Source organism: Tenrec ecaudatus, chromosome 2 (genome assembly GCF_050624435.1).
Source record: "Tenrec ecaudatus isolate mTenEca1 chromosome 2, mTenEca1.hap1, whole genome shotgun sequence".
Lineage (NCBI taxonomy): Eukaryota > Metazoa > Chordata > Mammalia > Afrosoricida > Tenrecidae > Tenrec > Tenrec ecaudatus.
In genome coordinates, this window is record NC_134531.1 from 171,639,531 (window position 1) to 171,711,619 (window position 72,089).

At 43.2% G+C, this 72,089-nt stretch overlaps 1 protein-coding gene and 1 pseudogene across 5 annotated transcripts; one reads left to right on the forward strand and one right to left on the reverse strand.

Annotated features, from left to right (window-relative positions):
* Positions 1-2,984: 2,984 nt before the first annotated feature.
* On the reverse strand, positions 2,985-35,580 carry PWWP2A (PWWP domain containing 2A). 5 transcript variants are annotated; one of them, XM_075541916.1, is made up of 4 exons: positions 34,928-35,580; positions 16,205-17,169; positions 7,768-7,887; positions 2,985-4,977 (listed from the first exon to the last, which is right to left on the reverse strand). In XM_075541916.1, exons 1-4 carry the CDS (start codon positions 35,506-35,508, stop codon positions 4,964-4,966), a joined length of 1,680 nt encoding a protein of 559 aa, XP_075398031.1. In that variant the 5' UTR covers positions 35,509-35,580; the 3' UTR covers positions 2,985-4,963. The 5 variants fall into 5 exon arrangements, with proteins under 5 accessions (XP_075398031.1, XP_075398034.1, XP_075398030.1 ...); XM_075541919.1 differs by lacking the exon at positions 7,768-7,887; XM_075541915.1 differs by lacking the exons at positions 2,985-4,977; positions 7,768-7,887 and having other exon boundaries at positions 7,907-17,169.
* A 17,966-nt stretch (positions 35,581-53,546) lies between these two features.
* Positions 53,547-53,973, forward strand: LOC142440193 (large ribosomal subunit protein mL42 pseudogene; annotated as a pseudogene).
* The last annotated feature ends 18,116 nt before the right edge of the window (positions 53,974-72,089 follow it).

The following is a 72,089-nucleotide window of genomic DNA, read 5'->3' on the forward strand; positions in this document are numbered from 1 at the left end:
GAAGTGCAGACAGCGTGCTCCATAGAAATAAGGATCATGAGATCTTACCTACTTTGGAGATGCTGTCAACAGATGTCCCCGGAGAAGACGTCATGCTTGGTAGAGGGCTGGGCCACTGCCATTACAGGACTTTCAAGCTCCAACCATGTCTTCATGCTGAAGGAGATGGTAGTTCTACCCTGGGTGCCTTGTGCTTGGGCTTAGTTTTACTTCATTAATTCTGTAAAGACCTGTGTATGTTCATTTGTATAATTAAGATCATTCAATGCATGAAATCCAAGATAGACCCTTCAGAAATAGTAACAGGAGTAATAATTCCAAGAGGGTTAAGTTCTTCTTAGGTCAACTATATACCAGCATGCTCCTTTCCATCAATTTGATTGCTTGTTTCAGAACTTGTGATACCTATTCCCATTGACACCTCATGATCACAAAGGCTGGTGTGCTTCTTCCATTTGGACTTTGTTGCTTCCCTGCTAGATGGTCGAATGTTTAACTTCAAGCCTTTAAGACGCCAGATGTTATATCTTTTAATAGCTGGACACCATCAGCTTTCTTCACCACATTTGCTTATGTGCCCACTTTATCTTCAGCAATCATGTTGGGAAGGTGAGCATCATACATTGCCACATTATTAGAACAAACCATTCTTGTACTGAGGTAAGATTAGAGGCCCAACGTCCATCTGTTTCCATACACACACACACACAGAAATATACATCTTTGTATATTTACATAATTATATTTATACCTATATATATAATTTTGCTTTGTAGTCCTTTCCTCTATTTTCTTTTCGTCCTACCCCACTATCAAGTTTCCCCCTTGTTCACCTCAGTAATTCCTCATAGACACATTTGTATGACAGAAACACTACCCCCTCTTCAACATCACTTTTAGATTTCTTGCTATTCCCTTGTCCCTTTGATTGGCTCATCACTCCCGTCCCCTGCCTTCTCCTCAGCCACACCCCCTCCCCACCCTGGAACCTTCCATCTTCCGTTGCCATTTCGGATTGTTTGTCCTGCCTATCTTGTATAGACAGACACCAAGAGAGAAAAAAGAGCCCATGCACATGGTTCCATGGCTTGTCGTGAGTCAGAGTAGATGAGTACCCCACTGTTAGTGAGCAGGCGCTGACAAACACCATAGGTTCATTCCCCCGAGGGCATTCATTCCCTGAGGGTGCAGAGACGGAGTGGGGACTGACAGCGACAAGGACTATATAACCCACTCAGGGGAACTAACACCAGAATGGTGGAACAGACACATGGATGGTGTGAGATACTGCACACACACAAAGCAGCAATAACAACAACGCTTATTCTGTGGGGGAGGTGGGGATAAAGGGAGCTGATATCAAGGAATGCAAGAAGAAAATATTTTGAAAAAGATGGCAGCAATTTTACAATCATACTTGATCTAAGTGGACTATGGATTGTTATAATATCTATAAGAGCTCCCAATAAAATGGGGGGGAAAAGAAAGAAAACGATAATATACAACAGAGAAGTGCGTGAAGGAAGACACCGGACAGTGAAAACTAAGACAAAATAATAATTTATAAATTATCAAGGGTTTCTGAGGGAGGAGGAGCAGGGAGGGAGGGGAAAAATGAGGAGCTGATACCAAGGGCTCAAGTAGAAAGCAAATGTTTTGAGAATGATGAGGAAAACAAATGTACAAATGTGCTTGAAACAATGGATGGATGTATGGATTGTGATGAGTTGTATGAACCCCCAATAAAATGATTAAATTTTTTTTAAAAGTCAGTCTCGGGGGAAGCAACAAAGCCCATATGGAAGAAGCACACAACCCTGTGTGATCATGAGGTGTCCAGAGGAATAGGTACCAGAAGTTCAAAAACAAGCAAATTGATGGGAAGGAGCATGGACAAAGAGGAGACCCAAAACCCACCTGCAAGAACAATAGGAGAGGCCCTCAGAGGGTGGGAGTAGGGGTGGTGGTGGGTGGGGGATGAGGAATTCAGGGTACAGTATAGCACTGCTGAAACACATAACTATCCTTTACTATTTCTTCCCCTTACTATTGAGGCTTGTTTCACCTCACTAATACTGTCAGACCTACTATGTTCATGCGCATAATTAAGGATGATCCATGCAGGGATGCCCGGGATGGAGGACCCTTCAGAAACAAACAGCAATGGTTCTGAGGATAAGGGAAGGCTGGGTGAGGGGAAGGGGACAAAGGGAGGGAAGTTGACAACAATGACTGTATTCCACGGAGAGAGGAGTAACAGTATTGTAGGTGAACAGATACACTGGATGGGGTAACATATGGCTAATCTATATTATATAACAAGGGTTCCTGGGGGGGGGAGGAGAATGGTGGAGAGAAGGGATAAAGGGGAGCTGATAGCAAAGAGTTCAAGAAGAAATTGTACAATTATCTATTTGTATTATAGAATGTTATGACATCTGATACGTCAGTCTTGGACTGGAGGTGTTTTGTTCTGTTGTTCATGGGGTCAGTACGGGTTGGAACCGACTCAGTGCCCAACAATCCTGGAGGGGGGCATAGTGGTTACATGTTGGGTTGCAAACCACCAGACTGCACTCCCGGGAAGCGTTGTCTGAGACCCACAGGGGAAGCTCAACTCTGCCCTACAGGGCTGCAGTGTCGGAACTGACGTGATGGGAGGGAGTTTGTTTTGGTTATCCTTTACCTGGGAGAGGTTTTCTACTCCCACAGAAAGTCCTGGAAACCAGTTCTACTCTGTCCGATTGGATCATTGTGTGTCAGATTAGACTCTGGCAGCTAGCTTTTGTTGTTGTTGTGAATTCTTCACCCCTCTTCTCTTGAAGCGTGGGCATCTAGAAGCACCATCTCCTTGGGACTCAAATTTACACTGCGCCCCTGGAAAGCACTAATGGCAAACCAGCTCCAAGAAACGGCTGAACTTTAATATTGGGGCAGGGTGGGAGAGGGGACCGACACCTTTAAAAACTCCTGAAACCTAAGGATTTTTTTAAAAATCAAAACTTTATTGGATAAATTTTACACAACATTCTTTAACATTGAGCTCTGAGCATACTTAAGATGAGAAACAACTTTTGTTATTTGAATCTACAAAATGGGACGGGTGTGTGGAGGCATGAAACACAGAGGAAAGGTGGCAGGAAGTAGCAACACAATCTATCCGCCCATTTCATGTCTTAGAACATGGAAAGTCTGGTTTGTAACAAAAACATGAGAGAAAAACTTTCAGTACTATGACCTGATCTCTCCATTTTGCTTTTTTAATGATTACTTCTATTAAAAATTCTGAAGCTTAATTTTAAAATCTTGGTTATATAATCCAAGTGAAATCCAACAGGGCTTGGGGATGAGCTGGTTCTGAAGTGAGCCTGTGAGGGGTGGCTTTGCAGATGCTGTAGGAGGACCCTGCCAAGCCCGAGCCCGAGCCTCGATAGAGCAGGGCAGGTGATCTTACACATTCTGATGAGAACTCCAAGAAAGGGGATTTCCCCATAGGCAATTTTAGAATGCAGCCAGGAAGCGTAATGACATGCATTATAATTGGGATTTGCAGTAAACTCATCAGAAGCAAGGCAGGTCACACCTTTTCTTCTTGATTTATAAAATGAATCCTGGCTCCGGTACCTTAAATATTCTAAAATTTTCACCCAGAACCTGGTGCTAATCCTTGGTTTGAGATTACTGGGTCATCCCAAATCTACACAGGATTAAGGAAAGTTTGCTCAGTTATCTGTTGCTTCAAATGAACTTGTGGAGGTTTTTTTTTTTTAATATATATATATATATATATATTGCTTTTTATTTTTTGTAATAAGTAATCAATAGGGACTATCTTTCTGGTTTTAAAAAATAAATCAATATTGCCACTAAAAAACCTCTGCTTTATTATTAAAAGTACGGCATCATCAAATATAAAATGCCTTAGAAATGTAGTACTAACAGGTCCATATTGTTTTCTCCGTTTGTTAAAAAGAAAAACGTTTCATAATATGTATTTACCAAAGTGTGGAGAGAAGCTGCTATGTAGAGGAATTCATACTCCATGCACGGAAAGGTGGATGTATCTGCAGGGGTCTGTTTCTGCCGTCTGACCAGGTTCCTGGGATGGTACCTTGCACTCTGGCTTCCTGGAGGAGGGCCCTTGTGTGGCGAGGGCCAGAGCCGAGTTCCGGTGAACTCTTGGAGGGCGTGTTTCCAGTCCGAGGACATCAGCTGATCCATTTGGGAGACAGAGTTTGAAGGATAAGAATGTAGTGATGGAAGTGTACGCAAAATGTGAAGTACTGGTGCCAAATAAATATATTTTCAACATGTTCTAACAAGCTAACGTATATTCAAGATAATACAGCACTGCTTTATTAAAGAAAGAAAACACCCCAATTTTCTCTGTGGCAGTGGGTGGGGGCACTCCACCACCCTTCTGTGTGCCTTGCCCGTAGTTTCTGTGGGCACCTGACGGGGGCGCTGACCTCAGCAGGCAGGAATATTGCTGTTTCACAGAAGCGCCGTTTTAGAAATAGCTTTGCTGGTGTCTGAACTAACAGAAACCTTAGAGAAAGTATGAAGCGTAAGTATGAGAAACAGGCCAACATTTCCGCCACCTTCCCATGCCTTCTAGGCCCCTCTAAAGCGTACTGATGAAAACTTCACCTTCACACGAAGTTTCTGTCAGTGATTCTTCATATGTGAAATTCAAGTGAGTGCTGCTTTTCACCTTGTCTCATGCACAATTTATTGCCAGTTTGGTTGTTTTCTAGAACATTCCCCAAATGCTTTGTTTCAGCTTAATGTAGCACAGCTTGTGAGCGCCCCTCGCTCTGCAGAACCGCGCACAGTAGTCTGAACGATGGCCCTGCACACTGTCTTCTTCGCACGGCCTTAAGCATGAGTCCCCAGTGTCCTGCCGTCCGGACGCTCTGCTGTTCCCTCGGGCTCTGTGGCTCAGGGCTGGGGCCGCAGCCTGCTAATGTCTTTGTGCTGCAAGACAGCAAAGAAAAGGAAGGCGATGGAGTTAAGCATAGCAATCAGATGGGGAAAATGAAGTCCTCTCATCATTTCAATTCAGCCCGAGGTGACTGTGGGATCACACCTCATGTTTTCATCGAAGCTTGAACAGCATTTGCTCACTGCCTCTGCACACCAGCAAAGCACCCATGTCACTGCAGAATGAGGTCTGGTCAACTTCCAGCGCCAAGGCTGATGGCCACCTCCACGCCCTCAGCCTGCGCTGGAGTGTGTGGTGACAAACGCTAGGGTTTGAATATCTGGCTAGTAAAACAGGAATTTTTAAGTTTGGATTTTCTGTTGCCATTTCTCAAGGAAGAATATAAAACTTCCAAGAGTCTGCTTAACAACGACAGACTGCTATGAGGCCCCCGCAGCCTTCTTTTGGCACAGGCTGGCCAAAATCCACTCAGCCATTCTACCCAGAAGCAGGCTCCGTGAACAGCCCCTGCAGACCCCATGGCCTGCGATATGTGCAAAGAGCCAGGCAGAGGGCTGTGCAGGTGCTTCATGAGCCCCAGCATAGTTGGGCCCCATTTTTCTCCTAGAATGCCCACTGTGAGCTTCATTAACAGCAAGCCTGAAGACCAGCAGAGGCAGCAACCTGCACCAGACCACCAGCAAGAAGCCAAAGGGCGAGACTTACAAGCAATGCAAAGTAACCCGACCAGAAATGCCAGCGCTGACCCCACTGGTACCACAAAGTGGTGAGAACGCCCGTGGAAGAGCTGCGGTCCCCGGGGTGCCTCTCCGACCTGGGAGCCCACGAACCAACGAGGGTTTAAATTCCCAAAGATGTGACTCATGCAATAATGAAAGGTGGGTGGGTTTTTTTCCCCATTCAAATGGGATTTATAAACCAACGAGATGGATTTTCCGTGGAAAAACCCCAGACAAAAAAAGTACAGAATGCCACCCTCGTTCTGGCCGATCTTTCCCGACGTTTCTGAGTGGGGTCTTTGTCAGAGTGCTGATTTCATGTCCACTGGCCCCCGGTTCCGTGCACACACAGTAACACAAGCCCAAGAGCATCTCGCACGGGCTTTCTCAGGCAATGGGAAGTGACTCCTAGTCCTAGGTACCGTACATAGCAGAAAGGGAAGTGAACACAGTCCTTGCTTCTAAAGAAAGTTAAAATTCGTCAGCATTAACCATACGTTTAAATTTCTAAAACTGAGATCTTGTGCAGATGATTTTAATATTACTAGACTATGACTCCCACAGAAGTTGGCCTCTGCCAGAACAATAGCAGTGGCTGTCTCCATTCCATAAGCTGAAAGGAGCAGGGGACGAGGTAAACAGATAATCCTATGTACATTTCCATTTCTTCCTACTTATGTCTCAAGATTTGGCTTCAATTTGGTGAAGCCCATTCATGTTCAGTTAAAGAGATGGAAGCAGGAAAGACCAGGATTCAAACAGAGCATGTTTTTCCTAAAAAAAAAAAAAAAAAAAAATCAAATTCATTGCTGTTGAGTAGATGACAGCTGAGAGTGACCCTGTAGGACAGAGTAGAACTGCCCCTGTGGGTTTGCAGGACTGTAAATCTTCATGGGAATAGACAGCCTCATCCTTCTCCCTCGGCATGGCCAGTGGTTTGAACTGCTGACCTTATGGTTAACAGTCCAATGTGCCAGTCAGTCACAGAATTCTTAAGACAAGAATTCCCTCACAAGATCACTTTCAGGATAGCTGCCATGGTATGCAACATAGAACATCCCAGCCTCAACCCCTGGTCCAAAAATGTGCCACTCTACCCAACTTGCAAATTATAGCTCATCTATAAGCATGCGGCCTAATTACAGCTCTTCACTAGCTGTGCAAACACCAGAAAGTTAGGTAGCCTTGACCCAAAGAAGCAATGAAAGAACGCATATAGGTAGAGGCTTCAAAAAGCCTGTGGAAAAATCCGTTATCATTTCATTCCATTTTCCCCACAAACTTTCTGAAGCCACTTCACATAAGTTATAAAGTGGCATCGCATAAAACCCCTAACCCTTTCTTACACCAGAGCCCAAGAAAAGCCTTTCAGAAATATAAAGACCAACAAATACGCTTAAAGTAAGAGTGTGTTTCAGCATTATCCTTCGCCACTGGAGCTTGACCTGCTTTATGTAAATGAGTGGTCACTAAAAATATACAGTGAAACCTGAGAGCCGGAACCCAAAGGGGATGTCCTTGGTCTTGGGGAATCTCACAAGGTTTCTGCCTCTGATCACTCACTGTAGTGGGAAATACTTGCGTTTTCCTCTTCTGACAGGTTTGTTTACCCAGTTTCCGGCTTTTGTGGGTTTTACTGTATATATTCATATATATATGTGTGTGTGTATGCAAACCCACACATATATACATACCTACACAAACAGTACAGAGCAATGACTACATCTAAGCAGTAATGGGGGAAAGTGACAAAGAAAGGCTGAGAGTGAAGAGAGAGGTCCAGTATTTACCTTTAAATCGAGGCTTCGTTGCTATCTGACATAATTAGGCTCTGTAACCCCCAACTTGAACCAATCTAGAAGCCAGTTTCAATTCATGACACTCATGTGCGGTCAAACGCCATGGTCTTACAGAGCAGGTGATATCCATGCAGTTATTTTCACTCATGAAAACCATCACCTACATGACCCAGCTCCCAAGGTCAATGGAAAAGAGGGGGAAGGGCTAATGGATTGCTTAAGTCTAGCCTAATCTACTTCAGGGATGATCACGTGATGACATGACGCCCTCTTCACTTTGTGGCAGGGCTCAGAACAGACAGACCTGCCCGCTTCACTGTTAACTTCAATGCTCCCAATCTGAATCCACAGTGGTCTGTCAGACACTGTAAGGGAGCAGCAGGACTCGTCACTGTCTGATGTAATAGCTGCCATTTGTTGAGACCTATGGTAGAAAAAACCAAGTTAACAAAAATAGAGCAGTCATTTGAGTTCGCTTTCATCCATTTTACCAGAAAAAAAATTTTTTAATGATCCCAAAATTGAGTTGAATTCTCACAAGGGATTTATGCTGGAAAACGTGCTGGTCCCACAGGATGCGATGCTTTGGTGCGAAAGGAAAACCGAGAGGGGTATGCACACACCAGCCATGGCCAGGAGAGGGCACTCTTCAGCTCAAGTCCCTTCCTGCAGCATGAGGCCAAGCAGCACACCAATAAGCTGTCTCCCAAGCATTTACAAAGGAGAGGGAAATGCTAATCCAGTTAAGTTCCTCAACAACAAAAGTAAGCTTTTACTAGCCCAACACAACCAACCACAGGTGAGGAGGGTGTGTAAGGGCAGCCATTATCTCCTCAAATACTTAATTAACAAGGGCTGAAACGATCCTCCCTCACAGCTGCATCATTACAGAGCTGAGGGGGCCTGCGCTGCTGGCAGAGGGAGGTAGGTAGTCCCTACTTGAAGTAATCTTTATGCGTGGTCAAGTTTTCTTCTCACTTAGGCTTTCAGAACAGACTTAACTAGCAAGCATAATTCAAATGAGGGATTGTAATTATGTCTTATTTTTAAACACTTGTTTGCTAACATATCTGGTTTAAGTATAAATAAGAAACAGTGAATCCATCGCATGATTGGCGGGGGGGGGGGGGGTCATAGGTTTAAATGTTCAGTTCTTACAGTAAAACTGTAATACAATGCTGACAAATGAAATCAGAAGTACTATATTAATCACCTTTTAAATGGCTTTTCTACAGAAAAAAATTATATTTGATCAACGTGTAAACATAATTACTTCTAAATTTTAACACAGAGGAAAACGATGTGTTTTTTTTTTATGAGGTTCAGTAATAAGGTTATTTACCCTTTTGGTCAGGCAGGAGCGGGGTGCTTCAAAACATCCAATTTTTGAAAGTCCTCTCATATGCTATTTTTAACTATAACCCAACAATCAAACTAGGAAAAGAATCTGATTTGAGCCTCTCTCTACCAAAATAAAACTTGATCGGCTGCAATAATCTTGCGTTCTGTGCAAGTCATGCAGAAAATGCATTAAAAAGCCGTCCTGAGCACCATGTCCACCCTGAAATGCAAGGCAAACCATGGGCAAGCGCTCCTCAGAGCCTGGGGACTACGAAGGCATGTTGCCTCAACCTGCCTTATAGTCTCTGCATCCTCTTTGGAAATGTGCTGATGCTACGTGACATAGGGCAGCCCTGACTAGGATGGAATAATGGAAGGAAGCCCCGGGAAAGGCACCGATTACACTGGAAAATACTCATTTTGTCCTTTAAGGGAACCACCACAAACACAAGGGGGCTTGGATCAACTGAGTCAAAAGATGGACTTCTAACGAGAACTTTGCCAAACCCACTCAACAAAGGGGGCAAGTAAGAGCCGCGCACACACTCCCTCTCCCTTGCAAACCCACTCCTCAAAGGGGACAAGAACAGCACACACACTCCCTCTCCCTTCAGTTGTTAGGGGCCGACTCCCACGACCCTCCCACGGGAACCGAACAAGCACTGCCCAGCTCTGTCCCACTTGTCACTCACACCCGTGTGCGGGCTGTTGCAGCCACACTGCTCAACACATGGCACCAAGGGGCTTCCTCTTTTTCACTGACCTTCTTTGTTACTAAGCATCGCCCGCTTAAAACGTATAAAAAGTACGTATTTAACTTGAACACAAAATTTAAAACTTTCCTTAATACGATGCAGTATCATGCAACAAGAGTAAAAAAGCCTACCTAATTTGACAATGAGACATTCTAGTTTTCAAGACTCGGTGCTATTTTTCTCATCAGTAGCTCTTCTAGAATGCTAAACAAATTGCTTGAGGTTTTTCCCAGTTCCCCAGGACTTCTGCCAAAGTCCCCGCTAATACTAAACTGCGGCTGGAAACCCAAGGTTTGCAGCCATGAGCACCTGGACAGCGAGGCGTGGTGTAATGACTACACCCCTCCCCCTCCAAGATGGCTCATGTGACCAAGGAGCGGAGTGTAGGCAATTGGCGATTGAGCCGCGCCCAATGCTTCCAAACCACCTACAGCCTCCCAGCCACCCCTTATGGGGCTGAAAATCTTGACAGGACAGGCCGCGCCATTCTCCCAGGTCCCAGTGGGTGTAATTGAACCACAACCGACCAATGTACCATGAATAGAGCAAAGAAAAATTACATTAAAATCCGCTTTTCACCGTTTTGTGGCCCCAAATTATTTTTAAAGAGGGGGGCAAGGTCCCCAGAGCACCTAGCATCTGTGGAAATCAGCTTAATTTACACCACATAAAAGCAGACAGCTGTAGCCTTGTAGTTGTATAAGCTTTGTGATTCTTTCAGAGCACAGCTTCCGGAAGCAGGGTGAAAGGAGCAGGGCCCTGGGGCGAGTACAAAAGGCCCACACCAAGGAGACCCCTCATTCATTCCCCAGCAGGCTCTCTACTCAGCACAAGCCCTGGCCGGTTCAATCAATTCCAGCTCAGTGACCCCACAGGGCATAGCGGAATCACCCCACCCAGTTTCCAAGGCTGTAGACCTCTGAGGTTCAAACTACTAACCTTTGGCTTCGCAGCCCAGGTGTCACCACTGTAACCCTGGGAGGCCTAGTAAGGTAGAGAGAGGGCAGTCTTGTGTGGCTGTTGCCAGCTGCCATCAGTCAATTCAACACAGAGCAACCCATATGCCAAAGGCCCAGTGACCCACCTGGTTTCCAAGGCTGTGTTCACAGATCACCAGGCCTTTCCAAGACTCCTCAGTGGAGTTGAACTGCCAACCTTTGAGCTAAGCAGTTGAGCACTAACAGTGTGCGTCCTCGGCAGGGTTTCCCAAGAATCTACTTTACATAGAGGAATAGGGCAGGAGTTGAAATGTGACATGTATACCATTTGTCCTCCCCTCACCAGTACTCTACCTGAGCACTGCTGAGCTAGACTAAGCACGTGTACTTGCCAAGACTTTGTTACCCAGATGATTGGGGCATCTGGGTAGGAATAATACCGCTGTCCATTTCTACAGAGGCCACTGCAGAGAAAGAGTCAAAGATACCGAAGTGGACTTTCTGTGCCTCACGATGTGGCAGTGGTGGGAATAAGCCAGGATACACAGGTCTTAGCCAGGCACTTTCCTGATTGCTGTCTTTCTTTAAACTCTGGCCATGACCCTAAAAGGAGGCACTATTTTCCTCCCCTTTACATAGATGATGACATGCCAAAGACAGCTCATAAACCTGCCTCAGGAACATGTGCTCTCATAGAGGCGCTCCTGCCCTGACTTGCACCACAGGTGCATAATGTTAACAAAGGTTCCAACCTCCCAGTTAAATGCATAGAAATATATCCATTCTACCTTTTACTCAACTGGATAGCCCTCTCACAATTCTATAAAATCACCCTCCCTAGGGAAGCAAACCATTCTCTCCATAGAGGAATACACGCAAAACACTAACACACACGGTTGTTTATATATGTATCCATCCCTTTAGGGTTTTTTACTAGTGTACTAGTAATTCACCAGTTCTAAACTTTGGCCATAAATCTGTTTCATCAACATACATCTTAGGGTATACAGTTTAAAATTACTCTGAAAACCACAAATAAGACCAGGCAACATTGTGATTCTGTGCCCTAGATAATCATGATGAAATAACAGTTGACCTGACTTTAAACTAAGTTTTGCGCCCAAGAGAACTAAATGAGGACTAAGGAAGGCTAAAATTATTTTTAATAGTTGAATAAAAGCAGCCTCACTAAAATGCATTATACATGGTAAGTACAAACATGTCAGTTTATGTGAAAAGGAAAACAAAATATGATTATACCAACAATCTAACACTTTTACTATTGGGTCTTTGATTTTCCTTCTGGAAATACAAATCTTAATGAATCTTAAATTGCGGTATCTAATTAAGACCCTGTAGGGCATAGAACAGCCCCAGTAGGTTTGTTTCCAAGACTGTAAAATTTAACCGGAGTAGAAAGCCTCATCTTTCTCTGGATTAGAGGCCGGTGGTGTCTGAGATCTTGCAGTTAGCATGCCAATGTGCCACCCATTATGCAATCAGTTCTCTTTACAGCTCAAAAAACTGCACTGCCAACAAGTCGACCTTGTAGAACAGGGTCGAATTGTACCTGTAGGTTTCCCAGGCTGTCTTTATAGGAATCGACCCCATCTTTCCCCCAGGAACAGTGGTGGTTTCAAACTGCTAACCTTCCAGTTAACAGCCCCAAGCATAATCTATCCCTACACTGGCACCTTGTAGGCATCTATCCCTACAAGACCACCTCTTATTCCAGTCATAATCCCCTGTACCAAGCATTCAATTAGAGATTGCCTTACCTATTAGTACAACCCCAAAGCAAATGACCAGTTAAGAGAGAAACGTATTCCATCTGGAAACTTCCCCATTAGAGGCATCACTGGGCAAAGCCGTGTAATCAAATCTTACCAACTTTTCCAGACACCTGCCCTGGCTCTCTTCTGCTCTGCAGCAGTAAGAAAACCTCAGTGAACTACTTTGAATCCAAACAGAAATTGTCATCTCTAATCCCCAATTCAGTTACTCTCCATAAAGGAATTTTTCCTCTAGAATGGCCAACTTACAGAAAGGTGCCTAACTCAAATAGTAGGGCAACTCAGTTTACAATTTTGACCTTGGAGACTTCAGAGTAACCTAAGTATTAAAATGCCTAACACTAATATTTTCAAAATGAAAATCCCTTCAAGGTTTAATAAAATTAGACACGTTAAATGGCCCAAATACCAAATTGTCTCTTTGTCTAAAGCTTGCCTAGCTGGCTACCCCTATTTGATGCAATTTATAGATCTTCCCATCAAAACCTGTAGGGACATAAGGTAATGCATAGGAGCTCTGGACTAAGATTCTAGTTTTCCTTTCTGGTGCCACATGTAAACACGTGGCACGGAACACTTTCCTAGTCTACCTTTACAGAACACGAAAAGGGAAACTAGCTTTCTGGCATACCACGTTGTTTCTCAGAGCTCCAGAAAGCAGACACCCCTGTAACCCGCACAGCTCTACTTCTGCCCTTTGTTGGCGGGCACTGCATCTGGGCTTCCTCGCTGCAAAAGGGTCAAAGATCTACATGGTTTCTCTCAAGATAAGGGAAAGAGAAATGACCAGTTACCCAATTCAATGGATTTCCATTCGCAGTAAATACTGGACCCATTTACACAGCTGCTTAGGAAATTTCTATTTATAAAACTAAAGTATTTAATATGCAACTACTGGACCTTTACCTACGCCATTTTAAAAACCTCTTCAGATGCTTCCTAGTGAGGTCGTCAAAGGATATGTGAGAATGGCAGCTTGCAGTGCAGGGAAGATTGAGAATGAGCAAAGATGGTGACTATGGTCCCTTTTCCTCAAGGCATGGAAAAGAAAATTCAGTGTTATTTTTCTACTTAACCATCATGCTTTCCTTTTTCCTCATGGCTTCTGAAACAAATCTAGTTTACGCCCAAGCACATTTGCCAAAACTCCTGTGTTAGAGCGACCTACTTTCAGGATCACTGTGAAAAGTAAACTGGACCACTATCCAGTGCCTTGAATGTTTGGGGTGACTTTTGCTCTGCTGCTTTAAACCTTTCTGAATTTCAGATTTCATACGCTTAAGAGTATTTAAATGAACAAATCTGAAACAAACGGTGAAACATGTTGATACTTTTTGTTAACTCTTCAATCATGCTGAACTTTTTTTCAACCTGCTATAATCAAACATTCGAAAAAGTTGTTTCTGTTTGCAGGAAAGAATACGTTCAAGTGAAGCATCTTGATTTTTAGAATTGTGTGTTTATTATAATCAAAAAGCATTACCCAAGTTGCCCAGGAATTAGACTTGTTTTGTAAATATGGGCATGTGCATCACAGATGTCCTTATTATACGCACTACCGATGCCTGAGCTCCATTTATTTTTTCATTACAAATCCCATAGTAATTATGATTATTCAAGTTAGATTCATTAAAAATCCAACTGTTGCTTCCTTTCAAAGTTTCAATTACCTAAAACTTTTCATAATGATAGTAAGTTTGAAAGCTAAGCAAGCTGTGTCAGACACAAAAATAGAAAGCAACTTCAAAAATCTTGGGATAAATTTGCCTCCACAGATTATCAGATATATTTTTCACTAACCATACAAAGCTAAAATAGAGCAAAAAGTCAAATCTTATGATAAAAAAGATCGGATCAACAAGTGAGCTAAGTTACTAGCCTCCAAAAGCAATGATACCTGAGGCAAAAGCCCAAACTGTAGGAAAGAGACTGGCTGGAATAGTCTAAGTGTAAATAATAAAGCATGTAATAAAACATTAAAGTTAAAGATAAAAGGAAAACAAAAATTTAGGTGAAAATGAAAAATTAAAACCCACATATTTTTGAGAAATTAGGAGGGGGTGGGGAATAATCAGATCTCAGAGCATACCAGACCTCTATAGTACAAAACTCCACTTTCAGTGATTAATTGCTTATTATTTCAATTTTACCTATAATCATAATATATTTCAACAGGGCAAATTGAAAAATAGAAGGTTGCTCTTTTACCTCTTCTAAACATTATTACAAAGAATTGTTTTCTAACACCTTGAGAATTTTGAAGCTTTTTGAGAAACACACACAAATAATTGGGATGTAGTCAATTTTATTTACAGCTTTTTTTTTTACATTTCAGAGCATTACACATTACATTTTCTCATTTTCTGACCTGCAAACAGATACCTTAAATGTAAACTGTTTTAAAAAAATTATCAAATTAGGTACATCCAAAATGCAACAATTACACATGACAATTAATTCACAAAGTGTAATTTAGGAGGACGTATCCTAAGAATTTAGGAATAGCCAGTCAGGAGTAATCTGACCAAATATAAGAACCAGCTATTTACATAACGCAAACAAACCTATCTAAACTCCCAAACCAGATGTTTGAAAGTTTCTGTTAAATACCCATAAGAAAGGAAGCAATCTACCCAGCCTTATTCATCCTCAATACTGGGTTAGCACTCCAGTCCACAACAGGGGGAGGGAGAGCAAGCCTACTTATCAAACTCTCAATGCCATTGTATGCATAGAAAAGTGGTGCTCCTTAAAAACAAGTTGTTAGGATTCACACTGTTCCCCAGCTCACCACTGCAATCCCAGGCCTGCAACTCTTGTCACACAGTGACAGGCTAGATATATTATATATATATGTATACGCTTATACATATATACACACAGTATTAGGTATGAACAGCTACCGACAGTCCCTCTGACAACTCACTTCCAGTTGAAGCTATGGCTCCTATGCTTTGGGGGTGGTTTAAGCCCGTGAAACTGAAAAATACTGGTACAATCTCAGTTCATTAAGACAAATTTTGATTGCATGTTCAGTTTAAGCTTCCTGGTCAAAAATGGCTCTGAGGTGAAGTATAAAAAGGTCGCCAGTGGAGTACAATCTCTCCCCCATCTGGCCAGAGTGTTTCATGGAAGTGTTTAACTAGACTAGAAATCTAAGGTGCCTTCCAATCATTCTTGCCTACCTGTCCACGTTCAAGTTTCAAACTGGGTCAACAAAGCCCGCACCTCTGGGGTCAGCTGCTTGGCAGCCTTAGCTGCCTCCGTGATAGCCTTTCGATACAGGCCCTTTCTCTTCTTATTAAAGCGTGACTGGAAGTTCTCTAAAAAGGGGGAGAGTTGTGAAAGAGCAAGGAAAGATGTTGTTGGAGACCCAAACCATGAAATGCGAGCCTCCTGTCGGACCAAAAGGCCGTTATCTTTCCGGCTCACAGTTATAGTGAGAATGCGGGCTGGCCACCATGGGAAGCCGTAAATCTTGGCCCAAACAATGTCCCCTACACATATGGTCCTGCCATCTGGTGTGACGCATTTAGAGACGTTTTTGGAAAAGATTTTCATTTTCAGGGAATTACTGAGCTTTTTCTCTTCCTTGGAAGAGGAGGAGGTGGAGGAGGTGGAAGGTGCGTGCATACTGCCTGGAGGAAAATCAAAGCTTTCTGAAGAGCTACACTCAGAGCTGGACGACTTCAAATCATCTGTGCTGTCAATGCTACACACAGACGCACTGGGAGAGTCAGGCTCCTTGTGATTTAGGGTCATGTAAACAGAGATACTGCTTTTGCTGCCCTTTTGGCCCAGTGTCTGTGCTTCATCCTGCTCACCAGGCACATGCACTTCACTTGTGTCCTGAACCTCACCGCTGGCCTCTTCGGGGCCTTTTGAGGGACTCTGATTTTCTGAAGGGGCCTCACCTGCTGAGCGGGTGGAGGTGCAGCGAGACTGGGGCTTGGGTGCCATCTTGCCACTGCGTACTTTCTCAAGCCCTGTCTCCCGAGAAGAGTCATTCTCTTCATTCCTGTACCTCTGAGGTTTTAAGCGAGCCCGTGGTGGAAGGGAGCCTGAGCTGGGGTTCTGGTAGCGGCGTGTGTGATGGACTTTCGAATGTGCACTTTTGGAAGTAGAGGTTTCGCTTTGCTTCCTTTGTGCCTTTTCTTTGGCAATTCTCAACACTTCCCGGGCTTTGGCGTGGTCCATGTTCTTGCTCTGCAGCACCTTCTTCGTACTTAAGTGAGCCTTCGATGGATTGGCCGGAGCGGGGACCTTCCCGACGCGGCCTCTGCTGTGCGCCAGGTTGGAAACCTTCACCACAGCACTTCTTTTCTGACTTTCAGCGTGGCCCTTCCCGTCCACCTTATGGTCTGCTTTCAGTTTTTTGTTCACAGTAGTTACGCTTTCGTTTCTCCTCTTTTTATCTTCGTATTTTGAGGAGTCACTTGCACTACTGCCTTTCCTAATTTCCTTTTTCTCAGCAACAACGCTGTTTTTACATTTGTCACACAGGACTTGCCTGGGTCGGAGCTTGATAGCATTCATTATGGAAGTGGGTTCTTCCCGGTACATTTTTCGTTTGGGTCGCTTAATTTTCCGAGGTGGCGGCTGAGGTATTGATTGGTTATATGTGTCCCTGATAAACAACGGGGGAGGATAAGGGGCGCCTTCATGGAAAAGAGGTGGTGGTTTGGAAGTCCACAGGCTTTCAGCCAGGCTCGGCTCTGGAGGCGGGACCGGGGAAGGGTCGTGGGGAACAGCACCCTTTGCTTCTTGCTTGACTTCTGCCCCTTCCTGGAATGTACTACTTTGGAGCTGCATAGCTTCAGGTTTATCCTTATACTCCCTTTTAGGAAATACTGTCACAGGGATCCCATGGGGCCCAAACCTTGGAAAGAAAAGAAAAAGAAGCCATTAAGTGAATGATTCTAATTCAAAGTTTTACAGACAATGATACCTTACATGAGCAGTCCTGAAAGTCTTCCCGTATCAGAAGAAAAGCCCTACTGACCACGTCCCCTAAGCTTCCCACGTTCTCATTCTTCGGACCTAAAACTTAGCAAAACCAAGTAGTTGCCCTGAGCAAAATTATCATACTTAAAACAGATCTTTTTGGTCTTAAATAAGTAGTATGTTCTTCTAACAAACAATTTAATATTAAACCTCAGGTGATCATTACACAACATGGCTAGTAAATGAGATAATAAATTCGCAACATGGCTTTCTTGGGTTATAATCACGCCCCCAAAAGTTGTCAATTAAAAATTGCTCCTTTGCCACAATGTTAAAGCTCACTCCCCAACAGATGCACATTTGGACGCCCCCTCATATGGAGGTACATATGCAGTATGCATACCTATGAACACTCAAACAAGAGTAATCAAATACTCAAAGCTCATCATCATACAAGATCTCTTCCACACCCCACCCCACACCCCGGGCTTTAATTCTAGTAAAAATCATTCCATTAACTTAAAAACGCCCTTATTGGTCCAGACTCAGTTTATAAATCACTAGTATGGAACATAACCTGAGAACTCTGTTTCTAATATGTAGAGGTCGATAACCTTGCTTGTCATGTAGATTTAGAAAGAACTGCAGCTTAATCTGCCCAGGATATATATACCAAGAAACCTACACTTAAATTAAGTTTGCTATGTTCAAGTGCCTTCAGATAAAAAATGAAACCACTACCAAACAATTTCAGAATATATACATTACTCGAAGCACTATTCAATTCAAGCACAACCCTAATTCCAATCCTTTAAATAAGTCAAGGATTGGCTTTCAGGTTCTTCAGGTAGAACCCTGAAAATTAGATTCCAGTGTTTTGTGTATACTTGCTTTATAGAAGAAAACACCTCTCACACTTGAAACTCTCTCTTAGGCTTCTTCAAAGGCTCAGAATACCTTTTTGGGGAAATCTTGAGAAAACAGGTCCTAACAAGGTATAGTTACTTATAGCTACAACTAAAATCAAGAGATCAACTGAGAGAGAAGAATATCTTGCTCTAACACCACTTAGTTTCTAAGTCTTTGGTCACCACATCCAAGAGCTTGTAACCACTACAAGCGAAGAGGAAAGCCTTTCTTATTGACTGAAGGTGGGTAAGCCTGCCCCTGGGAGGGGTGGGAAAGATCCAGGGGGCTGCAAAAACCAATACTCAGCATTATGGGCTAAAGCACAAAATTTTTAGTTGCCAGGGGCAGGAGCATGTGGAGTAAAAAATTTGGGGTGGGGGGGGGGCAGAACGGGGTAGTAGGCCAAGTAAGTTCCGGAAATAGAGATTAAAAACAAGATAAAATAACAATTTGAGATACAAAAAAAGAGCTTTATACCAACGAGTAATTGTATATTAAGAAAACATCCCAGCCTAGTCCAAATCTAAGATCATTATTTGTTTTTCTTCTTTTTTTTTTTAAACAATTTATTGGGGCTCATACAATTTTTTTTCTTTTTTTTACAATTCTTATCACAGTTCATACATATACATACATCAATTGTATAAAGCATATCTTTACAGTCTTTGCCCTAATCATTTTTCCTCTTTTTTTTTTTTACATTTTATTAGGGACTCATACAACTCTTATCACAATCCATACATATACATACATCAATTGTATAAAGCACATCCATACATTCCCTGCCCCAATCATTCTCAAAGCATTTGCTCTCCACTTAAGCCCCTTGCATCAGGTCCTCTTTTTTTTTTCCCCTCCCTCCCCTTTCCCCCCTCATTATTTGTATTGACAATAAAATTTTGTTAACTCCTACAAAACCAGCAGTTTGCCCATTACACTTTCATTTGATAGTTGTGTATATGGATAAAGAATAATTTTTTCCTTTTATTGAGAACAATTAAGCCATAATTAGCATAATATTTTAGGTGAAATGTCATAGCTGTCTCTTACCATGTCTTTGTATTCTTGGCCCATCACCTCTATTCACTTCAATTTTTGAATATGTAAAATGTAGTAATACTTCCTGCTTTCAAAAATTCACGAGAATCAAATGGGCAATGTTACCATTTTCCTTGGCTAGAAGTACACTTAATTTATTCCATGTAAGTAATTTTACTTTCAAACCAATAATTTAACTAGTTTAGAACCCTTCCTATACCCTTAGTGCACCATTGACTGACATGATTCCAGTCTATTTTAGAGCTACTTAACAAGTACACTGCTTTCACATGCGACTTGATTTTCCTTACCTTTCCATCTAAGCATGTAAAATATTAAGCATTAAATGCTCTTTATAGCATAAGGAAACAGTTATTGAGGAATAGAAATTAAAACAAAAAGGAGGCAGGGCAGAGGGTGAGGCTAGGGGGTGAAGGGGATGTGAGGGTAGTAGTCATCCATGCTTGAAAATAACAGCAAGGGTTTTTTTTTCAAGGTAAAATTCATTTTAATAATGTTGTAAACTTTTTAACATTTTAAAAATCATTTTATTAGGGGCTCATACAACTTCTTTTTTTTAACATTTTATTAGGGGCTCATACAACTCTTATCACAATCCATACATATACATACATCAATTGTATAAAGCACATCCATACATTCCCTGCCCTAATCATTTTCAAAGCATTTGCTCTCCACTTAAGCCCTTTGCATCAGGTCCTCAAGGGTTTTTAAAATAACAAAAGTGCCTGTTGCTTAGGGATGACAGACAACTCATGAAGGCTGACAGTTAGGAGTGAACATAATATACACCAAACATATATGTGACGAACGAAATAATGGTCACACTGTTTGGTTACCTATGTGCTTAGCATGCTAAAAGGAGAAAAAAAGAAACCTTCCCTCAAAAGACAACAAAGAGGGGGAAAAAACAAAGGCAAATTACTCTAAGAGGGAAGGGGTGAAAAAAAATAACATACCATTTCAAAAAACAGGCTGTCACCCTTATATTGAAAACACTGGCCAGGGCAGTATGAGGCAGTTTCAAAATGTTCATGGAAAAATCCCAATATTACATAATTCTGTTTTCATCACGAACATTTTGAAGCCTCCTATTTTCAAACTGAGAGCGGAGACATTAAATGGTACTTAAATTTAAGGGGTTACAACCAATTTAAAGCCAGAGTACTCAAAAAGAGTAAGATAAACATTTTTAATTGCATTGACACTGTTTCCTGTGAAAAAGCAGACATGGATCCAGATGTAAAATATATCTAAAACGATGCTCAAAAGTTTGAAAGCTACTAATAAGAACTATAAAATTGAGGTCTCTTAAAAATTCTAACTTTCCAAGTTGTCCAAAACTTGTGTTTCATAAAACACTGGGGTATGGAGACCCAAAGCCCATCAGTAGACAATTGGACATCCCCTCACAGAAGGGTCACAAAGAAGGGAGGAGTCAGTCAGGGTGCAGTATAGCACCGAAGAAACATACAACTTTCCTCTAGTTCTTTAATGCTTCCTCCTCCCACTATCATGATCCCAATCCTACTTTCCAAATCTGGCTAAACCAAAGCATGTACATGGGTATAGATAAAAGCTGGACATACATGGAATCCAGGACAGACAAACCCCTCAGGACCAGAGTAGGGATACCATGAGGGTAAGATGGGGGGAGAAAAAGGGAACTAATCAATGATCTACCCCACCCAATAGAAAAGTAGGTGAAGGGACACATGGGTTGGTGTAAGGCATGGAAAAAATAGAAACATAAATTAGCAAGGGTTCATGAGGGAGGGAGGGGGTAAATGAACTGATACCAAGGGTTCAAGTAGAAAGAAAATGTCATCTTGAAAATGATGGCGACATATTGTATGTACAAATGCTCTTGACAGAATGGATGTATGGATGGATTGTGCTAAGAGCTGTAAGAGCCCTCAATAAAATACTTTATATTAAAAAAACCACTGGGGTATCTGAAAACGCACACTCCTAAGGCCTGTCCCAGGGCTTCACTGTCTGAGAGAGAGCCCGTGGTCTGCATGGTTAGCAGGCACCTTTGGTTAACCTTTTTCCAAGTTGAAAGTGCCTGTGCCCCAAGTAAGTGCTGACACCAAAGACCCAGCAGAGGAAGGCTTTAATCTCCGCGACAGGAGGACGTTCATTAACACATGTGGTTCATTCTACACTGAAGATGTCCAGGCTTCTCTAACCCTTGCTAAAAATTCTTGAAGGAAAGCAGTCTGGTGTTATGGCTTAAACACTATTTCTGGGTGCTGGATGAAGGATGAAAGGGACCTCCTGGTGTCATTTCTGAAATGGCCAGGAAATCTGTAATTATTTCAAAATGAAAAGATTTGAAAAACAGTTATTTTAACAGCTTAGTAGTAATGAGTACCAAAAATTCAAGGAAGGTGCATAGTAGAGTTTAAAAATTTGTGTCAAGGCAACAAATAATGACTATTAAAGAGGAATCATCCTCAGCTTAATGCAAAGAAGTCAATGTAAATAGGGGGCTAAAAGTAACAATATCACCATTATTATAGCTAGTACGGAAACAGTATTTTCTAGTATGGATTCCATTTAAAGACGATGAATTTTAATGACAGTGCTAACACTGACTAAATAACCTTCATTCATGTCCTAAGCAGTGCAAACTGGTCCCTGATCATGATTTCTATCATTGTTCCACTCTCCTAAACTTAAATTATGTACCATTTCTTGGGGTAAAGCTCGGATACTATGCAAACTCTCTTTCCAAAGGGACATCTCAATCAAAACTTTCAACAACCCCCACCTTTTTTTTTAAAGTCAGATATAGTATTTTTAATTCTGACCTATTATTTAAAAATGGATATTTTTAATGCTGATATCATTTCATCAGCTTAACTTCACAGAAACTCACTAAATTCATCCTTGACCTAAGATTATGTTCTTTTCCTTCCTGTTGACAAGTTTAACTCTGCTTGGTTACCAAACTTTAACTTCAGGAAGTAATTCTTTGAAAAAATAAATATGAAACACAGAAATAAGAAAAAGCAAAGGTATTACAAACGTATGCAGGCACCCTGAGGAACCCACTGCTCAGAAAAAGCGTGAAGGAGAGTTTGTGGAGACAATCCCAGTGCAGGCAGCACCAAGCAATGGAAATATCAACAGAGGACAAAAGAAACCTTTCCCGCCCAAATGCCTTCCACTTAAGAAAAAAAGGAAAAAATTATATTCAATTAACCAAGTGAAAAATATCCAGATTTCTTATTTCAAGCACGTCTTTAGAAAGTGCCTCTCCTTACAATGCTTCAAAGATGTTTATAAAGTTTAGCAACTGGTTAAATCTAACTAAAGGAGGGAACCTACTTTGATCCACATTTCACAGCTCTGCAAGACTGTTACTGTGTCCAAGTTTATGCTCAGGGCAAAGGAGATCAATTCAACAGTAGCTACATGGAACAGAAAATTTTACAAAATTAAAAAATGAACACCTTGTTAAAGCTGAAGAGGCAAGTCTGATAAGAATCTGGATGGCTGCAAGCTGGAGGTGGGGCTGGTCTTAGCTGCTAGGAAGGACACCCCAGGGAGGAGCCAGAGACCAGGCAGCACCCTCAAAGTGGACATCTTCACTAGGGCCAAGTGAGTACGGTGGGCCTGTAGATGCCATTCCTGAGGGCAACAGTGCTTGGGGGGCCTGACCTGCTCACCAGCTATGCCAGACAAACCCACAAGGAGGGGGAGCGCTTATGTAGATAAGGTTTCAAAACGTTGATGAGAAATGGAATTAAATGATAATGTATTTTTTCCACAAACTCTCTGAAGCCCCTCATAGTCTATACTGCAAATAAATACAGTATTCTACATGTACTGGGAAATAAGAAAGCCGAAAGGCTACTGTTGGCAAAAACAGGTGAAGAGGCGATTTCCCTGACCTAACTTAGTAGGTCTCGGAACCCACTGGGGGCTCAAGAGGCCCCTGTCCTTCTCTGCTCTCCCCTCCCACGGGGAGTCCTTTCCCTGCCTCAATGAAATCTTTCGCAACTTCACAAAAAAACAAAACAGGTGAAGACATGGCCTAGGTAGATGCAAATGATTCCTGAATTTACAGATGAAATTGTAGTTACGTCAGGTAATAATCTGTGTTCTCAGAAAATGTACACCTGGATATTAAGGGGTAAAATGATGCATAGAGCCTAAAACCAATGCAGGAGGGAAGAGGTCTCTATGAATGGGGTTTCAAATGATCCGGAAGCACTCCATTACCTTTTGATTCCAGTTTCCCACATACTTTTAGAAGCCCTCCTTGTATTTGGATCAAGATGGACAGAGTCGATGTGACACAATGTTAAAAATTAGGTTGCAGTCGTTTGTGTTATTCTTAAGTTTTCTTTTAATGTTTGAAATTTCCAAATAAAAAGTGAAAGTTTTTTAAATGCCTTAAATTTCATTTACCCTCAAGCAAAGAACTATTTTTTTAAAAGAAAATCTATCCTCCTTTAGTGTAAAGTAGTTATAAAACCCAGTCTTCTGGTTAGTAGGGCCGTAGAGAAGTCGTTGTGGCCTGGTGCTCAGGAAAGGACCTGGGCAGGGAATGAGACTAGACTAGGAAGATCTAGCTGTGGTGACTCACTTTTGAGTGCTGGTAACCAGTTTAAATTGGTTTAAAAGAGAAGTCAAATAGACCCAGGTTCAATAAAAACCTGTTCTTCCCCCCTCCCCCCATAGGAGGGCAGACCAGTAACCAGTGGTTTAAACAAGTAATACAGTCAAAGTAACCCATCTAGCAGGATGTTTATTTGGAGAGCTGGGGTGTGGATGGTCAGAGAGCACAGAGGATGGAGACCACTAACTACACTCATCAACACAGTCCCTGGAGGCTTCTGATTAAACAAGGCTGCTACCAAAACTACTTCATTAAAGGCTGCTCCCATCATTTAATAAGTACAAAGAAACATCTTCCTTTTTGAAAGGTGTCATGCTCAAAGGTAACTCCTTTTCAATTATTTTTAAAACTCACAGGTACTGAAGAGGCAGTTGGAACTCCTGAGACAGCCTTTAAACATATATATATATATATATATATATATCCTGGGAGTCTTAAAGCCAAATAGCTTAAATGATAATGTTTTAAAGAATGCTTTGCCTTGTGCACCATGCTTATAAGACCTTCATAGAATCTGCATGACAACAGCAACTAAAGATTACATAAGAACCTTCCTCACATACCCTGACCTGCCCCTAAACACAAAACACCCAGCGATGAGGTGGATTCCGACTCAAGGTGGCCCAAGGTGGCCCTACTCCTGTGCTTTTCCAAGACTGCATCTTCATGCGAGACAGCCTCGTCTTCCTTCCCAAGAGGAGCTGCTGAGTTTAAATTGCTGACCTCACGGTTAGCAGCCCAAAAAGAAACCCACTACACCCTGCTCCTTTGTGGGCAGAATGAAAACCACCAGATTAAAATCTAGCCGGGCTTAAACTACTGCTTCCCATCCATTTCTCCACTGCCGTCTTGGAGGGCAGTGGAGCTCTATTAATGGTGGCGCAATGGCAACAAGAATGTCACACGATTGTACCTAGAGAAACTGTTGCACTGGAGCGGCAGTGTCAAATACAAAATCTCTGCAGAAGCACAGACTATCCCTGGACTACAACCTCCCCTCCTCTTTAGGACACAGCCTTGGCTTTCCTCAAGTCATCAGCTCTAAGGTATTCCTGTGAGAACTTTAGAGAAACACATCTCCACCCTCCATTGTGTGAGCAACCTACAGTTATCTCATTCCCACATAAAATGTAAATATCACCCTTAACAAAAGGGGAAAGCTAAACTTCCTCAGTCCAATCAGAAGCTTCTACATTTCTTTAGGTCATGTTAAAAATGCAATTACATTGTGGGCCAGAGTACAATAAATGGAAATTCAACCCACTGACATAAAAACCTCTAGAGACCCCAAGCCCTCTTTGAGGGCTCCTTTTCAAATGGAAATTTTAGCAAATCTGTGTTGTGTCTGTTACCTAGTTACTATTTTAGTTCTGCCACTAACTAGCTGCTGCTCCATGAAAGTACTAAGAGGTAATGTTTACATAGCACCTACTATGTGCTAGACTAGAAGTCCTGGTGGCGAGAAAAGACGTGGAGGAGCTGCTAATCAGGTTGGCAGCTCAAGTTACCAAAAACCAAAAAGCCCAAACACAAAGCCAAACTATAGGAGGACAGGGTAGAAATGTTCCTGCGAGGAGCTGAAAGCCCCAGTCTTCTCCCAAGGTCGTTTTGACCTGCTGGTCTTGCAGTAAACAGCCCAACCACCATGCTGGGGGGGGGGAAATCACACCAAACTGCCATCCAGTGGATTCTGATTGACTGCCACCAGAGATGAGATTAAAAACCTTCCTAAAGATTCAGACAAAGGAGCTGAAGCAGGGTTAAATGGAGAGCAAATGTTTCAAGAATGATGAGGGCAATGAATGTATGTATGGTTTGCGATAAGAGTAGTAGGCCCTAATAAGATGATTTTAAAAAAATCATAGACTGACACAATGGACAGATTGTGATTGAGTTGGACAAGCCCCAATAATATTATTTAAAAACCAAAAAAAGATTTATTGACTCACAAACACTACAGAGCAGTGGTTCTCAACCTTCCAAATGCTGAGATCCTTTAATATAGTTCATGTTGTGGTGACCCCCATCCATAAATTATTTTTGTTGCTACTTCATAACTGTAATCTTGCTACTGTTATGAATCAAGCGACCCCTGTGAAAGGGTCGCTCAACCCATGAAGGGGTCTCAACGCACAGGTTGAGAACCGCTGCTATACAGGGCCAAGAGCAGTTAGTCTGCTGTCCCCGTTTTGTGAGGAAATGTAAGCAGAGAAGTGACTTTCCAAAGATTACAAGGGATAAATGCTAAACTGCTGCCTGCCTTACTCCAGTGAATTGCTTGCTTGGGCCCCTGTCCTCCCACCATCTGATACTTTCTAACCCAGTCCAACTCCCCAACCCTACAGCAGCTCTGCCTCACAGGGATTCCACGGCCATAACCTTTGCAGGAGACTGCCCAGCGTTCTCCTATGAGTGACTAGTGGATTTGAACTGCTGTCCTTAACGGTTTAGCAGCAAACTGCTTTGACAACTAAGCGACCAGAGCGCTCCTTACTGGGACTGACTTCTCAGGAGTTCTGCAGTGAAGGCACTTAAAACATAAGAGTGATGGAACAGTTTCATAATTTCAGGTTTATTTCTACTACCATGACAGTAACAAAGACTGATGAAGATACTATACTTGTATAAACATATTAAGGAATAGCTCTAGTCATAAGCATCAATTCAATCTTTATCTTTAAAAGTCTACCAATATTTTCAACAATTTAGATTTTAAGCTTCTAGATATGTACCTTCAAACAATCCTCTTAAGGAACGTGAAGGTAACTAGATTTAGAAATGGAAACAGCAGCATAGACAACATTTGCTTCAGTCTTTCAAAAGCAAAAATGGTAACATCTGATTATTCAAATTAACTCCCCAAGAGTGATCTCTTTAATATTACCAACACCTCAAGAAGTCAGGCTATAATAAAATATTTTTTGGATTACAAAAACTTTTACTTCACTTTTGTACAATCTCACTTTAAAAACAAACAAGCCCTCTAGTAATCTAATGAGTAACAAATAGTTTATCAGCTTTCAAACACACAAACAGAATTCTCTTGGCTCAGCTTAGATCCCAACAAGAAGTTTAAAGGCTATTTTGGTTTCTATGTGCTTTTTTAACATTTCATCTGTATTATGTCCAATTAGGTCCAGTGGCTAAAGCACTCAGGTGCCAACCTCATTGGTTCCAATCCACCAGCTCCTCTGCGGCAGAAAGAGGCAGCACTTGTACTATGTCTTAGTTTCTATGAACACAAGTCGAGTCACTCACTAGCAGTTGATAGGAGTTGGTGGTCTTGGTCTGTCCAGTGAGGTCCACTACACGGAGCCCTACAACTGAGGCACACGCCCCCACTCCCCAAGCAAGGCTGTTGATTCAAGCCTATTATTCCACCGTGTCCTACTATGAGCTTCAAATCTGTTAACTCCTGCATTCTGATGGTGTGGTGGATTACACATTGGGCAGCTAACTTCTAGGTCAGCATTTTAAAGCCACTCTCAGGGAAAATTTAGTCTCAGAAATCCACAGGGGCAGTCCTACCCTGTCCTATACAGTCACTATGATTCAGAAGTGACTTAATGAAAGTTGAGTTTGGTTTTTACCAAGTAAGTGTTAAGTTCACGGTTGCCATGCCCAACCCAGTAAGGCTAAGACCCAAGAGTCAGGTAAATACAAGAAATTCTAGTACCGAACGGCCCAGACTTCCCTCATTGAACCAAGAGCTACTAATATTTTCTAAGCATTGGGTGAGTAAAGAACAAAGAGCCAATCATTTTTAAACCTTAGGAAGTTAGCTCACCAGCAAAATAATAAACTAAATTATAGTAAAGTATATTAGTACTGTTTGCTAATGAAAATACACATAATATACATTTACCCAGTAATTATATAAAGTTTATTTGTACTACAATTTAAGCAAGGTTTCCAATCTTCAAAGAATTATATCGAGTTTAAAAAGGCACTTTCAATATCCTAAATACTGCCACTTATAATTTGTTTAGAATCTCTTTGAGCTTGTCAAAGTCAGAGATTCATAGAATTCGTTTCACTGGAGTTTCTAAAGTTAAAGGATACAATGTATACATGTGGTGCTTAGTGTGGTGAAGAAAGCACAGAAGGGGCAAATACACTGTAGTTGATTTTAATTACGGAAAGGAAGGCCTGATAATTTCAAACACAATTACAGCAAGAATACAGTAAGGTGACTAAAATTGTTACAAGTGGGAAAAGTCAGAATTATAGATTACTAAACTTCTAAAGGGCACCAAATGTAAGAGACTGTATGGAAGCCAAATTACCAGTTATGCACGAAAACTCTATCTGTCCTCAAAGCTGCCCCACACGCACAGCTTCCATGGCAATTCTGTCCTGTTCTAACTTAACCAGGAACTGTTAAAACCAGGTTGACAAATCTATCATTCTACTATTTTGACAGAACTAGCTCCCCCGTAAAAGTCAATGTGATTCTCCAACATATCGTCCAAGGATCATCAACGGTGTCAGAATCATCTTTTAAAATTGCAGATTAGTAGGTTGACCTCAGAATTCAACATCAGTAGCATTATTTCAGTGTCTGTGTACATCTGCTCTGAGATCCACTGTCTTAAGTGTTTAGCAAAAAATAAAAAACCTTTCTTAAACCCATCCAGATTACAATTTAACCACCATTTAACTTGTTCTTACCAAATCTGCCACTAGAGCAAGGTTCTGTTCTGTGGGGAGAGTGTGCCTGAATTGATGGAAGGGTTTGGGAGAACAGGGCCGAGAAACATCAAGAAATGATGCCACTTGAAGAGGCACAGCTAACCATCATGCCAGCCGTCGGCTTTTCATCGTAAGGCAGGAACTCAGTCAGAATAGTCCAGAGAAGTACTCCGCCCCCCACATACACTTTAATGCCCCCCCCCCCAAAGTGCTCTACTAAGTTTAATCAAGAACTTTACTTTCCAAGTGAAGTGTGGTCTCATTTACATCTAAAAGCTTGAAAATTAAACTTATTAGAAACCCCAAAGTCCAAAAAAACATGCATGGCATGTTTTGTACATGACACTTCTGGTTCTCTGGATCATAAAATCTAATTACAAATTTGTGAGACTGTATGTTCCAGAATGTTTTTACATTCAGATTCAAAGGTTTGTAATGTCCAACAACTAATCACATCCATTAAAAAAAAAAAAAGATGAGACCAGTGCAACATGCAGTGAAGCCTGCCTTCACTGGCGGGTCAGAAAGGGAGCAGCACTTGCCCTGGGCTATTTGACAGTGAGAAACCCTGTCTACATCTTGGGCTATAACAGGAATTAAGTACCCACCCCCCAACAAAAACTTTAATATTATTTTAAGTAAATAGGACCCAACACAAACGAGCATACCACTTGAAAGGCCTAAGTTCTCAACCTGGATGCTTTATATAAGCTACTGATTCTACTACTCACTGCTTCACCAGAATGGCTGTATATTTTTCCCACCAAAAGTAGGGCTAGTGCACCATACGTTTCATGGTCTCTGTAAAAAAAAGAAATCAGTCTTGGTTTATATCTTTTTTAAAAGAGTAAAATTTCTACAAATTTTTTCCAAACTTAAGAAAATATAACATTTTCCCAAAAAATCACCCCAATTCTCATTCATGCAACAGTGACACATCAAAATTTATCTACGTTCAATCTTAAAATACAACTAGCTACAACTGTTAAGCATACTACAAAATTAAAATGTACACGCATTTTTAAAGACATTTATTTCAAGATTATGTACTTCACATTAAATCAAGAGAGTTAGAATTTAAAGATATGTCACAATGCTAAACTGTTATGGCTGTGGGGGAGTGTGCTTTTTTTTTAACCATTTTTGTAAGCTGTACACAATATAACGCAACAGGTGATATCAGATGTGTGATACTGCAGAGACTAGTAACAAACCTTCAAATAAATCCTCTGTAAAGGCAGAACCATTCAGTCCCAGCAATGCAGAAGGCTGAGTAACTAGATTTACGGTCTGGTCTGAAAGCTTCTCCTTTTTTTAAGATATCTTGACTTCTTAAACTCTTCTGTTAGGTGTAAGAGTTGAAGGCATGTGTAAAGGACAGGTGTGAATGCTTGCCACAAGCAAAATAGAGCCATAATGACTTCCATTGGCCCTAAACAAGGGTGGAGAGAGGCTTTCAAAAGAAGCCTTGGAGTCCCAGTAAATCAGTCCCAACAGGAAAGGAAGGATTATAAATACAATGGAAATGCATCATCCTGGTACAATGAAGGGGAGAGAGGGGAAGAAATGGGAGGGGATCCAAAAGGTGGAAATCTTGACAAAAATTCAAAGTTCCTTTTCAGATAAACCAAAAGAGAATTAAAATGATGGCAGGTAAGCTAAACATAAAAATAGGCTAAGAAAACTAACCAAATACAATGTATTGGATTTATATTTGAAAATACTTGTAACAGGGTCAATGTGTTTAAGACTTGAAACAATGTATAAAATGTCCATGATGTTATAAAGACACTGCTGTTATTTTAGGTGGGACTATGAGAGAATAGTTATGCTCTCCTTGTTTTTAGAGCAGTGGTTCCCCCAAGTGGGCCATACCACTGGGGGGGGGGGGCCGCTGGTGGGATCTACCAGGCCCGCTAAAGCAGACACCCTACATTTTATACTAGACTGTAGACTACAGGACAAGTTTTTAATTGTCGGAGTAATTTTTTTTCTCAAAAGGGAAGAAGATCAGCCAAATAAGTCTGGAAATCTGTTTTAGAAGTTTATTACCAAATATTTACGGATAAGGTAGAGATGTCTGGGATCAGCCTCAAAATAAATCAGCAGGGCGGATAAAGCAGGCTTGGGAAACAGGTTTGACTTAAAGATGAGAAAGGCCTGGGTGATGTGTACAAGGAGCCTCATTTCCTCTAATTAAAAAGTCAAACAAAATGATTATCACGGTCATGAATTCATTGTTCTGCCAATCATAATCAGGCAGCTCAGCAACTTGAAGAGATGCTTGTCTTATAAAGCTAAGTGAAGAGTGTATTTATCAGAATTACAAAAGCTGAAGGTTACTGAAGGAAGTGGGAAAATGCAAACAGATTATTTTCATCTGTTGGTAACAAGGGCTTTCTAGTCTGGAAACTCACAGGAGCATTGCTGCCCTGACCTACAGGGTCCCTGGAAGTTGGAATCGACTGTATGACAGTGAGTAGAGAGTGACAGACTGCACAATAAAAATCATACAAAGAAAACAATGGCCTAGGGTAGCGGGCTAACCTAACTAGCTAAGAGGGCCCAGTACAAAACAAAATCCAAGAATGCCCCATCTAGAGGGTTTCAAATAGCGAAGCTTTATAAACTTTTTAACCTTATACCCATAAAGCACCCTTGTTTGTTAAGGTGACCATGAAGTAAAGTACCTTGAAGAGAAATCATAGCAGAATGGTACAAAAACCAGGCCATCTTATCATCCAATTAATTCACTTTACAATCTTTGTACAAAGGCACTTCAAAAAGTTCATGAAAAAATAAATCCCATTATCTTTTCATTCCATTTTCCCATGAACATTTGCAGCCCCCTTATGGATTGGGGTAGAGTCCATAGCCAAAATATACTCACCTCCTAAGAGAACTAGACACTGGAGCCAAAAGAATCACAGCAATGTGCCCTAGTCGCTGAGTTAATTATAGACATTGGAACGAAAACCAAATATCCAGGTACCCTGATGTTCCAGCCAGGTCTAATAATCACTTAGTATCACTTTTTCTTGCCTTCCTTCAAGGCCCTTTCTCTATGTTGTTTGAGTTCCACGGACCCTGCTCCCCTTTTCCACAAACAGGAAATGAGTGTCAATCAAATGATTCTAAAAAGAAGGTAGAATGAAATCACAAGGACATGGAAGTGAAGACTTTGAAATGCTATTGAAAGCCAATGTTCATATACAGTAAGCCCTGTCCTCCAAGCTCAAATCCTCCCCCCATAGTGGACTTGCACCAGCTGGCCTTCAGGAGGTAAGAATTCAAAGCACACACATACACTGATGAACTAAGTAGTGTGTCAAATGCTAGCCATCACTTGTGTCACTGGACAGGCAGGAACCAAGTTTATAGAGCCTGTGTTTGCCCCAACACACAGCTAGAGATGGGACTCTCTAGAGCAGAAGGCTGTTAATCGGCTCGGCTCCAACACCCCTATCTTTTATGCTATTCGACAAAGACCAATTACTGTCAACTCCAATCCATGACTCCATGTGTTTCAAGAAGGAGCTGTGTCACCGCCGGTTTACACCAGTCAATGATCTGCAAACAGATCGCGCCAAGCCCTACATTCAAGGGGTCTCAAGGTGAATTTGAAGGTCCACCTTTTGGTTAGCAGCCAAACGTGCTATGTTAACCATTTGTACCACGTAGATAGCAAACTATATTATTCCCAAACAGCCTCTGAAATCCTGGCAAATATGAAATCCAGAAATACCCAATTTTTTTCTAACTGCTAAAAAACAAAACATTACATTAAAAAACACCAGCCCAACTTTCTAACATGGATGTAGAAAAAGCATATAGCTTTGAACCAGATCAACCTATGTCTGAACCATTGCTTTACCATTAAAAAGCCATCTGATCCCTCCTGCCAAGCTAAAACGAACTTCCATTTCTTCCTCTACAAGTGAAAATTGCCACCAGTTCTTTTTTCTTTTCAGAATTCTAAACACTGTGGTACAACACCAGTTACTTGACACCCAGCAAAAGGCTCTTTATATTTTTACCTAAAGATTTGATTACAGTCAATTCAAATAAAACGATTTTAGATGCAGTTGTTACGTATAGACTCATGATGCTGGTGCTCCCTGTAGGAAAGTAAACCAGGGCTCATGAATTAATCCCAAAACTCCGTATGTAACCCAAGTAGCCGAGGCAGATTACAATACATTTTGGGGCAGGTGTTTTGTTTTTTTCCAAATCATACGTACCTTATGGAAAAGTATGAGCCAACTACAATTCCTTCTATTACAAAATGTTAAAGGCATGTGTTTTATTTTGGAAGCCCTGTTAGCAGTGATGGCACACTGGGCTCATAACCCCAGGGGCCAGCAGTTCGAAACCACCAGACATTCCTAAGAACAAGGAGGTTTCCTACTCCCATGAGTTGAAAGCCGTAAGGAGGCAGTTCTACCCTATCAGGGTCACCTTGACTGAGAAATGACTTGATGGCATGGAGTCTGGGGTCTGGTGGTGTCTGTAGTGGTTCCAGGGTAAGCTGCTAATCTCAAGGTCAGCAATGTGAAGCCACCAGCTGCTACACAGAAGAAAGGAGGCCTTTCTACTCCCAGAGTTAGTTTTGGAAATCCAAAGGGGCAGTTCTACCCTGTCCTACTAGGCCTACTGCTGTCAGAACTGAGTCAATGGCAGTGAGTTTGGATTTGGGGAAGAGTGTTATTTTCCTCACTTTGGAATCTCACCATTCCACAAATGGTGCCTCCCAAAAAAGCTCCTGGAGGGCAGGGCTGTGCCTCCCAAAGGGCACTCTCAGAATACCTGCGAGGGTGCTGTTTCCCAGGTGTGTGTGCTCAATAAAAACAAATGGAAGTCTGTATGGCTCCCCCTTATGGCTGTTAAACAAAACCCAGAAAGCGGATAGAACCCTCTCACTTCCAAACATTCAAATGCTCGATAGCTCTTCACAGAGATTTTCTGTTTATAAGAAACACTGCTAGAAATTAGACCAAAATTCAAAAACTGCAATTCCCTAGCACACAAAAAAAGAAGACAACCCACCAACACAAAGAGCACCCGAAAACAAAAAAAGTGCTATCCATTGCGTTGGCAACAACTACTTACCTTTTTACACCTTCCTTTTGCAGATTTGAAATCCAGATTCTCCCACAATCACTGGCCTTCTCTTCTGTTTGATTCAATAGCAAACACACTACTGAGTGTCTCTCACTATCAAAGGCATCAGTAGAAAGCACACTGATCTTATTCTGCTTTCTCACTGAAAACAAAAAGTCCTGGGCAAAAATTCTTTAAAAAAATAAAATAAAATAAAAAAGCTGTAAAGCCTCCCATCTTACCCACATACACCATAACTTAGTTAGCAATTTCAAATGGCTTTTTTCCCCCAAATGGGAACAAAGAATACTTTCGTCTTGATGGGAGGACGAGGAGTTAAAGAGTTCAAAAAATAAAGCATACTAGTAAGCCATTTCCAAGCAGGTAAGATACCATCAGAGTGTGCGGCTGTTGCAGAAAACAGAATGGAGAGCCGTGAATGGGAGCCTCTGCACTTCATATCTGCAAAAGAAGAGAACACAAAGGTTAACTCTACAACCCAGGTGATCTTTACGAACAGAAAGCAGCGGACACATTCTATATCAAAATGCTGAAAACGTGCCGGTTATGGCAAAGGTTTGGGGGATGAATGAACTCAACCTCTGAGTCTACTATCATCTACAGCATCAGAGGCCATTGGACCGTTATGAAAGGTTAAAATAGTCCCGTATCTCCCAAAGACTCTGACTAAAATCAGTCAAATAGGCTTCTCTATCCAATCAAGTTACCCAAGTGGAATTGCTTACAACATTTTAAAGTAACAGTCACGATGCTTACTTTAATGAGTGGTCTTCACTGACTCTACAACGGAGTGACAGGTCACATTTTGGCGATCCCACTACACACACCCTTTCTCCAAATCCCCAAGCCTAAAGCTAAATTTGAGGACAGACAAGTACTCGCCCCCACCCAGGCACACACACACCCCCCAAAAAAATCCATATGGCACTTTGCATAAACCCACCCTCCCCGACGGGGTGAATGAAGCACCCCTGAGAAGGCGGGCGGGATGCGGAGGGTGGGGTCTGAAATCGGCGAGACCGGCAAGCACCGGCACCCCCCAGCCGGGGCACACCTGCCCCCCGCGGGAGCCCACCTGGGGCAGGGACCGCCCTCGGCCGGCCCGCGCGCCGCCCCACTCGGAGAGCTCGCGCCGCGCCGGAGCGGAGGGCGGCGGGGCCGGTGCGGCGGGAGGCGGGCGCCGGAGCCCGGGGGCCGCCCCGCTCGCTCCCTCCCTCCCTCCCTCTCGGGACCGCGCTGGCCCGGGCGCCCGGAGGCGTGATGGGGGCGGGCGCGGTACCTTTTGGACAGATCCATGAGGACACCAGAGAAGAGCTTCTCCCCGGAGCGGAACGACACGACGAGCGCGTCCTCAATGATGTGGTCCAGCGTGACCCGCACCTCGGAGCCGGGGATCAGTTGCGACACCGCAGAGCCCCCGCCCGCCGGCGGCACGAGCGCCGGGACCGCGGGCTGGGGCGGCGGCGGGGCCTCGCGCTCCTCGGGAGCCGGGGGCTGCTCGGGTGGCGGGGCAGCGGAGGGCGGGAGGTCGGGCTCTTGCTGGGGCGCGGCCGCCGCCGGCTCCGCAGCCCGGACAGGCAGCTGCTTCTCCGCCTCCAGTTCCGGCCCCGCCGCCGCCGCCGGGCTGCGGGCGAGCTCCCCCGGCGGCGGCGGCGACGGCAGCGGCTCGTCGGCCTGAGGGGAGGACGGCTGCCCGTCGGCCTCGCCGTCCGGCACAGAGGCTTCAGTGGCCGTGACCGGCAGGGTGTCAGTACCAGCCTCGCTGCCGGGGATGGGCTCCATCTCCGGCTCGGCCTCGCCGGCGCCCCCCTCCCCAGGGGACGCTGCAGTCGCTGCCGCCTCTGCAGCCACAGCCGCCATTTTCTTCCTGGCTTCTCCCTCCTCCAACTCAGGCTGCAGCGGCGGCCGCGCTGCTTGGTTCCCTAGGCCTTCCCCTCCCTCCCGCGAACAAATTCGTCCCGCCCTTTCCCTGATGCTCGTTATTGGCACCGCGCCATTGGCTCCAGCCTACACCCCTCCCGCACTCCTGCCATCCCATTGGCCAGTCCGGGACGTCCATCATCTAGCCAATCAGTCCCGCCCTCTCATAGAGGAAAACTTCTCATTGGCCAGATGAGCTGTCAAGCCTCGAATGTTAGAGGAGGAGTGGGGAGGCGGGCTCGGCTTGGGCGGGGAAATCCACAAAAGGGGAGCGTCTTCCTATTGGCCAAAGGAAGAGCTGAGGCTTGCTGGTTGGTACACGCTGATGTCCATTATCCACCAGGTTTCCCGAGATCGGAGAAAGGAGGGAATCACGTGGCGTGCCAGTTCTTTCAAAGGCGCCCGAGGGGAGGAGCAATCAGAAAATGCGGGAGGGTGATTGCTTCCCAAGATCCCCTGCGCGCCAAGGTCCTTAGAATAAATGTTATTTCTAGGCGCGGACTTGCCGGCAGCCTGGTGTGAGCACAAGCTGCTTTTAGGACGGACAGCTAAAGTTTGAAAAATAACTCTACAAACACGTTTGAGCTCCGACGACGCCAGGGACTGTGCTAACTCCTGAGGCTAGGTAGATGGAAACGATATTCTTCGTAACCACATGGCAGTCCTGCCAGGCGCCGCGCTGGCGTTATTTTCCTTGATTTGTCTCCACTTCTAGAACAAAGCACCTACTTATTTCAAGAAACAAACATGTTAACGAAAAGAGGAAGGATAGCGTGCACACTGATTTAAGCCGGTGAATGTCCCAGGGATGAGGAATACTAGACTTCTGTGCGAACACCGCGTTTTCTCTCCGAATCACTGGGATGTGGTCACACCTAGTTCCTTCCTTGTGCCCTTTTCTTTCTTAGTCTCGCCAATGCTACAGTTTAAAAGAGCGCACTTCCGCATCCTGACGCCCATTCCTCTCTTTTCTGTTGTGACGGGAAGAAACTAAGAAACCCAATCTTCTCTCAAATTGCACCTGAGTAACCTTTACTTGAGAACAGCTCATAGTCACTGAGTACCTGCCTGCAAGCGAGCAGAAGTGGGGTGGGGTGGGGTGGAAGGGGTGGATTCTAAAGAGTACCTTTTTTTTTTTTTTTGAGCACATACCATGTAAGATGTAGTGAGTTACGGGTAGGTTTTCTACTCCTCAAAAACAAAAAACCCACAGGGAGCAGTTCTCTGTCCAACTCCTGTGTTGGAGTTTTTGAATTTGACTATGTACCAGGGCACTAATTTAAACAATATTGTATAGTATCTCAGGTTTTCTTTATAATTCTCATTATAAAGAAATCGGTATATTGCTACATTCATTTTTAAATTCATTTTCTAGATAGAGAAACTGAGGCACCAAGGGGATGCCCAGGTCGCTCAGTAAACTGCAGAGCAAGAATTCCAATTCTAAGTTGAAAGGACTAGAAGTGGCAAGAAAGCAAATACGGCCATATGTTCTGCCTGTTTCAGGCCCTGCCATTCTTGGAAAAAGGCCAATAGGGGAGGCCCTGTGGCGGCAGGTTGAGAATCCTACTTCACAATAGCAGAAGGAAATTGGTTTACGGAGTGCTCACTCTGTGCCAGAGACCTTCCCATAAAGTCTCATGTAACAATCCTGAGAGTTAAATCTTCTCCCTCTTCTACAGATGAAGAAACTGAGCCTTAGCCAAATGAAATATCTTAAAGGTCACGGCTAGCTAACAAGAGATCCTATCTAATCCAGGTCTTTCCAAGTGCATGATTGATCAGTCACTCATTCATTCACCAAATATTTATCTACTGCAAACCAGATGCTTGCTGTAAGTCCACATAGATCCTGCCTTGCAGGGTGTTTGCTATGTTCACTGTATCTGTAATACACCGTGATCGATTCACTAAACATATCATTCTTAAAACTCCTGGACCCACAATGAATTTCCATATTGTATAGTCTCCCACAGGAGCCCAGGTGGTTCAGGAGCTAGCTGCTAAATGGAAGATCAGTGGTTCGAACCCCCAAGCCCTTTTGCAGGAGAAAGATGTGGTCATTTGCTTCCATAAAGATTTGCAGCACTGGGAACACCCTAAATGCCCACAGGGCAAAAATTCAGCTTTGATCCTGGCTTCCCCTTACCATGATTCATTGCCAGGTGCTGCCATAAATAATTTTGAAATTTTCAGATTTAGAGCAGATTGTGACACACCAATTGCCCTTCTAAACTATCATCTTCGTCCTGCACCTTCCCTAGAGCCTCTGTCCGCTCTACGTTCACATCCAGGGTTCACATCCCCTTCTGCTGATTTTAAAGGGCCTCTCTGTTCCCATCCCAACTTACAAGGCCCATTTCCTTTTTTTAAACTTTTTACCTTGGAATGAGTGAAGCTTTACAGAGCAGCTGTTTTACATTCAATGATTCATACAAGTTCTATTTCATTGCACTCATTGCATTCCACTCAATATCATACCCCCATCCCACTTCTTCCCTGTGTTTCCTGTCTCCATGCATCCTCATTTCCTTATCCTCTGAGTTTTGTCCTTGGATAAGTGCTACCCATTGATTCCGAATGCTCTATTATTCTAAGGCAGTGATTCTCAACCTTTGTAATGCTGCGTGCGACCCTTGAATACAGTTCCTCATGTTGTGGTGACTCCCCAACTACAAAATTTTATTTTTGTTGCTACTGCATAACTGTAATATTGCTACTGGTAAGAATCAGGCAACCCCTGTGAAAGGGTTCTTCGACTTCCAAAGGGGTTGCGATCCACAAATTGAGAACTGTTCTAAGGTGTGCACATATCAATAGCGTTACTTGTCTCCTTACACACCTTACTATTGTTTGGCTGAAAATTGAGGCACAGGGGTAAGTTCAGCTCACACCCAAAGGATGCCCAATAGAATCTCTGGGGTTCCACTGGTCTTTATCCAACCAGCACACCTGTTCTCTTGCATGATTCTGAGTTTTGCTCTACACCTTTCTCCTGCTCCATTCAGGACCTTCTCATTCGATCCCTTTCAGAGCAGTTGGTAATGGTAGCTGAGCATCACCTCATTCTTCTGATCTCAAGATCTTGGAGGCTGACATTCTCATCATTCATCAATCCACTAAATTATTTGTTCCCATGTGTCTTCAGATTTTACCACTCTTCTTTCCTCCGAATAGGGAGAGCCTGACAGTGGCACCGGAGAGCATCACTCAAGAGTTCTTAACACTCCACTTGCTACTCAGAAAATGAGCTCTGTTGGCAATAATGGGTTATTTGTTTGGGTTGCTAATGACAAAATCAGTAGTTCAAATTCACTCTCCAAGAAAAAAAAGGAAGCTTTCTGCTCCTATATTTACAAAACCTCACTGTCATCAAGTCAATTCTCACTCAGTGGTCCTAAGAAAAGAGTAGAACTTCCCCCTTTGAGGTTTCCAAGGTTGTAAATCTATGTGGGAGCAGAAAGCCTCATCATTCTTTCATGGTGTGGCTGGTGGATTCAAACGGCTGACCTTGTGGTTAGCAGCCAAATTGTAACCCACTGTATAGCACCAGTGCTCCTTTGTCACTCGATTAGGCAGGCCCAAGGCGTACAATAATGAGTACTCCCTCATAGAGCTAATTTGTTTTATTACGGAGCTAGAAAATAAGGACCAACAGAACAGGCAAGCTGATGATGAATAACAAGCAGGTCATGAAAACATAAATAAAGTCACTTGGGAGAGAACAATTATGTGTGTGGAGGGAATGTCCTCTAAAGATAAGGTGGTCAGGGAAGGCCTCTCAGAGGGCAGTACATTTTCAGTAAGATGTAAAGGGTCAGAAGGCACCAGGTAGTGATATAGCTGGGTGAACAAATGCAGGAAAAGAAACCGTAATTGCTAAAGTCCTGAGGAAGGAGAAGCAGGCTTGGTTTGTGTCTCAGAAATACACAGGAAATCAGCTTGGTAAAAGAGGAGGGAGCAAGGAGAAGTATGGCTGAGATGATGTTGGAAAGGAAAACAAGAGTGAAGTAGTTATGATTTATTGTGCCAACCTGGCCGATAAACACATGTGAGATTAATTGAAGGACGGAGAGAGAAATGGCTCCGTGAGCCTCGCCTTTCTATTTTTCAGGTCTTTTGCTCTCTTATGGTGGGACCAGGGTGCAGCTGCCTTAGCCTGCTTCAGGTGGCAAGGCTCACTTACTGCAAGATATCCCTGAGGAGAAGTCACATGAATCTACCCTGATGCAGCCCTGGGTGCTGGAGCAGCCGTGTGGAGACCCCTGCCAGCACTTAGATGCTTACATACATGCTCACTAATTCAGCTTTCCTCTTGCAGTTGGTGTCATTGCATGTGTTCTGTGAAATTGCGGAGGACTTTGTAGATTGGTGTCAAACATATGGGCTAATAGTTGGACTTATGGGCTTGTACAGCATTGGGTGGAGATGCTTTCTTAATGTACACTTACCCTGTATATAAAACTCTCTTTTATACATATGAGTTTCTGCAGATTTGTTTCCATAGTTTACCCAGACTAACACAAAGAGCTGAATTATATGGTGATAAAGCATTTACTGAATGCCCATCTGCTAGACACTGAAGATACAAAGCAAAACAAGTTACTATGTGCTTGCCTCAAAGCGCTCCAAATCCAAGATTTGGACAGAACCAAACACCTTGGGGGAATGGAGAGCTGAGTTTTGCACTTACAGTTGTATCCTAATCACCTCTACATGTAACAGGCTCCTAGACTGGAATTGGCAGAGAAAGTCCTTGGTATCTACGGAGTGGATAGATGCCCAGGTGGATGGCTGGATAGGTAATTGAATAGAGGGTTGTAGATGCATAGTTGGATGGATTGACTGTGTGGATGGTAGGCAGAGAGAATCCATCACCGGACAGAAATAGATCTTCACTGTCTCTAAAAAGACCTAGATTATGAGCTTTTTAGGTTAAGAACTCAAGAGTAGGAGTCAATGAACTATCTGACTCCCCATTTGGTCTCTAACTAGCTATATTAACTTGGGTATAATCTTAGGTAAGTTGCTTGACCTCAATTTTCTCATTATAAATCTTAATAATGGATATCCACCATAGGGTTGGTTGTTTATTTTACTGATGTAACATATGTGAAGTACATAGCATGGACTCTAATTCATAGTAACCTTAGGTAACAATTTAGATCAGGAAATTCAATCTTATCATCGCTATTAGCACCATTATTATTGGCAATGATTCCAATCATCAGACTTGTGACTAAAACTAAGGAAACCCCAGCCACCAGTTGCTGCTCCATGGAGGGGTTATGAATGACAGACTTTAGCTTAATGGTTATTTGCTCTGGGTATGATAATCTCTCAGGAAATGGAGGAACAGAGATTTTAGGCAAAGGTAGCCGAGTCAGCCCGTCACAGGAGATGAGATGACTGCCACGGCAGTGTAGTTGAATGAGTTACTCCTCCTGTTCCAGGCCCGTTTCTATTTAAGCCAAGTCATAACAACCCTATATAGGGTTTCCAGGACTGTACATCTATACGGTCATGTCTGTTGTGGATTCGGCTGCCAACCTTGCTTTTAGCAGCCTTCCACTAATGCACAGCACCTCCGGAACTCCTTTGTTCTTTGTGAGTAACCAATGTTTTCCTTCTAGAATTCAATCAAACCCACCAGCTCTTTCTCATGAGAAAAAATGAGACAGTCAACTCCCCGAAGACTTACAGTCTCAGGAATTCTTTGTGAGGTTGTTATGAGTTGGAATCCACTTGATGGCAGTGGGTTTGGTCAGTGGCTCTCAACCTTCCCCATGCTGCGACCCTTTCATGCAATTCTTTATGTTGTGGTGACACCCCCCCCCAATAAAAACCCATAAAATTATTTTCATTGTGACTTCATAATTGTAATTGCTACTGTTATGAATTCGGAGACCTCTGTGAAAGGATCGTTTGACCCCCTAAAGGAGTCGCAACCCACAGGTTGAGAACCATTGGTTTAAATCAACTCACCTACTTCCAGACCAAGATGGTGGATGGATAGCAACTGACAAAAATGGTTATCTCTACATGTGTTTGACTCAGTGGTCCTCACTGCTTTGAGGAACCTCTGTGAGACCCTGCTAAAAGTCAGTTTGTGGTTTGGTTTGGGTTATCACATATTATGTGTAGAAAGTATGAAAAAAAAACGTAGAACAAAGCTGCTCTGTTAGAAGTCAAGAGAGAAGGTGCCTTAGGGGATGGAAGCGTAACTAGTAATAATATGCATGGAATTTTCAGAGTCGCTGATCATTTTCTGTTACTTGATCAAATTATACATGTGTAGTGTTTTGTAAAAATTCATCAGCCTACACATTATGTATACTTTTCTGTCTATAGGGGATTAGTTATATATTGCTATGTAAGAAATTACCCCCTCACCCCCAAAAAATAGTGTTTTAAAGCAACACATATTTGTTATTTCACAGTTCCTGATGGTCAGGAATCCAGGAATGGCCTAGCTGGAATCTCTGCATCAGCATTGCTCACAAGACTGTAATCAAGGTGCTGCAAGGGAAGACTCCCCTAAAGTCACCCCACTGCCATCGAGTCAAGGCCAATACACAGTGGCCCCAGTAGGTTTCCAAGATTGCAACTCTTTATGGGAGTATAAAGTCCCATCTTTCTCCTGCAGAGTGATTGGTGGTTTCGAACTGCTGACCCTGTGGTTAGCAACCAAACAAGTGATCACTATACCACCAGAGCTCCCCACAAAGTTAAAGTAGTGTAGAAAAGTGATGTTAACTGGCATATTCAGTGAAGAGAAATCAGAAGTGGGAAATGAAGAAGCATGCCATCAGAACATGGGCTAAGCTTTCTGTGCTATGCACTTTACACATGTCATGTCATTAAAGCAAGCCAACAAACCCTACTGTTAGGTAGCTAGAGCTATTATTAAGGTAATTTCTAGTGAGGAAACAGAGGGTAAGCAACTTGCCTGAGATTAGGCCCAAGTTCATATAGCTAGTCCAAAGAAGAATACAAAACTAAAGGCAGGTTTAAAAATTAAGTATTGGTAGAAGAGTCATCTTTACATAGATATGCTAAATATACTACTAAATCATCCTGATTGGTTTAACAAAAGTTCACTGATAAAAGGTTGCAGTAACTACAGCCTGGGGGGATGTCCTTGGTGCAAATGGCCAACAAAGGGAAGAAGATAAAGCTATGAATGCATTTGTTCTGAAGGCCAAGTGCCCTTGCCCTTCAGCAGTAGTCCCTTGCCTAGTGAGCACTAGTCCATCTGCCTTTCCTCTCCAGGAGGAACAGGCTCACTGTGGTTGTTGTTAGGTACCATTGAGTGGACTCTGATCAGATAGCTGTATGCACAACAAAGGAAACACTTTCTGGTCCCCACACCACCCTCACAGTTGCTGCATTGTTGAAGCCCATTGTTGCAGCCACTTCTTTCAATGTCCTTTGTATTAGGGTCAAAAGAGACCCCAAGTCGAAAAGGTAATTTCAGGAGAACATTTAGTAAGTCTAAAAGAGGACAAACTCAAAACAAAGCTACATCATAAGAGAGACCATTAGCAGGAGGTCATCATGGCATTCAAAGATTCATAGGCGCTCACCTGCAAAACCGAACTCAATGTCATGGGGCTGATTCACAGTCACTCAAAGAGGACATGTAGAATAAAGGAACTTGTCACAAAGTCATGGCTGGTGGTGAACCAGACATCACACCTTCAGGTGAGACTACAGAGTAGAACTCCCCTGAGGGTTTCCAAGCCTGCAACTCTCTACGTGAGTGTAAAGCCCCATCTTATTCCCAAAGAGCAGCTAGCTAACTCCTGACTCACCTCTCCACCGGGGTTCCTAAGTCGGTAGTTTGCTTAAAACTCACTGCCATATGAGTCCATTCTGCTTCAGAGGAACCCAAAAGACAGGGTAGAATGCCCCTGTGGGCAGACTGTAACTCCAAGATTGTAACTCTGTATGAGTGGAGAGCCCCGTCTGTTTCCCTCAGGGTAGCTGGTGGTTTTGAAAAGCTGAACTTCGGGTAGCAGGCCGATGCAAGTGTGTAAAGTACGCAGGATGGCATCCAGACTTCCGTCAGAGCGCAGGATGGAGTTAGGGCTCTGAGTGCAGCCGAACGAAGCCTTCCACAGAACAAATGCCTTTAAGTTTCAGTTTCCCCAGCTGATCTCATCTGGAAGTTAGACTAAGGGACAAGCTACTGCCAAGGCCTTCACTCCCATCATTTTCAGCAGCATTCAGTTCCTCACTGGCTATTGGAGGGAGGCCACCATCAGTTACTTGCCTCCTGGACCTCTCCAAAGGACAGCGTGCTGCATCAGAGCCAGCGCATGAAGCAAGCCAGAGAGAACTGGTACCAGCCACAGAAGCCACAATCTTTTACTGACCGGTCTCAAAAATGGCATCCTATTACCTTTGGCTTATTCTATTCAGTGGGTTACTAACCGCAGTCAGCAGCTCAAAACCACCAACCACTTCGAGAAAGATGGGGCTTTCGACTCTTGTAAAGTTAGTCACAGAAACCCGAAGGGGCGGTTCTACCCTGACCTATAGCATCCCTATAACACAGAATCGACTGCATGGAAGTGAGTTTGGTTTGGTTATTCTAAAGCAAGTCACCCTGGGAGAGGAATATAACCAGGAGGCAGGGATCACTGGAAGCCAATTCAAAGCTGATAGCATAGCAGTTTAAATGAGAAGTTGTACCACAAAAAAATAGGTATTCCAGATGGTCTCCCAACACCAACCTCCCCAATCACTTACCCACCGACCACCAAGACCAGTTGCTGTCGAGTCAGTCCGGATCCTGGCAAACACATAAGCACGTTGCATAGTAGAATTGTGCGCTATGTAGGGTTCCAAGGGACACATTTTCAGAAGTAGATCACCAGGCCTTTCTCCCACGGCACCTCTCAGTGCAATCCAATTGCCAACCTTAGGGGTTGCAATAGAGCGTGTTAACCATTTGTACCACCCAGAGGCTCCTTACTTATGCAGTCACCAAACCCAGCCCATTGCGGTCAACTTAATTCTGACTCATGGTGACTCTATAGGACAGGACAGCACTGCCCGAGAGGGTTTATGAAGTTGGAATCTTTACAGATTACAGTTTGTCATACTCTGGTGGCTTATGTTGTTGTGATGCTGGAGGCTATGTCACTGGTATTTCCAATGTCATCAGAGTCACTTTGTGTGAACCAGGTTTCAGTGGCACTTCTCGACTAAGAACAGACTATGAAGAAGAAACCTACAAAGAAGTGCCTACCCTTGTCAGAGGAAGGAGTGACTGAAAAACCTTATGCCGGCCACTGAAACATTGTCAGCTACTGAAGCCTAATGAATGAAGCAGAACATGGTCAGAGATAGTGCCAGAGGATGGACCCCTGTCAGAAGCTCTCAACATGTGACTGAGGAGGGCCTGCTATCTCAGAGTCACCATGGTGACCAATAGAGTAAAGCTTGTGGGAGTAAAGCCTTTATTTGCTGATTGGGCACAACTCAAGTGAGAAGAAACAACTGCAAAAAAACTGATAATTGGAACTTGGAATGCACCATGTATGAATCTAGAAAAATTAGAAATTATCAGAAAGGAAATGAAATGCATAAAGATTGATACCCTGGGCATTAGAGGGCTAAAATGGACTGGTGTTGGCCGTTTTGAATCAGAAAATCATATGGTTTACTCTGCATGGAATGACAGAGTCAAGAGCAACGGTGTTGCATTTGTAGTCAAAAAAGGACACTTCAAGATCTGTCTTTAAGGGCAATGCTGTGATAGGATTATATCTATCCACTTTCAAGGACATCCAATTAATATAGTGACTATTCGAATTTATCCACCAACCACCAAAGCTAGGGATGAAGAAATTGAAGACTTCTACCAATGTCTTCAGTCAGAAATTGATCAAACATGTAATCAAGATGCATTGAGAACTCTTGGAGATGGAAATGCAAAAGCTGGAAAAGAAGAGGAAGGATCAGTAGTTGGAAAATATGGTCTTGGTGATAGAAACCAAGCTGGAGATCAGGCCGTATGATAGAATTTGCAAGGCCAGTGACTTGTTCATAGCAAATACCTTTTTTCAACAACACAAAAGGCACTAAACCTGAAATTCTCCGGATGGAATTCACATCAATCAAATTGACTACATCTGTGGGAAGACATGATGGAGCAGCTCAATATCAGCAGCGAAAGCCAGGCCAAGGGCAGACTGCGGAACAATCAATTGTTGCTGTTAGGTGCCGTGGGATCTGTTCCAGCCCATAGCGACCCTGTGCACAGCAGTAAGCAACACTGCCCGGTCCTATGCCATCCTCACAATCATTCCCAGGCCTGAGCCCCTAGTCGCAGCCATTGTATCAATCCATCTCATTGAGGGCCTTCCTCTTCTTCACTGTCCTTCCACTTTACCAAGCGGGATGGCCTTGTCCAGAAACGGGTTTATCTTGACATGTCCAATGTATATAAGATGAAGTCTTATCATCCTTGCCCCCGAGGAGCACTCTGGATACCCTTCTTCTAGAACAGATTGGTTTGTCTGCTTAGCAATCCATGGTACCTTCAATCTTCTTCTCCTGCACCATAATTCAATGCATCGATTCTTCTTTGGGATTCTTCATTCAATAGCCAACTTTCTCATGCATATGAGGCAAGGGAAAGGCTTGAGGCAGACACACCTTCGTCCTGAAAGTGACATCAATGGTTCACATGTAATGTCACGTTAAAGCTGGGGAAAAAATTAAAACAAGTCATAAGGGCCAAAATATGACCCTGAGTCTATCTTATCTGAATTTTGCGACTATCGCAGAAACAGATTAGCTGCGCTGAACACTAAGAGAAGACGTGGTGTGCTGTGGGAGAACATCAAGGACATCCTTCATGAAGAAAAACAAGAAAAAAGAAACGAGAACATCAAAGTAGATGTCAGAAGAGACTCTGAATCTTCCTTGTAATCTTAGAGTAGCTAAGACAAATGAAATGATGAAGTCAAAGAGTTGAATAGAAAATTTCAAAGGGCAGCTTGAGAAGACAAAGTCAAATATTCTAATGAAACGTGCAATGCCCTAGCATTAGAAAACCAACAGGGGAGAACACGCTCAACCTGCCTTAAAGTTAAGGCTTAAACGGAAAGAGCTCAAAACAAAGGAAAATGTCAAGCCTCAAGTTGAAAGACAAGGAATCTATGGACAAAACATGGAATGATGCAGGAAGCATCAAAAGCAGATGGAAAGAAAACAGAAAGTCACTGTCCCAAAAAGAACTAGTTAACATGCCAGCAGCTCAGGAGATCACACACAAACAAGAACCAGGAGTGCTGACAGAAGAAATTCAAGCTGCACCTAAAGCGCTAGACAAGCACAAAGCTCCATGGACTGATGGAATACCAATGGAAACAATTCAACAAGTTGATGGAGTACTGAAAGCACTCATTTGTTTATCCCCGGAAATGTGGATGACAGCTACTTGGTCCACTGACTGGAAGAGATCTATAGTGGTACCCATTCCAAAGAGAGGTGACCCAACAGAATGCTTAATTCTAGAACAATATCATTCTATCACATGCAAGTAAACTTTCACTGAAGATCATCCAATAGTGATTACAGCAGAACATTGACAGGGAGCTGCCAGCGGTTCAGGCTGGCCTGAGAAGAGGACATAACTGTTGATGTCTGATGGACCTTCACTGAAAGCAGAAAATACCAGAAATATGTTTACTTGTGTTTTATTGACTATGTTAAGGCATTCAACTGTGGGGACCATAACAAACTATGGGCAGTCTTGAGAAGAATGGGAATCCCACAACACTTCACTGTGCTCCTGATGTACTTGAACTACGTGGTTGACAGGCAGCTGTGTGAACTGAACAAGGGAACACCGCATGATTTAAAGTCAGGAAAAGTGTGTGTCAAGAATGTATCATCTCGCCATACTTATTTAATCTGAATGTAGAGCAAATCATCAGAGAAGCTGGGTTATTTGAAGAATTCAGAATCAAGATCGGAGGAAGGCTAGAGGACCTTGGAAGAGAATGTCCAAGATCTTGGTCCGAAGTAGCTGAGGCCACCAAGACCAGATGCACCAAAGACTTTGCAGAAGACTCAAGAGAAACAGCTCTGAGACTATGTGGTACGGTCTCCCACATGGCCTGAGACAACACAACTGTGAGACAGAGAGACAGGTGGGCTAGCCTCCTGGCCCCTGGAAGCAACCACCAAGGAAGCATGGGACTGAGGAGACCAATGATTGTATCCTTCCTGTTTGCTGATCCTGACTTGTGCTAACCTATTTTCTTTCCAAATAAACCTGTTAGGTGTCTCCAGTGGGTAATACCTCAGTTCTTGGCTTCACACGAGAAAGAATTTACGCCAAAGGCTGGTTTGTAATCCAAGTGAGTTTTTATGAAGGAGGGGAGAATTTTCAGGTTTTACAGTCTCAAAGGAGTACATGCTATTTCAGGGAAGCATGCCAGACTGCGTGTATGCCACGCTGGGACTCACAGTTGAATACAGGCAACCTTGTGGGACTGCGCACCCACACATGGTGAACTGAGGCCACATAGTGAGCAGCACTGTACAAGCAGGGGCCAGGAGTGGGCTAAAAATAGAGACCGCCTTCCCACTGCCAGGGTATTTTAAACCTCTGGCTGGGGAGACGTGGTGAAAGGTATTGGTCTACCCCATTGACTGAATTAAGCCCACCTGGTGGAGTCATGAGTTTGGGTCTAGTTTGGGCCTCCCGGGTATAATGGCCATCTGGCTTGGGGCCTGAGTTTGAGCGTGCCCAGTTAAAAGTCTTCATGAGTGACTAATGATCACCTGATTTTCCTTCCCAACCTCATGTAGGGGCCTGTGCAGCCATGGGACGGACAAACCGCTCTATCCCTATCCTAGCTACCTAACAAACCCACTAATTGTGACTGTTGGAGCAGGGGGAGAGGGTGGGGATTGGAGGAAGGCTTAATAACCTGCAATATGCAGATGACACACCCTTGCTTGCTATGGGTGAGGAGAACTTGAAACTCTTGCTGATGAAGATCAAGGGTTGCAGCTTTCAGTATGGATTACAACACAACATAAAGAAGACCAAAATCTTGACAATGTACCAATAGGTAACATGACGATAAATGGAAAAAAGATTGAAGCGATCAAGGGTTTTTCTTCTTGCTTGGCTCCATCATCAATGCTATGGAAGCAGCAGTCAAGAGATGAAAAGATGAGCTGCATTGGGTAAGTCTGCTGTATAAGGCTACTTCAGAGTCTTAAAAAGCAAGGCTCTTCCTTTGAGGACTGGCACCAAGCCATGACATTTTCCATGACCTCGTATGCATACCAAAGTTTGATATTAAACACGGAAAATCAAAAAAGAATCCATGGAGTTGAATTCATAGATGCACCTTCACAGATTAGAAAACCGAGGCATAGAAAAGCTATATCAGTTTCTCGAGGTCACACATCTAGTAAATGTAGGCACCAGTGGGTGCATGATACGTCGATAGATTGTAAAGGCTCCCTATGTTTTCTTTGGGAAGGAAATCATCTGCTCAGCTTTCTGAGATTGGGCTGAGGCTCAGCTGAGCCATCAGCGAGGTATGAAAGTCATCCTTGAAAAAAACAAACCCAAGGTTATTTTGATAGGTGTCAGTCTCTGTTTCCTTGTCTATGACATCAGAATGATGATGAGCATCTTTCTGTCAAATGGGTACTGTAAAGGGGACATTACATTAGACCAGGTACACAGTGTCCTTATTATCCTTCCAATACTGGGTCTCAGCACCTGAGTGGGAGTGTGGAGCTCACTTGGTTCAGCCAGTGTAAATTTCTGGCAGGACCTGGGGTCAAGTGCTGATCTTAGCAGTGCCTTCCCCGCCATCACCTGTCTCCCCCTCAAGTTTTAGTGTCTGCCCCAGTTCTTCCTCTTATTAACCATATGCAAACACAAACCTGACCCGAATAGTCTTCAGTTTTAAATTGCTTTCATTCATGTTTCTGACAAATGTCTGCTCTTTCAGTCATATTTGGGCTTGTTTTCAAAACCACGTGTTCTTGGGGAAATGTGTACAGATAGGACCAAAAAGCTACATGTAAAGCATTGCCCTGTTCACCACTGTTTATTTCTCACAAGGGGCCTAGCTACGTAATAGAGCTTCAAAACCATTTTTGGTCGAATCCCTGAATGAAAAACGAATGAATGATAGGATCCCAGTCGATTTGCTTCTTTTGTTGCCCATTTTCCCTCCAATTTCTCAAAATTTCTACAATGAGCAAGTTATTTCTTAGAAGAAAAGTTTTCAGTTCTTCGGCAAATAAATACACAAACAAGGTGACTAACACAGCCTAGGTTGCGCGGGGTAGGATGTGGGCTCTGGACAGAGCTGCAGACAAGATATTGGCGTGGTGTGTTTGTGTGTGTGTGTGTTTGTGTGTGTGTGTGTGTGTGTGTCCCCAGCCCAGACCCCGAGTCTCCCTCCAGTCATTTCCTCTCACAACCCATGATCTTGGGCTCCAGTATGTGTGCTGCGTGGAAAGGAGAAGCGGGTCCCAGATGTCCTCCTCCCGCTGGGGCGGGTCCGGCTCGGGCTATGTCGGTGGCGCCGCCCTGGGCTCTCCGTCCGGTCTCGCTCCGAGCCCTCCCTCCAGCAGGAGGCTCCCCGCGGGGCGGGCTGAACCAGGACCCAGATCTGCATTCCTCCCGTCACATCCCTGTCCACCCAGGTCCGTGGCCGCTCAAGACGAAAGGAACTGGCGAAGCCGAGGTGGATGTCGCCCTTCCTTTGTTCCCTTGACCTTGACGCACTTCACTCTAGTGTTGGCGGTGCGCAGAGCCCGGCCGCACTGGGGCTGAAAAAGCATGGCACCGTGGGGGGCTCTTGAAGGAGGCACTCGTTCGCACTGCTTTGGTCACCAGCATGACTTCCCTATGGCCGCGACCCTGGGGCTCTTGCTCCGTACTCATTCATGATCAGGTCACCCGGAGCTTTCCACCCGCCGGGGAGCGGAGCGCCACGTGCGTCCACAGTCACGTGGCTGGTGCCCTGGGCCTGTAACTGGGTTGTGGGGAGGGCTTTCCTGTGCGGGGCAGAACCTTGGGGCCAGCAGGGAACCCAAGTGCGAACGTAAAGGGAGAAAGGACTTGCTCAACACTGCTCGCTCAGGAGTCCCCGGACTCCGGACCCAGTGCTCGTCCCGCACCATCGCTCGGTGCAGGGCTCCTGGCGGCCTTCCAGATGTTCTACCTTGGCTCTTGTGACCTTCCACTTGCTAGGACTGTCACTACTGAAATGTATGGTAATCAGATCCGGATCCGAGGTCTTCCACAAAGGTCCCTTACTAGACAAAAGCCCTTCGGAATCCACTGCAGATTTGCAAATAAATGAGCTCCTTAAATCTTCCAAATGACTCTGTAAATTGACTATGAATTCCTTTTAAAGGGGGAAACCTGGAACTGCAGAGAGCAGTTAACTGGATCCAGTTGGAGCCAGAAGTGTATTGAAATCCTAACTGCATTTTACTGATTATAAGGAATGATTTCATAGTTGATGAGTAATCCAGAGTAGGCAAGATCAAAACCCGCCCATTCCCTGCTGTGTGCCTGTGAGTGAAGGACTCAGTTTCCCGGAGCTTCTATTTCTACACCTGAAAAAGAAACATTAAATAGAACTTGCTCTGGTGGGGTCATTAAATAAAGATTAATTAAGGAAATGTCTGCAAATCACTTAGACAGTGCCTGGCACTAATACGTGGTTTCTATTATTCCAAGGTAGGAAAGCCCTGGAAGTGATGGTCAACATCTACATCACACTTCCCGCTGGCTTCACCAGAGCTCAAGGCCTGCCTCTGTGTCAGCTGAGGAAATTAGCTCTGGGAAAAGAGAAAGTGGACCTCATCCTGGCCCACCAAGCCCAGGGTCCACATCCCTGCTTGGAGCAGCCAATGCACAGAGAGGACTGTAAGGCCGGCCACACCATGAGACACCCTCACTGACCCATGGCACTAGGGGACAGCACCGGAGACACTGTGCGGAAAATGTGCCTGGTCTGCCCCACGTACAGAGGGGTGAAACTCAAAGGGAGTATAACAGGGGAGCAAGGGGAGCAAAGTAACAAAGTCCCTGAGGAATCCTGAAAACAGACTTCTGATTCGGAAGACAGGGCTTGGTACCTCATGAGACCAGATTGGAAAATACTCACAGGGCTCAGTAGACAGACCTCAAGTATCTATTGGTTTTGGTTTCTGGTTTTCCCCTTATGTCTATCTATATAAGATAGGCAGGATAAACAATCCTGAGGAGAAAACAACTGGCCAAGATCCAGGGTTGGGGGGAGGGGAGGAGCAGTAGGGAGCCAACAGATTCAGGGATAAGGAAACAACAAGAGATCTAAAATTGATTGCGAGGAGGGCCTATAATGCCTGGTGGGGTTGGATCGAGTACAATGTATCCAAGAGGAATTACTGAGAGTCAAATGGAGGGCGAACATTATAGTGGGACAAGACGAAGGTGAACGGAAATAGAGGAAAGGTGAGGAAGCAAATGCTGTTTATACAGCTATAGCTATAAGCATGTACATATAAATACATTGACATATAATGAAAGAGACAGAGGCCAATGCTTAATATGTCTTATATGTTAAGTATTAAGATAGCAGACAGACGTTGGGCCTGACTCAAGTCCTCCCTAAACACAAGGACACTTTGCTCTAATAACCTGGCACTCTTTGATATTCATCCTCCTGACATGACAACTGAAGACAAAATGGGTGCATACGCAAATGTGGGGAAGAAAGCAGATGGTGCCCAGCTATCTCAAGATATAACATCTGGTATCTTAGAGGCTCTAAGTTAAATGAGCAGCCGTCTATCAGGGAACCAAATAAGCCCACATGGAAGAAGCACACCAGCCTGTGTGATCATGTGGTGTTGTTGGGATCAGGTATCAGGGATCAAAAGATCAAAAACAAGCAATTATATCAATGTGAAAGATTAGGCATCCCCCCACAGAAGGGTTACAAGGAAGGACAATTCAACCAAGGAGGGTACAGTATAGCACCTACACAACACGCACCAGTCCTCTAGTTCCTGAATGCTTCCCCCACTTCCCTCACCACCATGACCTAGTTCTGCCTTACAAATCCGGCTAGACTGGAGTACACACATTGGTACAGACATGAGCTCTCTAACATGGAATTCAGAACGGATAAAAACCTTCAGGAACAGTAGTGGGAGTAGCAATGTCATTAGGTTTGGGTGAGGTGGGAGGAGGGGGAGGGGGAGAAAGGGAGGAGAATAAAGAGAAGCTGATACCAAGAATTCAAGTAGAAAGAAAATGTTTTGAAAACGTTGAAGGCAACATGTGTACAAGTGTGCTTAATACAACTGAATGATGGATTGCTATAAAATTTGCGAGAGCACCCCAATAAAATGATTAATAAAAAAAGAAGAAAGGCAATTCAAAAGTCAGTTGAGTGAATTTGAAAGATGTTTTTCATAATTTGATTTTGTGGTTTTTTTTAAAAGATCCAGACCAAGGGAGGACCAAGATTGGAGACTGGTACCTACCATATGGCTCTAATATGAGTACCCTGCAGAGCTGCAGTGTCCAAATACAGGAGCCGCCAGCCAGGCCCAGTTATCAGGCACATGGAAGGTACCTGGTGGGAATGAGGTGTGTTGTGTTTTACACATCAATTTTAGACACTTAGTATGGGGAAATTACTCTAAAGCATCTCAATAATTGTTTAAATAAATATTGTTTACATATGAGAATGATATTTTACGCAAAATGTGATTAATTTCACTCATTTCTTTGTATGATTTTTCATGTTACTACCAGGAAACTTTTGGCTATTTAAGAAGGGCCTTCACAAGAAGATGGCGGTTTTGCCGTGAGGACCTGTCGAGGGATGAAAATAGATGTGCCTGGAAGCAGATGGTTCAGTTTCTCTTCATCACATCCTTTGCTGTGCCGCCTGATACTCGCATCTCGGTCCCCAATGGCAGTAGCAGCAGTCACATGGGCACTGTCCTGAAACATTGCGTATCGATTTGAAATGGAGTTTTAGACACTGTTTGTCATCAATCTACACCGCCTCTCCCAGAAGACTATAATTGCAAGGCAGAGCTTGCTTGGACATCAGATGGCAGGACAATAGGCACCACCCCTCAGTGGACATTCCACATGAACATGCAAGACCTATTCCTCGGCCAGATCCTGTACCTCATAGTAAAGAAACACACGATCATGTGCTGAAAACTAGATTCGAAGTGAAAGACCAGCCCCTTGAACAAGGACCTAGGATAGAGCAACTTAGCAAAAGGTTCTTTACTACGAAGCACCGTTGGTCTCCTCATGGGCAGTGTCAGAGACATTGTAAGAAGTTGAATCCTCCAAAAGACAGAAGATTTAGAGGTGCTCATTAGGAATCAGAGAGAAATGTTAGCTTTTGCCTCATTTGCCACTTGAGAAAAATATTCAATGTAGTCCCTACTATGTTACAAATAAAGTAATTTTTAAAAAATATATAAAAAGAGAAGGGCCTTCAAAAATTTGTAGAAATCTTTAAATTTCATTTTTCAACAAACTTTTTGATGCTCCTCTGATGCAGCTCACATGACATTTCTGTGGGACAAAGCTGCCCTAGAAAAAAATCTGATCCCAGTTCAGCTGAGCCCCATTAAGCACCTCTCCACCTTTCTCTCAATTGATTCAAACAATCTTGTCTGAAAGGCATTGTTCTCTACCTTGGACACTTACTTGGAGGGCAAACTTGGGGATTCCAGCCCTTCAGTTAAGGTCACCAGAAATGTACTATCTTTTCATCATCACACCATCCCACACACAAAAAATCCTTTTAATACCAACAAAATTGAAAATAATTTTAAAAACTCATTATATTGGGGGTTCGTACAACTCTCATCACAATCCATACAAATATCCATTGTGCCAAACACATTAGTACTTTTGCTGCCCTCATCATTCTCAAACCTTTGCTTTCTATTTGAACCCTTGGCATCAGCTTCTCGTTTTTTCCCCTCCCTCTCTGCCACCCCCTTCACGAACCCTTGATAATTATTATTTTTTCGTGAAAATTGAAAATGTTAACTATGAAAAATAGTACATTGTCTCCCGCAGATGTCTCATATTAAAAGTAGCTCTCATTTCTTTTCCTTTTACAATAATTTACTTTATGTTGGTGGTGGTGATGAGAAACACAGACATTTCTTCAGCGCTTATGGCACTACAGACCGTGAGCTTTCTGTCATTCAGTTCTTTTTTTTTTCTTCCCTTTTTATGAAAGCCATGAGGTCAGTAATAATCACATCCCCAATTAATCGATGATGACACACAGGATGTGAGAAGTTGGGTGAGTTACTCAAAGCCACTTGGCTAATAAGTGGTGGCTACAGGACTGGAATCCCCGGGTGGTACAAGCCTTAACCTGCGCCTGCACAGTGGCTAACCAAAGGGTTGGATGTTTGAGTTCTCCCAGCAGCATCTCAGAAAAAACAATGTACCCTGTACCCCCAGACCAGCCACTGAAACCTCTATGGAGTACAGATCTACTCTGACACACAGGGCGTCACCATGTGCTGGAGTCGACTCAGCAGCAACTGGTTTCTAACTGGATTTGAACCCACGTCTGTTGACATCTGAAGCCCATTTTCCATCATCAGTTCTAATCGTCCCGAAAAGTGACGATTTGGCTAGAAATTTGATGAGCTCCCCCGCCCTCTCTATTTTATAAAAATCTCGTTATAGATTCACATCCTTTCCTCACCCTCCTCCCGAGTCTGTGTTTGAATTTGGGAAAAGGTAATTATAGTTGAAGTGACACAGATACTTAAAAGGAAGTCAACACAGCTGCCTTCACCCTGCGTGAATATAGAAGAGGGATTTCCGTCTCAGCAGCCCTTCTCGTTTTCCTGTGTTGGAAAATGCCTAGATCACCTGGTGGTCTAAAGTAAGTCATTAGTTCTTTTGGAGACCTGCAAGGTTGGTGGTATTCATCAGACAAATGAGGAAACTGAGGTTAAGAAGAGTGAGGGGATGAGCCACGGTCACACAGCTGGTAATGTTGAGCCCTGTATCTTGGAATAGGGATTCCTTTGCTCAAGGTCACAGCCGGCTCATAAGTGATAGAGCCAAAATAGCAACTAGAAAAAAATGGAGAGCCCATGCCTTCCCTGGTAAACTTGGTGAGATGATTAATATGAAAATACTTAACGTGGGTGAAGGTGAGGTAAGATGAGCATTCTCCCTGGAATTTGACATTTCTCTTATGAAAAGCAGTGGGATCATATATACAAGGGCTTTGATTTTTCTATTTTCTTTCCAGAGCAATAATTAGGAAACCAAACAAACTCACTGCCATTGAGTGGAAGCCTACTCAGAGGCCCTCTAGGAGAGGGTAGGACTGCCCTCTGTGAGTTGCATACAGGAGCAGAAAGCCCCATCTTCCTCCCATGGACTGCCTGGTGCTTTCAAACTGCAGACCTTTGTGTTAGTCCAGTGTGTAAACACTACGCCACCAATTGGAAAAGGGGGGAAGGGGGAGGAATGATGTGTAAAGATGTTCAATGCAACAGACTTTGAATAAGAAATGTAAAAAAGAAAATCTAAATTTCCCCGATAAACCCCAAGCCCAGCCCACTGCCATCAAATAGATTCCTACTTCGGATGACCCTATAGGTGTATTAGAGCTGAAGTTCCGACCATCCCTGTGGGCAAAAGAGTGTGGGTGGTAGTGACAGCTACCCATATAGATTAAGCCTTTATCTATACTGCTTTCTGATCCATGCCCAAAGAGGTAGAGCCTCTTGCCATCAAGCAGAATGCTTTGGAGAGTGGATTGCTGCAACCGTCTCTAGCCAGCCCAGGGAGTCTCTCCCTTAGCAGCTTGCCTAGGTGTGTCCTGCATGGAGGTCACTATGATGGGGACGACCCAGGGGTCACATAATCATGACTCATGATATCAGTTTGGCCCTGACTGCCTTGGTTGGAAGGTCCTGGAACAACCTGTGAGCCCTTCTATCAAACAATGTACTTGTCTCAGTCGTGGTCCCATCCCTGCTTCTGTAGTCCCACCTCTTAACTGTGCGGTATTGACCTGCCACCAACAGGATTTTGTGACAGCTTCCTTTGCCCCTTTCAAAGCTCGGTATCTCAACAAACCCTTGGACACCATTTCAGCCTCCTGTTGGTAGTCTCCTTTATCCAGGTGATGTGTTGTCTTTGTCTCTTTTTAAGACTTAATAAATGTCCTTAAATTATATTTGAAATGGGGGTCTCTTTTGTACCCTAAAACACGGGACAGAGTAGAACTGCTCCATAGGGTGAAACAAACCTGTTTTGGAAGAAGTCCATCCACAATGCTCCTCGGAGACAAGGATGGCCTGGTCATGCTGTCAGGAGAGACCAGGTCCTGGGGAAGGACATTATGCTTGGTAAAGCAGAGGCAGGCAACAAAAGGAAAGGCCCTTTGGAAGCAAACAGCCTCATCTTTCTCCCCAGAAAAGGCTGGTTGGATTGAGTCAGTAACCTTTAGATTAGCATCCCAACCCATAACACACTGGGAACCGAAGTTTAGCGATAGAAATTACAGTGCAGCCAAACCAAAAACAAACCCATTGCTATCACGCGTCAATTTCAACTCACAGGAACCCTGCAGGACAGAGTAGAAGTGCCCCTGTGGGTTTCTGAGCCTGTCCCTCTTTATGGGGGTACACATGGTCGTACTGAACTTCTGTAACCCTTAACCACTATGGCCCAGGGCTCTTCGTACAGGACCACCACTGAATGGTATATTATATAAGTTTTAAATGTTATTTTTGTGAATATTTGCACTAGGATAGGGATGCTATGATATAAGCTAAATGTATGATATATACAAGTGTTATAAAGGAAAACTCTGCATAAAAATAAATACTTTAAAAATTGGCCATGTTTGAATGGCAGACGAGGTGTTTAAATTTTTCTTCTTTCTATTTTTCTTCATGATTAAAAATTTCAATAATAATAATTTTATTTGGGGGGAGCGGGGAGGGAGAGGAAAAAAATAGGACCTGATGCAAAGGGCTTAAGTGGAGAGCAAATGCTTTGAATATGATTAGGGCAAAGAATGTGCGGATGTGCTTTATACAATTGATGTATGTATATGTATGGATTGTGATAAGAGTTGTATGAGCCCCTAATAAAATGTTTTTAAAAAATACTAATAATTTTATTTATGCTAGCTTACAAGGTGGTGCCCTGGTCAGCTAGTAGTTATGCATTGGGCTGCTAACTACATGGTCAGCACTTTGAAACCACCAACCATTCTGTGGGAGAAAGAAAGAGGAAACTTTCTACTTCCGTAAAGAGTCTGGGAAACCCACAGGGGCAGTTCTACCCCATCCTGTAAAGTCCATATGAGTCAGAATCTACTTGATGGCAGTGAGTTTGGTTTGGTTGAGAGAGTTTACAAGGGGCCCTGGTGGCCTTAGTGGGTAAACATTGGACTGTTATTCTTAAGGTCATTGGTTCAAAGCCACCAGAAGTACCTCAGGAGAAAGATGAGGCTATCTATAGGGTTACTGTACGTCGGAACCAGCTCCCTGGCTGTGGGTTTGGGTGTACTGGTTCACAGCTCCATCCCTTGTTATTGGTTGATGCCACTGAGTCAGTTCCATAGTGGCAACTATGTGCAACAAAATGAAACACTGCCTCATCCTGTGCCACCTTCACAAGGGTTGTTTAGATTGAGCCCGTGGGTGCAGCCACTGTGTCAAAGACCTTCCTCGTTTTTGCTGCCCCTCTACTTTACCAAGTATGATATCCTTCTCCCGGAGTGGTTTCTCCTGGAAACATGACAAGGCCATCTTGGCTCTAAGAAACATTCTGGCTGTACTTCTTCCAAGACATAGTTGTTCTTTGGCAGTTCATAGTGCTTTCAATATTTCTGCCAGCACCATAAATCAAATACAGAGATACTTCTTTGATCTTCCTTATTCAACGCCCAGCCTTCGCATGCACGTGAGGAGATTGAAACTATCATGGCTTGGATCAGGTGAACCTTAGTCCTCATGGTAATCCTGCTGTTCACCACTTTAAAGAGGTCTTGTGCAGCATATTTACCCAATGCAGTGTGCTGATGGAGCTCCTGACTGCTGCTTCCATGAGCATGATTATTATAGATCTGAGCAAGATAAACTCCATGGCAGATTCAGTCTTTTCTCCATTTATCATCATGTTACCTACTGATCTAGTTGTGAGGATTTGAGTATTCTTACATTGGGTTGTAATCCAATCTGAAGGCTGCAATCCTCAACCTTCATCAGCAAGTGCTTCAAGTCCTCCTCACTTTCAGAAAGATAGATTGCATTTAAGAAGCCTCCCTCCAATCCCAATACCACGTTCTTCTTTACATAACATGGGAAGTTAAAGATAATGTGTTCGTCTGAGTGGACTAGAGAAACAAATTCATAGACACTCATATGTGTATTAGAAAGAGCTCTATCTACAAGAGCAATTGAATATTGAGAAAACATCCCAGCCCAGTCTATATCAAGTCCATAAATCCAATATTGGCCCATATGTCTGATACCAATCTATAAATTCCTCTTCAGACTCATGGAACACATTCAATGACACTGAATGCAGGAAGATCACCGGCCAGTGGGTGGGAAGTCTTGTGGCTCCAGTGGTGTTGTAAGCATCTCAATACTGGCAGGGGTCTCCACGTAGCTCCTCCAGCTCCAGGGCTCTGGCTGCATCAGCGTAGCTCTATCAGGCTCCTCAGTAATGTCTCCTAGGGAGTGAGCGTGTGTCCTGCCTCTAGTGAGCTATTTATCTCTTTAGTGGCTCCAAATGAGGTCATCAAGCTGTGATTGACTGACACGCTAAACTCCACCCTTTCACTCTTAAGTCTCAAATTGACAACAGATTATGTAACTACCAGAGCCAGCTTCTCTGATTATTTTCTTAGCATACAGATTGAATAAGAATAGTAAGAGGTTGCCACACTGACACACACCTTTCTTGATTTTAAGTCATGCAATATCCCCTTGTTCTGTTTGTACAACTGCCTTTTGATCCATGTAGAGGCTCCACATAAGCACAATAAAGTGTTCTGGAATTCCCCATTCTTCTCAAGATTATCCATAGTTATGGTCCACATAGTCAAATGCTTAGCATAGTCAATAAAACACAGGTAAACATCTTTCTGGTATTCTGATTGATCTGATCCATCTCACATCAGCAATGATATCCCTTCTGAATCCAGCCTGAACTTCTGGCAGTTCCCTATCAGTGTATTGCTGCAACTGTTGTTAGATGATCCTCTGTAAACTTTTACTTACATATGATATGAATGATATGATTCTACAGTTTGAGAATTTTCTTGGGCCACTTTTCTTTGGAATGGGTACAAATCTGGATCCTTTCCAGTGAGTTGACCAAGTAGCTATCTTCCAAACTTCCTAGCATACACAGGGAGTGTTTCATCAGCTTGGCATTCCATCCATTCCTGGAGCCTTGCTTTTGGCTAATGCCTTCCGTGCAGCCTGAACTTCTTTTTCCATGACCATTGGTTCTTGCTCATACGCTACCTATTAAAATGGTTGGATGTTGACTAGTTCTTTTAGTACACTGACTGTGTTCTTCCCATCTTCGTTTGATGCTTCATGCATCATTCAATAGTTTACCCACTGACTCTTTCAATATTACAACTGGAGGCTTCCGTTTTTTCCTATGTCCTTTCAGTTTTAGATATGCTGAGAGTGTTCTTCCTTTCTGATGGTCTAGCTCTTTGCAGGTTTCAGTATTATATTTGACTTTGTGTCTTGAAGCTGCCCTTTGAAGCGTTTTGCTCTGCTCCCTCATCTCACCATTTCATCCATTTTACTTAGCTACTCTAGGACTAAGAACAAATTTCAAAGTCTCTTCTGACATTCACTTTGATCTCTTCTTTCTTACCTCTCTTTGTAGTGCCCTTTGGCTTTCTTCATGAATGATGGTCTTGATGTCCTCCCATAACTCATCAGGTCTTCTGTCCCTAGTCTTCAATGAGTCAAATCTATAATCTTGAGATGTTCTCAAAATTCTATCCCTTAGTGGACCAATATTGGTGTGTTAGTCCAGGTTGACTAGAGAAACAAATCTAGAGATACTCATATGTAAGTGTCTAAGAGAGAACTTTATTTATTTATTTAAACATTTTTTGCCCTAATCATTTTGAAAGCATTTGCTCTCCACTTAAGCCCTTTGCATCAAGTCCTCTTTTTACCCCTTCCTCCCCGCTCCCCCAAGAGAGAACTTTATATCAAGAACTAATTACACATCAGTAAAACATTCTAGCACAGTCCAGATCAAGTCCATAAGTTCTATATTAGCCATGAGTCCAATATTAACCCCTAAATTCCTCTTCAGACTCATGCAACACATGCAATGATGCTGAATGCAAGAAGATCACAGGCTGGTGGGTAGAAAGTCCTGTGGGTCCAATGGCAGTGGAGGCATCTCCAGGGCTCTGGCTGCCATCAGCGTGGTTCCACGTGGCTTGTCAACAAGAATGTGAAACATAGAGAGAGAGTGGTCTGCCTCTTCTATTGGCAGAATCAAAAAAGAGGATGTACCCAGAATCCTCATGAGAACGTCACGCCCACAAGGAGGGATCACCAGACTGTGTGATCTGATTGACAGGCTACACTCCACTCCTTCATTCTTATTTATTGATATGAAATTGCGTAGCAACCACAAGTGGTCACCATAGAAAGTCTTCAAAAGAATGTGTTTTAGACTTTGAAAATAATCTATCTCCCAAAAAGAAAAATTATAATGAATCACTTCTCTCAGCCTTTTGGCTAAGATCAAGTGTAGAAAAACTATAACGAATAATTACAACATTTTTGGCATATGTGAAAGTAACTGAAAGTGGCAATTTGAAGGGAATATGAGACTTTATGTACACTTAGGTATTTGGGTTTAAAGAAAAGAACTGGATGAGTAACAGAAAGACGGGTTAAGGGAGACAGTGTAAGATATGAAAATAATATATAATTTATCAAGGATTCCCAAGGGTGGGAGAGTGGGAGAGGGAAGGAAAAAAGAGGAGCTGATACCAAGAGCACAAGTTGAAAGAAAATGTTTTGAAAATGATGATGGCAACATATGTGCAAGTGTGCATCATACAATTGATGTATGGATTGTTGTAAGAGCCCCCAATAAAATTATTTATAAATAAATTTTTAAAAGAACTCAGTCATTTTAACCACATGTGACAGCTCTACACCCCTCACTCTACTTATTTCTAACACTTTATCTGCTTTGTTTCCCTCTCTTTAAAAACTATTGAGCATAATTCACATGCCAACATTTTACCCATTTAAACTGTTCTATGGGCAGAAAAGCACCCCAAATTAAAATGTATTTTATAGAAACCCCATGTGGTGAATTGAAGTTAGTTGGTATGGTTCTTCTGTCCATAGGGTTTGTAACTCCCTCCAGATGTCTTAGTGGGATCATGAAAATAAGGTGTTGAGAACTCTGATTCAGGGATCAGTCAGTTTTGGCATTCTGCTATGGAAAAGAGTTAGCTATCTCAGAAGCAGGAAGAGGACTCCTGCGAGGCACCTGAGGCCACAGTGCCAAGACAGCGTTGAAACCAGGAGGCACAGCATCTGGCTTCCTGACCTGTGAGATGAAGAAAGCTGAGTACCTTCGAGCAGAAAGCTGATTTGCAGAGTGGGGTGCCTTCTGGACACTTATCAGTGCTAAGGGGGCTTTGTAATAGCACTTGACCAGGCAGAGCAGAGGCCAAGGGGTCACATGTCTGAAAGGTGGCCCAGAGACTGACATGTTGCTGCCACAGCTGAGAAGAGGTACTGCGCTGGACAAAGGACGGTATCCTTAATGTTTCATGATTCTGACTTGCGGTAACCTAGTAACTTCCCTAGCAGACCCCCTTCATTGTAAGTATTGTCTATGAATTCTGTGTGGCCATTGCAGTGGATTATAAAATCCAGTTGAGAAGTAGCATGTTGTGGGAGGGGGTGGGAAACAGAAAGATTTCTCTCAAGTTGTCTCCCCCAAATATGTGCCAAACTTAGCTGCTTGCTACACACTTGGAGATCAACAGAAGTAGGTCAGGGGTTATTCTCCCTAAGAGCTATCAGCCATCCAGAGCAAGCAGACACCACTGCTTATCCCACAAGTAGGGCCCACTCCCTTCTGATAAGGATAGTAGTAGATTGTTTCCCTAAAGGAGAGCCCGGGAGGTCAAGCCCACTTAAGGGTGATCAAGGTTAGGCTGCCATATTGAGTCTAGGGTCCGCCCTTCTTGTCACATGTATACCCTTAGTCCCTCCCCTTCTTATCATGTGCACACCCCTAGCTCATCCCCTTCCTGTTATGCCTATGCGCGTTGTATATCCCCCTCCTATTGCTTCTATTGCCTATTGTACAGCCCCTTGCTGTGATGTGTGTGGTTACCTATAATCACGCCCCCTAAAGAGATTTAAGCCTTGGTTAGCAATCAACATCTCTCTGATCTCTCCCCTGCCCTCTCGACCCACGCTGTGTGCCAACCTGGCTGTTGAGATCATGGCCATCCAGGAGGTGAGCATGCTACCATGAAATGTGGCTGACTTCTTTATTTAACTCTCTCCTACTATTCTCTATGACTTTATTATAATCTTTATATGTCTCAACCGTACAATTGCACTTACTAAACACATGATTAGTTGCAGGGGGCTGGCCTTTCCCCCTCAGGAGGGACAGTTGGTGTCAGAATAAAGGAAATTGGAGGGTGGAGGCATGTCTGCCCTCTGCCTCATGGGGATCATCTTGGCACAGGAAGACAGTTGGATTGTCCTTTTCAGTAGGGAAGCTGGAGGAGACCAGCCATGGCCCCAGGCCAACAAAGACAAGGCACAGGGACACCATCAGCATGAGTCCAGAATAACACGCAAAGGATGCATAGCAACATGGCTCCTTCTTGAGACAAGCAAAGGAAATTGTTACAACATGGGGATTGGTGACAAATGGTAGCAGGCAGGACTGTGGGGAAAGAAAAGCCACCGTGACTGGGATCCAAGACCCTGTTGCAGCCGAGAGAAGTTTCTAAATTTGGTTCTCATCAGCTTGGTGGAGGTATGACGCATAACCATGAGGCCCTAGTACCCTGATTTCTATCCAGGGCATGCCCAGACAGGGCCCTGAGGGCAAGGCTGTGCCTCTCTGTGCTGGCCAGGGGACTCTTGCAGCAATCTAGTTTCAAACACACTGTCTGAGGGTAAAACTTTTTACAATGTTGGTCAATGGTCAGCGAGAAGTCAACAGGAGCTGAATCTATGAGGGGACTTAGGATAGATTTAGGGCTCCCACTACAAATGGCGGCCTTGTGCAAACTTCATATTCAAAATTTAGCTCGAACAAAATAATAATAATTTATGAATGATGAAGGGTTCATGAGGTAGGGGGAGTGGGGAGGGTAGGAGAAAATGAGCAGCAGATATTAAGGGCTCAAGTAGAAGGCAAATATTTTGAGAACGATGATGGCAACAAATGTACATTCTTGACACAATGGATGTATGTATGGATTGTGATAAGAATTGTACGAATCCCCAATAAAATGAATAAGAAATAAAATTTAATTTAATTTTTAAAAAGAGAAAAAATTGATAATGTTTAAGTTAATTCACAAATTTAGAAATCTCATGTCAAAATAAATAGATAAATCATGTTTCAAAAAAATGTAGCTCTAATACATCCCCTTCACTGATCATAGATGCTATTAAAAATACTTTGACTACACATGGGTGTGTGCTTTCTTCTGCATGGATTTCTTCTTTAGATGGCTGTCTGTTTTAGGCTAAGATTTTATGACCCTAGATTCTAGTCTCCAGAGCCAGATACCATCTGATTCTGTCACCATGCTGTGCTCTAGTTCCAATTCGTCAGGGATTGCCTCAGGAGGGTAAATATAGAGCCAAGCCACATTGTGAGAACGACTTGTCGTTTAATCAGATCTAATTAATGTGGGAGCGCTGTAATAGAATATGCCTTGTTTATATATCCATGATTCGTTTCATAAACTTAAAATTAGCTTTCCGAGAAATGACCTTAGAAGTAACCCCTATGCAACACTGAAGAACACTTAATTGTGCTCATGTGGAACCTGTACATGGATTAAGAGGCAGTTGGGAAAACAGAACAAGAGAATATTGCTTGGTTTTAAATCAAGAAAAGTGTGTATCAAGGTTATATCCTCTTACCTCTTACCATATTTATTCAATCTAAACAAATTCAAGCTAAACAAGTAATCGGAGAAGCTGGACTATTTGAAGACAAACATGACATCAGGATTGGATGAAGGCTTATTAACAACCGACAATATGCAAATGACACACCTTGCTGGCTGAAAGTGAGGAGGACTTGAAGCGCTTGCTGATGCAGATCGAGGATTACAGTTTTTGGTATAGATTACAAGCCAATGTGAAGAAAACAAAAATGCTCACAACGGGCCCATCATGATAGCATCATGGCTAGTAGAGAACAGATTGAAGTTGCCAAGGATTTCATCTTGCTTGGATCCACAGCCAATGCTCCGAGAAGCATCAGTCAAGGGATTAAGGGACGCACTGACAAAAGAACAAACAAATCTGTCTTGAATCAGGTGCCGCCAGAATGTCCCTTACCAGCGAGGATGGTACGACTTCATCTCATGTACTTTGGACATGTTGTCAGAAGAGACCGGTCCCTGGAAAAGGACATGATGCTTCGTACACTAGAGAGGCAGCAAAAAGAGGAAAGCCCTCGACAACATGGATGACAAGGTGGCTGCACCAATGGTTCAACCAGAGCCATCATTGTGAGGCTGGTGCAGGAGTGGGCAGTGTGTCATTCTGTTGTTCGCCGGGTCCCTATGAGTCAGAACACACTTGACAATGGCTCCTAACAACAACAACAACATACAAGCTTCGATCATTCTAATAGCAGTAGCCATCAGTACAGCTTTAAAATACGAATGAGAAAATATATACAGGAATGCCTAATATACTCATACAAATAATTAAACAAGTGATAGAACAATGTTACCAAAAAATCATGGGGGTTAGGCACAAAGCAATAATTTCAACAGCATTCATTCACTAAGAGCAAGAGAAAATTATAAAACTTAAAACATGTCATAAACATGAAAATAAACAGTAATTATATCACAAACTCAAGTTCCCAATGTCAGGCAAGTTCAAGAGCAATGAAAGTTTGAATAGTCTAATGCCCTCAAAGTCCAGCACCTTGGGATTGTTGTCCTTTATTTTTACCCTCTAAGAGCATTGCAGCTTCAAGTTGAAAGGAATGTTTTAATCTGTAAGAAGAGTGCTTACATTTAAATATTGCACGATTTGATTTATTCTAGTGGGGTTCCAGTGAAGTCTATCTGGGGTCTCCTCCCATAGATAATATTTGGGGAAGTACTCGGGCTGGCCTCGAGACCCCAGCCCCTCTTGACCTATGAAAAGTATCACAACTCTGCAAAGACAAGTCTAAAGGCCAGCCAGCCCGAGGCCCGAGGCCTGCATCCCCAAGGCAGAAGAAAACTAAATTCAGTTAAGAACGTAAGAGTAGTACATTAATAGAGTCAACCTACTGTTAGGGTTGATTAAAAATATGTTAAGTACTTTTCCCCCAGTGCAAACGGCCCTTAGATATTTTCCCCTCCTCTAAACACAAATTTCCTTGGAAATTCTTTATTCACCACCTTATGAGTTTCTTCCACACGCTGCTTTTGTTATATCAAATCCGTATAACTGCAAGACAAAGCCGTATTGGAAGAACCTCCTGGTTCTTCTCCCCCCATCTTCCCACTTCACCACCCACATGCCCACCCCCACCCCCACCCTCTGTGGGGGGAAAAGAGGAAATAAATGATCTGGAAGGCCTAGGTTGTTGTTTTTTTGGGGGGTTGTTTTCTTTTTAAAACTGTTTTATTGGCACATAATTCACACATCATGCAATTCAATAGTTCAATCACTTCAAAAAGAGCTGTACAATCATCACCACAATCAATTTTAGAAAATGTTTTTCATTCTTGTACTCATCCTTATTAGCTCCCCATTTCCTCCCAGCCTCCCCTGCCATACCCTTAAAGGACCATTCATCCAGCTACTGTTTGTCTCTAAAGATTGACACATCTGGAGACCAGGTTTAAGATTTGTAAGAAAGGTGTGATGATTTCAATCATTAGACTAACATATCATAGTATTGTCATAGAGACCAAATAAAATTATTATTAAACAGATTTTCTTTTTTGAATCTCTTTCTTGGAACAGCCTGAATTCTTCAAAAGAGCATGGTGCACAGAGTGTTGTAGGGGAAAAGGAGACCCTAAATTTAAGTGTATTTAACAGAGACCCATTTGTTAAACCTTACACAAGACAGAGTCATCCAGATGAAGGAGGTCATAATGGTATCCAAAGTAGGGACAGCCGTGTGCCTAAATGACAAAGGCTAGAACACAAAGGTAATTTGTCACAAAATCATGATCTACGGCAAATCATCATAGTTGCAGGTGAGGTGAAAGAAGCAGGAAAGGGAGGATGATTAAGATAGACACACTATTCCAGATTAGAAAAATTTACAATATTGGCTCAGTCAGGTCCCTTTGACAGCATTGGTTTGGGGATGACTCATGATATTGGTTGGGGGATAACTCATGATGTGGCACTAGTACCTCAATTTCCCTTAAGGGAATATCCAAGCAAATCCTTAAGGAAAAATTGTCCTCCCAGGGCTGACCAACAGAGTTGCAGCAATCCACTTTCAAACACACTTGTGGCAGTTAAATAATTTGGTGTCAATTTGAGAGGATTACGAATGAAGGGGTGGAGTCTGGCCTGTCAATCAAGATATAACCAATGAGGCCTCTGTGTGGGCATGGCCTTCTCCTGAGAATTCTGGGAACTCCTGTGTTTCTTCCTTAGAGGCAGAAGACACTTCTCTCTCTCTGTTCACTCCCTTGGAGATGCTTTACTGACAAGACACATGGTGCTGTGCCCTGGGAGCTGGAGAAGCCACATGGACCTGCACTGATACAACCAGACCTCTGGAGCTGGAGAAGCCACGTAGACCCCCCTGCCAGGGCTGAGATACTTACAACTCCACTGGATCCACAAGACTTCCCACCCACTGGCCCGTGATCGTTCTGCATTCAACATCATTGCATGTATTTAGAGAGTCTGAGGAGGACTTCATAGATTGGTATCAGACATATGAGCTAATATTGGACTTATGAACTTGATTTGAACTGGGCTGGGACATTTTCTCAATATTCAATTGCTCTTGTATATAAACCGCTTTCATATACACATATGCATCTCTATGAATTTGTTTCTAGTCTACCTGGACTAACACAACACTATCTGCTAATGGACTCTCTCATCCAGATGATTAGTGTGGTAGTTACATAATTTCATGTCGACTTGATAAAGAGAGTAAGGGTGGAGTCTAGCTTGTCTATCAAGTCACTGCCTGGTGATGTCTCCTTGTGGGTGTGGCCTTCTCATAAGGAGGATCCTGGAGACCTCTCTCTGTCTTCACTTTCCTGTTGACGCCAACCGGAGCTCTGCTCAGTCCTGGAGATGCGTCCACTGCCACTGGAGCCACAAGACTGCACTCACCAGCCTGTGATCTTCTTTCAACATTGTATGTGGCTTTGTGAGTCTGAAAAGGGATTTATGGACTAGAATTGGACTTATGGATTAGTATCAGACTTCTGGACTTGATCTGGACTGAGTTGGGATGTTTGCTTGATATATAATTACCTCTTGATATAAAGCTCTCTTACCCATATATGAGTATCCTTGGATTTGTTTCTCTAGTTAACACAGTCTAACACAATTGGCCTTTCTCTTTTGTACTGTTTAAGATTTTATAAAGGAGTCTATGAAATATATTTTAATGTGGGGTCTGTTTCCCCCATAACAGGAAGCTGGTTTGCAATTAGCAGCTAGCTTCAAGGTTGGGGGTCTGAAAGTACCCAATGGCTCAGCAGAGAAAGGCTAGCAATTTGTTTCTGTAAAGATTTCAACTCAATCGCATCAAGTCCATCCTAATTCCATGGCAGCGAGAATCTTTACAGAGGCAGAACTACACTAGCAGGGGCTAGTGGGCTTGAACAGCCCAGATTTCTGGCACCAGTCACAGACTCGCTCTTAATCACTGTGCCCTGAGCACTCCTTTCCCTTCAGATCACCACAGCCAAGAAAAGTCCGGAGCAGTTCTGATCTTCGCCACGTGAAGCGACCTTGGCAGGGGCTTTCACTGCCATGGAGTCAATGCTGACTCATAGCCCCCAGCCCACCCCATGTTTCCATGGGGGTGGAAAGCCCAGTCTTTCTTTTGAGGAGCTGCTGGTGGTCTTGAGCTGCTGATCATGGGATCTCAGCCCAGTGCATAACCACTAAAACACCAGGGCCCCTAGGGATGTGTATTCTTGGTCGGCCAACTCTCCTAACCAAACCCACTGTCAACAAGTCAATTTCAAATCATCTCTCTCTCTCTCTCTCTCTCTCTCTCTCTCTCTCTCTCTCTCTCTCTCTCTCTCTCTCTCTCACACACACACACACACACACACACACACACACACTACCGTTGAGTTGATTCCAACTCCCAGCAGCCTTCTAGAACAGGGTAGAACTGCATCACTAATATACCTCCAGGGGTCCCACTGGGCAGGGGGTGAACAGCACTGCATTCCATGTCTCCCTCCCTTCCAGAATGTCAGTTCTACGGAGCCTATGGCCTTTTTTGTCTTCTCTGGTCCTTGACATTCAGTATTAGTGCAGATTTGAGAAAGGAATGAACTCACTCTTGCCCTGGCATTCCCCTAAGGTCACAATGTTGTTATGTTTGCTTAAAATCAGTAGCTCAAAGGAGAGAATCTGAGAAGGCAGGATAGGAATTTAATTTCATAATATCTCTGTACTACCTGACACCTGGGATAAGAACCATTTGGCAGCCTGTAAGGATTAGGTCAGGCTTCCCAGAATAAATCACTTCCATTGCCAACCATGCCTAATAGAACATTCCATTGTTGGGCAAAAATGCTAGTAAAAATAACCACCATGATGGCAATGTTTGCTACATGCTTGCCAGAGGTGATGTTAGCATTTCTGGTACGTTAATATCATTTCATCTTCATGCTAGCTCTGTGGGCAATATTATAATTATCACTTGAGACAGGAATAAATTAAGTCTCAGAGAGGTTTGATAACTCTGCACATGTCACCCAGAGGGTAGGTAGTGGAACTAGGATTCAAGAGAGGAAAGCTGTGGTTTTCATCTCCCGCAAAGTATGAGAAAACGTGGGTATGTAGGCCTCACTTAAAGCCACTGTGTGAGTCTGGGCTGACTAGAAAAACAAATTCATAGACACTCATATGTGTATAAGAAAGAGCTTTATATACGAGAGTAATTATATATTAAGAAAACAACCCAGCCCAGTCTAGATCAAGTCCTGTAAGTCAGATATCAGCCCATATGTCCAATACCAATACATAAATTCCTCTTCAGACTCACGCAACATATGCAATGACAACGAATACAGGAAGATCATAGTCCAGTGGGTGGAAAGTCTTATGGATCCAGTGGTGGTAGAAGTATCTCAGCACTGGTGTGGGTCTCCACGTGGCTCCTCTAGCTCCAGGGCATTGTCTCTATCAGTGAAACTGCATGTGGCTTTTCAACAGAAACATCTCACCATGAGAGTGTGTATCTGGCCTTCAGTGAGCTATTTATTTCCAAATGAAGTCATCAAGCTGCAACCTAATTTACAGGCTAAACTCCACCCCTTCACTCTTAATAGTCTCAAGTTGACACCAGATTATGTAACTGACACAGCCACCAACAGAATGTCTGCCTTGTGAGCTGAGATGTGTTGAAAATGTCCACAAGTGACTTAATGCCCATCAAAAAATGCCCACCTAAGCTCAGTTCAGTCTTCTACCCAAATCTCACCCTTTTAACCACTTGTCTTGGAGCAGTACTACTTTTATTAAGCTACAGGCCCAGAAGATTCTTTGTTTAAACCACAAATGGTCTGGTGATTAGCTTCCAGACTTTGGAGCAATGGAAACTAGCACATAGGAAAGGTCTCAAAAACGCAGGTAAGCTAGTATCTTCAGTCAGCCTGACACACTTCCTCCCAGTTCTTGCTTCTAGAGCACCCACCTATCTATCGTTCAGATCAGTTTCCTTATCTAGTCATAGGAATATGGGCCCACCTCATAGCTTTTTCTATTAATTTGTGGAATTTTCACTAATTGTTTCTTCCTGGACTAACCCAGAGACAGCAGGGACCATGATTATTTTGCTCACTACCAAACTTTTGCCCTAAGCCTAGCATATAGTAGCCACTCGAGAAACTTTTAGTAGTTAACTCTTAGTACTTAAATTTTCTAGGCCTCTTACTAGGTGCAGATCGGGTAGGATTGGGGGAGAGAAGTTTGTACTAAGGACTTATATAATTGCTCTCATTTACTCTTCATAACAACCCTTGTCTTCATTTCTTAAATATAGAAATTGAATCATAGGAAGACTGGTCTCTCATGTAGTTAAAATCACAAGTTAGAGGGGATGGAGGGAAATATGAGCAGATACCAAGGGCTCAAGTAGAAAGAAAATGCCTTTAAAATGATGATGGAAACATAAGTACACATGTGCTTGACACAATGGATAAATGGATGGATTGTGGTAAGAGCTGTGAGGCTCCAATAAAATATATTTTGTTAAATCATGATTTAGAAAAGGACAGTCTGATTTGAACCCAAGCAACATAATTCCAATTTGAAATTCATGATTAAGTCACATGAGATGGTTTAAAATGCCCTACAGAGTAGCCTTGCCCAACAAAGAAGCCTACTTCACCCACAGACGAGGGAGCTAAAGCCTGTGACACTGAGGCCAATGAGTGTGTCCAGGCAACTTGGAAGAACACCCCCTGTCTCAGACAGTAGGTACCTTCGAAAGAAGGACTGGGGACTGCCTTGAGAGCACATCCTAGCTCATCACTTCTGTCTGAGCATCAGCTTCTTTATCTGCTATGTGCGTTAATAATTTCTATTATTATAGATGACATAATAAATGCAAGCCATCTACTGTCATGCTCTGTGCCAGGCAGCAGCTGCCCAATATATTTGTTTCCTTTATTTACTCTGTCCCTCTCACACACTCTCTGAATGTCATCTCACGTTAAAGACTGTTCTAATAAGGCTCTCCTTTCACAACAAAACTTCTTCTTCTTTTTTTTTTTTTAACATTTTATTAGGGGCTGATACAACTCTTATCACAATTCATACATATACATACATCAGTTGTATAAAGCACATCTGTACATTCTTTGCCCTCATCATTTTCAAAGCATTTGCTCTCCACTTAAGCCCTTTGCACCAGGTCCTCTTTTTTCTTTTTTTCCCCTTCCCTTCCCGCTCCCCCCTCCCTCATGAGCCCTTGATAATTTATAGATTGTTATTTTGTCATATCTTGCCCTATCCGGAGTCTC

Bases quoted from the DNA above. Each gene is read 5' to 3' on its own strand.
- PWWP2A (XM_075541915.1), bottom strand. From the start codon at position 35,508: ATGGCGGCTGTGGCTGCAGAGGCGGCAGCGACTGCAGCGTCCCCTGGG. The intron at 17,170-34,927 runs GTACCGCGCCCG...TTTCTTTCCAAG, and splicing joins CTCATGGATCTGTCCAAAAG to GTTTGGGCCCCATGGGATCC.